This window comes from Puntigrus tetrazona, chromosome 22, assembly GCF_018831695.1.
Source record: "Puntigrus tetrazona isolate hp1 chromosome 22, ASM1883169v1, whole genome shotgun sequence".
Classification (NCBI taxonomy): domain Eukaryota; kingdom Metazoa; phylum Chordata; class Actinopteri; order Cypriniformes; family Cyprinidae; genus Puntigrus; species Puntigrus tetrazona.
The window spans coordinates 12,935,495-13,007,583 of record NC_056720.1 but is presented as its reverse complement, the minus strand read 5'-3'; the positions used below and the strand labels follow the sequence as shown (position 1 = coordinate 13,007,583).

General features: G+C 38.2%; 4 protein-coding genes and 1 long non-coding RNA gene across 10 annotated transcripts; 4 read left to right on the top strand and 1 right to left on the bottom strand.

Annotated features, from left to right (window-relative positions):
- The first annotated feature begins 12,484 nt into the window (after window positions 1–12,484).
- Window positions 12,485–14,372, top strand: LOC122327159. The gene is made up of 4 exons (XM_043222353.1): window positions 12,485–12,584; window positions 12,712–13,035; window positions 13,180–13,320; window positions 13,452–14,372. The coding sequence occupies exons 1-4, from the start codon at window positions 12,560–12,562 to the stop codon at window positions 13,562–13,564; spliced, it is 603 nt and encodes a 200-aa protein (XP_043078288.1). The 5' UTR covers window positions 12,485–12,559; the 3' UTR covers window positions 13,565–14,372.
- A 15,524-nt stretch (window positions 14,373–29,896) lies between these two features.
- Window positions 29,897–38,583, top strand: cusr (Copper-only SOD repeat protein). The gene is made up of 10 exons (XM_043223533.1): window positions 29,897–30,146; window positions 31,149–33,213; window positions 33,902–34,001; window positions 34,621–34,698; window positions 34,867–34,965; window positions 35,044–35,173; window positions 35,277–35,391; window positions 35,480–35,604; window positions 37,063–37,146; window positions 37,223–38,583. Exons 1-10 carry the CDS (start codon window positions 30,107–30,109, stop codon window positions 37,312–37,314), a joined length of 2,928 nt encoding a protein of 975 aa, XP_043079468.1. The 5' UTR covers window positions 29,897–30,106; the 3' UTR covers window positions 37,315–38,583.
- A 2,857-nt stretch (window positions 38,584–41,440) lies between these two features.
- Window positions 41,441–51,128, top strand: xpnpep1 (X-prolyl aminopeptidase (aminopeptidase P) 1, soluble). The gene is given in 21 exon segments (XM_043223362.1): window positions 41,441–41,757; window positions 41,917–42,038; window positions 43,004–43,013; window positions 43,016–43,066; window positions 44,132–44,236; window positions 44,450–44,542; window positions 45,260–45,403; window positions 45,490–45,585; window positions 46,583–46,664; window positions 46,767–46,977; window positions 47,906–47,995; window positions 48,076–48,126; window positions 48,227–48,285; window positions 48,455–48,532; window positions 48,618–48,689; window positions 48,784–48,844; window positions 48,989–49,058; window positions 49,136–49,309; window positions 49,402–49,478; window positions 49,600–49,698; window positions 50,802–51,128. Coding segments are annotated over 21 exon segments (1,875 nt in total). The 5' UTR covers window positions 41,441–41,747; the 3' UTR covers window positions 50,922–51,128.
- Window positions 51,129–51,275: 147 nt separating this feature from the next.
- Window positions 51,276–56,975, bottom strand: si:dkey-246e1.3. 5 transcript variants are annotated; one of them, XM_043223368.1, is made up of 4 exons: window positions 56,904–56,975; window positions 52,241–52,379; window positions 52,024–52,120; window positions 51,276–51,588 (listed from the first exon to the last, which is right to left on the bottom strand). In XM_043223368.1, the coding sequence occupies exons 2-4, from the start codon at window positions 52,323–52,325 to the stop codon at window positions 51,276–51,278; spliced, it is 495 nt and encodes a 164-aa protein (XP_043079303.1). In that variant the 5' UTR covers window positions 52,326–52,379; window positions 56,904–56,975. The 5 variants fall into 5 exon arrangements, with proteins under 5 accessions (XP_043079303.1, XP_043079300.1, XP_043079301.1 ...); XM_043223365.1 differs by lacking the exon at window positions 56,904–56,975 and adding an exon at window positions 53,726–55,436 and having other exon boundaries at window positions 52,241–52,369; XM_043223366.1 differs by lacking the exon at window positions 56,904–56,975 and adding an exon at window positions 54,071–55,433.
- Window positions 54,440–63,290, top strand: LOC122327774. Of its 2 annotated transcripts, none has more exons than XR_006247716.1 (4): window positions 54,440–54,553; window positions 56,940–57,102; window positions 58,368–58,539; window positions 62,577–63,290. It is a non-coding gene; the product is annotated as an uncharacterized LOC122327774 (long non-coding RNA). The 2 variants fall into 2 exon arrangements; XR_006247715.1 differs by having other exon boundaries at window positions 54,444–54,558.
- Window positions 63,291–72,089: the final 8,799 nt, after the last annotated feature.

The following is a 72,089-nucleotide window of genomic DNA, read 5'->3' as shown; positions in this document are numbered from 1 at the left end:
ACTCTGTTTCATTCATAGTTTTTGCTGCTGAAAAAGCAGAAACGTTGAAAAAACATAATCCTGATCATAATCCTGATCTCCAAACACAAGTTATATATCGACCGTAAGAGCCAAACCAATTGCTTCAGTTGTAAGGTAAGTAAATTAATCTTTATTTATCATGTGCTATATTGTTTTACAGAGTAATATCAACAGTATTTGGGAGACTTACTCTTCTTAGTCCAGTGAAGTCTATAAAAACTCGCACAATTCCTTGAATACACAGCACCTGTAGCCTGGTTTTGTTCTTTAAACGAGTGGTTTCTGTTATTAATTATGTTATTTTTTTCTTGGAATCTTTTTCCCTGTTACATGATTACTCACTGCCTGTTTAAATAAATCTGCAAATGGACCATTCTTTAAATGTTTCAGAGTCTGCATCACACATACATTAAGTTTTACAAAACTCTAGGTGTAACTACAGACAACGCAGTGCGGTTAAACCAAAACCAAACATTTGTTCCATTGCTTGGTCACACTTCACATTGGTCTAAAATAGAGATTTAACCTTGAACTGAGTTGTCAGTACATTTAAGCATGTATGTATCTCAGTTCTCACAGTTGTCTGAAACTCAGGCATAGAAACAGCAGCATAGAAGTTTTGGTAATTTGATAATTGAGCGAATTGTTGTTATTGAGATTAAATATGACCAAAAAAACAATGGTTTTAATAAAGATGGTGTTGGGCCTTAGGTGCTGAAAAAGTGTGCACAATGTGGTCAGAACAAACTTGACTTCCTCTGACTGGCAGAAGGGTTTTTTTCTTTTCTTTCTTGAGTGCTGCAGTGTAATTGTCATGAACTCACCACCAGCTGTCACTCTCAAACCACACAGAATGTAGCAACCTTCACCTGGACTGTATTTCCCATCAGCCCTTTTCCCACTGATTGCACACACACAGCTGTCACTCACGCTCACCTGAAACACATTACACACAGTATTTAAGTTTGACTCAGACTCTGTTCCAGTCTGTCTATTGTTAGTGTTTATTCCTCTCCTAAAGATAGCTACGCTATGTAAGCCGTTCCTAGTTTTCAAGTCTAATTGTAGTATTCCTTCGTTAGTATTTCTGTCTCTGCCTGGTTCCTGGATTTACTCTTTGCAACAGCAACCAGCAACCAGCAACATGTATGTTAGACCCTATTCCATCTAAACTATTAAAAGATTTGCTTCCAGAAGTCATAGATCCTTTTATGACCATTATTAATTCATCATTGTCATTAGGATATGTTTCCAAAACATTCAAACTGGCTGTAGTTAAGCCTCTTATTAAGAAACCACATCTTTACCCCAAAGACCAATCTCTAATCTCACTTTTCTGTCAAAGATACTAGAAAAGGTAGTATCCTTACAACTATATTCATTTTTAGAAAAAAATGGTGTCTGCCAGGATTTCCAATCAGGATTTAGATCGTACCATAGTACTGAGACTGCTCTCATTAGAGTTACTAATGACCTGCTTCTATCATCTGATCGTGGTTTTATCTCGTTATTAGTGCTATTAGATCTTAGCGCAGCATTCGATACTATCGATCACAACATTCTCTTGGATAGACTAGAAAACTATGTTGGCATCAGAGGAAGCGCCTTAGCATGGTTTAAATCATATCTATCTGACCGCTATCACTTTGTAGCATTAAATGAGGAGGTATCATATCGCTCAAAACTGAAATATGGAGTTCCTCAAGGCTCAGTGCTAGGACCGTTACTTTTCAACCTTTACATGTTACCTCTGGGAGATATTATCAGGAGATATGCTGTTAGCTTTCACTGCTATGCTGATGATACTTAGCTCTATATTTCACCACAACATTAATTCTTTTCCACTCCTCCATGACTTAAGCCTTTGTCTATCATTTAAGCCACCTCTGATTCCAAATGATCAATTAGAAGCCAAAGTATTATTTGTTGTTCCAACAACTTGCATAGACGGCTAGACATTTGTCAATGGTGTGGCTACTGGCGAGTGGCGAGTGGACAAAAAAAGAAATAGCGACACAACATGGCTCAGACCGAAGGTTCCGGTTTATTTAAAAATGTGTTTTATGGAATTAGGATTTTAACGCACAAATGAAATTACATTTAGTAACATTGTGCAAAGACGTCTTTAAACTGCTTCTCTTTAACTGAACAATGTGCAAAGCGTCGTTTACATGCAAGATGCAAGTTTGTCATTTCTGAACTAAATATGAACAAAAATAACCTGCGGAGGGCAGTAGAGGATTTTATTTAACATCGTACATATAAAAACACATTAATAGACAAAGATTTGTAGATTTTAGACTAAGATGACAGCACAAGAATCACTTTCGTTTCACTTAATCAAGCCATTTAAAACTAATTATACCAGTGAGCAGTGATAAATGCAATTGATACTCATATTTATTTATAAGACAGGCTTTTGTCATGTTTCATGTGAACACATGGCACTAAACATAAACATATAGTACTGTTTGTGCATGTTTCGTCAAACATGCATCTGTTATGGTATTATTTTTAAACCCATTCTCACTTTACAACATTTTTCAATCTTATCATCACAGCTAGATCGTGACAAGAATGGAGATCCAGATCCAGTGACGCCCTTCATTTGACTTAGTTTGAGAAACTACGCAAAAGAGAAACAAAAAGGTCATACATTTTAATGAATTTGCCAATCATATAAAGGTTTGGCTGTGTGTGTGTTTCCTTGAAGCTTAAATCAAACTGCAATCTTTGGCACACTTTGTTGTATATCTGTTTCTGACCCAAATTGAAAGAGCATGTACATCAAAATAACAAATAAAAAATTCAATGATTTTGTACAGGAAACTATTGAATCAGATCTAGTGAATGATGTGCAGTTTTAATATTAGAAAGAGATAAAGGAAACATGCAGCTCATGATTTTTATGTACATAATAACCAGTTACCATTATACTGAGTTTGTTTTTAAATAATACTATGTTTACACAAAACAAACAATACACATTGTACTGCTGTGAACCCTGAAAAAAAAATCACCTGATGGCATGTGAGTCTCGTACTGTGCATTTAGCCTGGGTTCTTTTGATCCCCACCTAATTTATTTGTACTAGTATTAACAAACTAAGCCTTTGGACAACAGTAATGCATTAAATGTAGATTACCTAACAATGCAAATAATTTGTCTGCACCAATATTAAATACATTTTATACAATCATATGCCTGGCCCGTCTTGCATCTGTGTGAAGTTTCTAGTAGCAGAGTTGAACACAAACTGAACAAAAAACAAGAAGAAGAAATACAAGAATATACATTTGCTGTGGTTTCTTGTTCAACGGATGTCGTTTATCATAACTTGGGCTACCAAGACACTTGGAAATGTGAAAAAGGAGACATCTAGCAATACTTTGAATGTGTACAGTTTATATTAATGACATCAGGGCACCACGATAATTGGGTATTTTTATGATTTTTCAGTTTACGCTAAAAATACGTAAATCCATATCATTTGTGCAAATGTTATTTCAACAGATTAAAAAAGCACAAGAACCAATCTGTGTCGCATTGATTCCAACTCCGTCTTCGTTACACCAACATTTCCACACACATTTCTCTATCAAACTCTGCTGCTGAGATATATCTAAGGCCACCAAGAGCCTAATAAAACTGTATTACTTACTCTGGCCTGTTTTTGATCCCTTACCCTTCTTCCTTTGACAGTACAAAGGGATGGGCTTGAAAAGTGACAATGCACTAAACATTTCATAAAAGGACCTTGATGAAACCATTTGAAGTTTGCCTGAGTGGAATGCTGGCATATTAAAAAATATTGTATTTTTGGTTTTTATTTTTTTTATCATGCACGGGATTTACATGTTTTAAACCAGTAGCTCCTATTATTCTGGTCCAAATCCAGTCCAAAAAGAGACTACTTTAGTGTCCTGCAGGTCTGTTTAACTTTAGACCTAAAGTCTAAAGTCTAAAGTCTAAAGTCAATGTTGTAATATATATAAAGAAAAGATATTATGGTGTAGACTACATAAATATAAAAATGTTACACATATAATAATGGATAGTGATTGCTTGTATAAGAATTAGCCTGCCTATTTGCTCATGAGCGGATCTGTTTGATTTGTTCAGAGGCTTAATGGTTAATTGCAGGTTATGTCCAAAAACATTAAGTCATTAGTCTTTAAGAGAATTGTTGTTATAGCCAAAGTGGATTCGGAAATGCTCAAGTGCACCTGGGCAGTGTGCTTTAGACCGTGAAGTTGGTGGTGAATTAGCTTTATAACATTTACATTTACATTTAGTCATTTAGCAGACGCTTTTATCCAAAGCGACGTACAAATGAGGTAGGCAATAGAAGCAATTGATATCAACAAAAGGGCAGTAGTGCATAAGTGCTCTGAGTGGGGTCTTGGCTTACCTAACGCAGACACAAGGCTTTTTTTTTTTTTTTTTTTTTTTTTTTTTTTTAAGAATAGGAAAGAACAAGATAGGAAAGAGCAGGAGAAGAAGAAGAAAGTGCTATCGATGTTGGGTCAAGTGTAAACGAAAAAGATGAGTTTTGAGTTGGTTTTTGAAGATTGCTAGTGACTTTGCTGCCCTAGTGGCAATGGGCAGATCGTTCCACCAGCGAGGAACAGACCAGGTGAAGGTGCGCAAGAGTGATTTTGCACCTTTTTGTGATGGTATCGCAAGACGTCTTTCGTTTGCAGAGCGTAGGCACCTGGAGGGAACATATGATTTAATTAGTGAGTGTAAGTACAAGGGAGCGGAGTCTGTGATTGTCCTGTAGGCCAGCATCAGGGATTTGAATTTGATGCGGGCATCTATAGGAAGCCAGTGTAAACTAATGAAGAGGGACTTGGTTCGTTGAAGACCACCCTCACTGCTGCATTCTGGACCATCTGAAGAGGTCTGGTTGTAGAGGCTGGGAGGCCAGCAAGGAGGGCGTTGCAGTAATCAAGTCTACTCAGGACTAGTGCCTGGACGAGGATCTGTGTAACGTGATCTGATAAGTACGGACTGATTTTCCTGATGTTGTACAGCACAAACCTACAAGATCGAGCAGTTTTTGAAATGCGCTCAGTGAAAGTTAGCTGATCGTCAATGATCACTCCAAGGTTCCTAGCTGACCTAGACGAGGATACAGTAGCCGAGCCTAGCTGAATGGATAGGTTGTGTTGTATGGTGGGATCGGCCGAGAAAACGAGCAGCTCTGTTTTTGTGAGGTTCAACTGCAGGTGATGATCCTTCATCCAGACTTAGATGTTGTTTAGGCACGCGGAAATTCGTGCAGAAACAGTGGGATCGTCTGGTTGAAAGGAGAGATGGAGTTGAGTGTCGTCAGCATAGGAGTGATATGAGAAGCCGCTGCATTCTGGACCATCTGAAGAGGTCTGGTTGTAGAGGCTGGGAGGCCAGCAAGGAGGGCGTTGCAGTAATCCAGTCTGCTCAGGACTAGTGCCTGGAACAGTGGGATCGTCTGGTTGAAAGGAGAGATGGAGTTGAGTGTCGTCAGCATAGCAGTGATATGAGAAGCCATGCTTCAGGATGACAGAACCCAGTGATGTCATGTAGATGGAAAAAAGCAGTGGCCCATGTACTGAGCCCTGAGGCACTCCAGTAGTGAGATGATGAGACTCTGAGACCTCGCCCCTCCATGATACCCTGAAAGACCTACCAGAGAGGTAGGACTCAAACCACCGATGGGCTGTTCCAGAGACTCCCATCTGCCTGAGGGTTGATAGGAGCAGCAGACAGGTCCAACAGGATAAGCACTGAAGATTTTGACTGTGCTCTTGACCGTCTCAGTGCCTCAGTGACCGAGAGAAGTGCAGTTTCTGTAGAGTGGCCACTTTTGAAACCTGATTGGTTGCTGTCCAGGAGATTGTTTTGTGAGAGATGGGAGGAGAGTTGGTTAAAAACAACACGCTCTAGTGTCTTAGCCATGAATGGGAGGAGAGACACGGGTCTGTAATTTTCAATAAGCGCAGGGTCAAGTGTGGGTTTTTTAAGGAGAGGGGCAACACGAGCCTCCTTAAAAGCTGAGGGAAATGTACCAGTGTGAATAGAGCTGTTGATAATGTGGGTGAGTGCAGGGATAACATTAGCATTTTATAACAGATAACATAACATTATCTTTACAAGAGATTGTTTTGCATTGTAGGTTTACAGTGTTTTTAAAGCAGGTAACCTTAGTCATGATGTTTATTAATTTTTCTTCTTATAGGTGTATTAATGTGTTAAGCTGCTGTGTCAGATCTTCTAACTGATCTGAGCAAAATTTGTCTTGATGAAAATTAGGTTTATTGGATTTTACTGAAAACACCACAGTATTTCAACAGTCCAGTGGTCGTTCTACTATCAATGTCAGATACAACGTCACCGTTTTACTTCAATAAATCATTCAGAAATATTCAGTGCAGTTTAAACATCATCTGGTTATTAATAATGTGACTGCTGATGAATTAGTTTATTACTGTATGAACACAGAAACACCTCCAAAACTCAGCAACAGCACCAGAATATACTTCAACAGTGAGTCCATTTACTGAACACAACAACAAAGTACAGAACAGCATCAAGACACAAACCAGTTACAGGTAAATTATGCGAAACCACAATCATAACTTTTACATTTATAAACTCTATTTCTATATATTCTTGTTGATTACAACTATAGTATTTTATAGAAGTAATTTTGTTACAGGGACAATTTAACTTCAGAAATGCTAAACATTTTTTTTTACTTTTTTTGTTTCAGTACGCTGAGGTGCATATTTCCAAGCTGCGTCGAAATATTCGATCCAGCCAAATCAACAGCAACTATGCCGCACTAAACCTGCTGTAATCTTAAACATGCATATGACTGCTCTAACGCGGCTTTCTTGAAGTTCATGTAAACGACTAACCTGCAAAATAACAACCAGCTTGACATTCTTTAGATAAGAGGTTTTCAAACCAGTCTGTAGAAATATTGTTAAAATATAAAGTGTGAAATTGTATTTATTTGTTTTTTTTTTATTAATGAATTATATGTTTAATTTGATTAAATGTGATCATTCTGCTTTCTAAAGAAATGTATTGAAATATTCCTATTTTTCTCAGTTTAAGTGTTATGTGAGCATAGGAATGTTAAGCTATACATTAGAAGCTATACATTAGCTATATATATATATAGCTAAATATATATCTAAATATATAATATACATCTAAATTTTAAAAATGTTACCATAACGACTGGTTTCGTGGTCCAGGGTCAAATGTTTGTTGGAACTGAGGAGAGCGACAGACACAAGCTGACAGCGACAGACCAGGTGCGTGAGCCGGCAACAGAGCTCGCCACGGTGGAGACAGCCGACTGCAACGAGAGCGTGGAGTGGAGCTCCGCCCACTGCACGTCGGCTGAGGATGAGCTGATCATCCACCTGGGGCTGCTGGATCTACAAGAGGAGCTGGACGATGTGGATTTGGATTTAGACTGGGCACCTCCCCTGTATCCTGAGTTCCTGTTCCTGTCCAGCCGTCCTGTTAGCCCGCTGGTTCCGCCCAGCTGTTCTGAATGCCTGCCTCAAGAGCGCACTGTTTCCCGTGCGCTCTGTCCAGTTCCCGTGCTCACGCCACGTGCGCTCCGTCCAGTGCCCGCGCCACGTGCGCTCCCTCCAGTGCCCGCGCCACGTGCGCTCCCTCCAGTGCCGCCTCAAGTTATCCCACCCTTGTCAAACGCCGTCCATGGATCCCAGCAGCCCCTGCGCTCACCCTCAGCTCACAATCTGGAGCTCGCCATGGGTCTGCCGGTCTCCATCACCGTCGAGGGTGGTGGATCCTTCGCCTCACCGTCCCGCCTCCATCGTCCCTCCGGCTCCGCCTTGGTCTGTCGTCGACCATCCGTCGGCTCGGGATTCCTCTCCTCCGGCTTCGCCTTGTCCCTCCATCCCACCGGCTCAGTCAGGCTCCTCCTTCCCTCCGGCTTCACCTCAGTCCTCTGTCGCTCTGGCTCCGCAGCCATGTGTTCCGCTTGACCTACTTTTAGTTAATTGTCTCAGCGTTTACACCTGTGTCTTGTTTATTAAGTAATTCCGTAAAGTATTTAAGTCCTGTGTTATCAGTTCCGTTTGTCCGATCTCGTCTTTATGTGCGTGTAATTTTGTCCTGCCTGCCTGCCTGCCTGCCTGCCTGCCTGTATTTATATTGTTTATTTCTTCGAGTAGATTAAAACTCTTTATTTTCATTTATGCTAGCTGTGTGCTCTCGTGCTTACCACACGCCTGACAATTATACTTTGTTATAAATTAAGATGCTTTATTATACCTGTATGAATTCATCTGTATAAAAAAATAAAGATGTTACTTAAAAATTACTTAATTTACAATAAATTTGTTTTATTTTTTCCTTTGTAAATATTTTCTGAATATAATTATTATTATTAAACAATATAAATATAACTCCCTTTAATTCTTTAAACTGCATTAAATTTACAATTAGATTTACTATAGTTTTAATATGTAAATAGTATATAAAATATAAATGGAATTTTAATGAAAACACAGGTAGTAAATGCAAATTTTAGTATCATATTAAATAATATGAATTATGAACACATTTCTGACTGTATGGATTCAGTATGAAACACTGACTCTAAACATCCTTGTCAGATACAGTAGTAAATAAATAACAAATTATTAATAAATAAAATGATTAAGTTTTATGAAGTTGTATGTTCTGTTTTGTGTGTTCCTATAGGCCTATATGATACACATTGCATACAAAAACACAAGCTACACAATGCGGTTAAACCAAAACCATAAATAGGTTCTACTTGTTTTATCAGTCATCAACCAATGACAAACAACTATGTCAACGTTGTCTAGAGTAGAGGTTTAACTTTAGATTGAGTCAGGTTTTTTTCCGGTATCTTTCTACGGTTCTCATTTCTCACAGTTTTCTAAACCTCAAGTGGAAACCAAGCAGCTTCGCAGCTCGCTGGCTGTTTTGATGCTACATGTCTGAATTTTATATTAAGTGTTATTACACATTTGCTTTTTATACATTCAATAGATGCCAAATCTCAAAGTCATTCACATAGATGGGTGTTTCTCAAAACCTCAAAAAAAAGAAAAGAGAACAAAAAAGCTTTTTCAAACTGATACTGTAAGTGATGAAAATCTAGGGCTTATGAGGGAAAGCAAGAGGAAAAAAGAAAAGGAGCATAAAATTAAGTATGATGCTTTTTGAAAAATGATTGATGGGATATAAGGATTTAACTAATGTAACTAATGTTTAACTAATTGTTTAGCCTACATAAAATTCAAGACTAATTTATTACATGAAAATGTTTCTATAATTCATGCGCATTGCATTTATATAGTATATCTTGGTACACATTTAAAAAATCGTATACTTTAAAGTCTGTCTTTCTTTGCAAACATAAAGATCTTGTGGTTATGATCTGGGCAGCCCCTGCTTCCCACCCGTCTTACACACAGTGGCCTACTTCTAGTTTCACATGGGCCCTTCAGTTAAACCTTCACAGTATTTTCTCCCCGTACAACACCAAGGTGTGAAGCCAAGTAGCCACGTGTTAAGCTTTGTATCGAGATTAACCATATAGCTGATCGCTGTGATGTCATGCTGACACACTGAAGTGTTATTGAGTTTGGAGTCTCTTTCACTGCAAAACACATTGTCGCTCCCAGCTCATCACATATTAATGCTTGGCCTGGACATTTTGGTGCACAGGGTACCCTTTAGACAGGCAGGTACTCCTAGCTTTAAATGAGAAACCCTTGGCGTCAATATGTCAAGTCAAGTCAGTTTTATTGTCATTTCTGCTACGTGTGTGAACGTACAGTGAAACGAGATGCCGTGTCTCGCAGGACTACAGTGTTACATACTGGTTAACATAAGTAACAAGTAACTGGTGCAAAGAAAACAACAGCACTATAGAACAGTTAACATCTTGTGGCTAGTCCACTGCCCCTCCCCTTGATTGTCATCATCACCCCGTCTTTTATTCGCCGCCCTTCACCAGGCTCCTGACGGGAGTGGGCGTGTCTGAGAGGAGGGGCGTGGTATTGGTCAGGTCTGGCGGCGTGTGACGAGGCACACCTGAAGTGGATCGAGCCTCGTCACCGCCGCCATTCGCTCCTCGAGAGACCGGACTCTTCCCCCTGGCATGCACGCTGGTGTCCTCGTGGCTCCGGCAAGGTTCCTCTCTGTAATGCGTTTCATCGTTGTTGCTGATGAGACCTACAACGGTTGTGTCATCAGCCAACTTGACGACGTGGTTAGAGCTGAACTTGGCAGCGCAGTCGTGGGTCAGCAGTGTGAAAAGCAGCTATTCTAGGTGATTAAGAGCTAGGTGGAGATGGCGGATATTGCATCATTCGTGGAGCGGTTTAGGTTTCAAAGAACTTCACGATTGGGGTCAGTGCTATGGGACAATAGTCATGACTTCTTTGGGACTGGAATTATGGAGGTGGATTTGAGGTTAATCCTGGATAGGGTCTTCCTTACATTGGCTGGAAAGAGATAGAGTACCTGGCCATTTGAAGATGTGTGTAGTTTTTGTGCAAGTGTGTTGTTTTGTGTCTCAAACTGTGAGTGGTAGAAGTGGTTAAGTGCATCTGGTAAGGATGTATCGTTGGGTGTTTGTAATCAGTGATGGTCTGAATAACTTGCCACAGGGTTGATTTTTCTGTCGAGTCAAGATACTAGCAATTTTATAGCCATAATTAAATTACATATTGGGTAATTTTTTTATACGGACAGTTTTTTTTGTATTACATTTTTTTATACATTTATGAGCATGTAACCCAACCCCTGCATCTAAACCAATCATTTTCAATAAAACACAAGACATAACCAGGAGATAATATTTTTTTTATCTGATCAAATATACACAGTCTGGAACAATATCAGCCATAACTGATAAATTAGTGCTTTAGTAAAACGAGTAAATTAGTAGATTAGGGATTAATCTGTGTATAACTTACTGGCCTAGTTTTTTTCTGACCTGCGGACACTTTTGTAGAATCATAATTTGAGCGAATTTGTTTGCTGGAGCAATGAACAACTTCCTCAGGATGAAGAACTTTACCTTCCAAAAGCCTGAAGTTATATAATGGCATCTGGCACCTAATTAAACCTTTCTCATGTACTCAAATGTTTATACAGCCAATAAAAAATGCTACACTTAAAGATACAATATATGATTACATTAGGTTTACAGTATGCTTTTTTGACACATTTAATACATATGACAAATGTCTTGTAACTGTCAAAGCAGCTTCATGTGAATCTAGGGCAGAGGGTGGCAGTGTTGTGTGTGGGGAGGCATTGGCATAAGAGAGAAAGGGCATGCAAAATCAGGAGCAAAACAAAACAAAAACAGGACAGAGCTGAAGCACCTTTCTGATTGAAATTAAAATAAAACAAAAACGTCACATCCACTATCCAATGAAAGTCCTCACAACTACTTTTTGTAACCATCAGTAAGCATCCATCAAAGTGTCTTTGTTTTAATGTTTAATATACCTGAGCCACATTAACACTGTGCTGCGTGGTTAGTGACAAGCGCAGACAGAGACTGTCTGATATATTCACCTCCATTTTAGGTTTGGATTGTGTTATTGCCCCATACTCTTGAATAAGGCACTGTTTGGGGGTACCGTCATTAATAGTGTATCTGCAAACATAGTGGCATTATTATCAGAATACCCATAATGCATTGTGAAGGTTGTGATGAAATTAATTCCCACGTCTCGCCAGAAGATAACTGTCACGAATGAGGGGTCTGAGGCGTACGGATCCATGTGCAGGCTTTTATTGAGGAAAGGCATGGTCAAAACAGGCAGGCGTCAAACAGGGCGAACAGGAGTATCGGAGACAAGGCAATAACAAAATCCAAAAGGCAGGCGAAGGTCAGGTCAGGCAGCAAACAATCACAGTATCTAAAGATAGGCAGGGTCAAAACCAAAGAGTCTACAACTTGGAAAACACAAGGAAACTCAGGAACTCGGAAACAACACTAATACAATCGAACAGGCGAACAATGCAACCTGCAGGTGAGGGGCCTACAACAGTATTTATAGTCCACAAACAGGAAGTAGCAGCAGAGGGAGTGATCACAGATCACCCAGAGGTAAGAGCTCCCTCTGCTGGCTTGGTGACAATATCGCAGCTTAAACCTCGATTTAACAAATATTTCAAAATTATATGTTAGGGGGGGCTGACAGTTTGGTATAATTCAAATGAGGTAAAACAGCAAACACAAACTGTGCAAAAGCAATTTCTAACACAGTACATGTCATAGAGTCTCTATTAATGAGCTTCAGAAATAAGTTCTACGGATTTCGTAGATGAGATACTGCAGTTGATCTCTGCTGCACTCAAGTGGTTGTGAGCTGTATTTTTCCCCTCAGTTCACAAAGATCAGACACAGACTTGATGTGGGAAGGTCTTTTCTTCCTGTCTTTGCTGCAGAGACTTCATCTGAACTATTGTGAAGAGAAAAGATTTGATTCTGAAGTGTTTTAAACCTGACAACATGAATATCATTCAGCTTCAGCTCTGTGAGTTTATACATGTAATGTTTTTACATGCTCTTATTCATTCATCGATTAATGTTAAAGGCTTAAAGTGATTTTGTCAGGTAATATTAAATATGATGCATGTTCTTCTTTTCTTTATATCTTTGAGATATAATAATCTGTTGTCAGTGTGCGGTGTCAGATCTTCTGACTGATCTGGGATCAAATGTGACCATAAACTGTGATCTTGATGAAAATGAGGTTTATTGGATTTTACTGAAAACAGCAGATCCTCCAACAGTTATTCTACAATCATTCTCAACAACAGCATCACCTTTTTACTTCAATAAATCATTCAGAAAGAAATATTCGGTGCAGTTTAAACATCGTCTGGTTATTAATAATGTGACTGCTGATGAATTAGGAGTTTATTACTGTATGAACACAGAAACACCTCCAAAACTCAGCAACAGCACCAGAATATACTTCAACGGTGAGTACCTTATTCTTTGGCTATTTTAGCTACTTTTTTTTTTTAGACAACAAAAAAATAACTAGGTCTGTCATACGGCTGCTCCAAATTCAGGCAAAGATAATTATGTGATTAACATTCTATTATGGCCTTTCTTTACATAAGAATCTTTACTCAAACATGCACCAATGAAGTGCATTGATGATAGTGCTGTGGTGAATTGCACTGATCAAAATAATACACAATGGCAGATTGTTATCATCATATCAAGTCTGATGAATGGACTTCTGATCCTTGTGGTGGCTGGTGAGTTATTGTCCTTTAAGAAAAACAATATTAGCAAATTATATAAAAACACCAGTCCTCTTCTTGACCAACTGGTAATCTAGTCTTTTGCCTTTTATTTTGAATCTCTTAAATTAATAATTGTCTTATAGTTTTTGCCACTGGAAAAGTGCAACAGCTGGACAAACACTTTCATAATACTGATGTACAGTGGACACGAGTTGTATATAAAGTCCAAGACCCAGACGGATTAGTATCACAATGAGGTGAATTTATGTTATAATGAACATGTTATAATGTATAATCTTATATCATGCATCTTATTGTGTGTTTTTTCACTTTTTTTGTGTCACAGAGCTTGTCATTATTTACAGTAAAAAAAAAATGATCGTGTGAATAAACAAATATTAAATGTCATTATCAGATTTCTTTGTAAATAGTCCTTAGTTATGAAGTCTGGTGTGAAAACCTGCCTCGTTTAAAATGTGCTTGTATTTAATAATACATGTATTAAGTCTGCTGTTAAATGTTTATTACAATTGATTGTTATGTATGTTTATATATATATTTTACATTAAATATATAAATGTTTTAATTGTAATTATTATTACTATTATTAGAAATCATGCTATGTATATAAGTTACGTATATAAGTTACGTATATAAGTTACATTTTTGTGTACATGGTTTTGCTTATAAAATAATAATAAACTAATATGAAAAGCTAAACCAAAACCGTAAATATGTTCCCATGCCAACACTTTGAAAAGTTTATGTAGGTCTATCTCAGTTCTCAAAGTTGTCTTAATCTCAAATAGAAAAAGAATTAGGAAAAGATTTATTCACTGAATTATATTGTTATGTTATTCCAACCAAACATCCAAAGCAACTTTTCCACGTCCATTTCATCAGCTTTCAATCAAGTTGTCCTAAAAAAGACAATATTAGCTTACAGTATATAAATTAACTGGGAATTTCAGTAATGTCTTTATTTTAATTGTCATCATTCATTTCCTTAATTCGTTGTACTCATTTCAGAGCCTCATTCTAAATATCATTTCTGATTTTCAAATACTTCAAATACTTAGGTCCTTTCTGTTTCAGCATCTACTGATGTTCAGTGGAACTTACCAGAAAATAGAAAGCTGTTAGGAAAGACCTTCAACAACTTAATGCATGTTTTTTTTTTTAATGAAAAATATTCAACAAGAACATATAGGTGCGATGTTTGGATAAATACCTCATTAGGAAGTAGACTAGTTGTTGTAGCCAGTCATTGATTAACTATTTAATAATCATGCATATTAAAGCAATTTTTGCATATTAGCAAATTATAAATAAATTATAACTATATAATAATGCTGCTTAAAATATAATGTGTGTATATATATATATATATATATATATATATATATATATATATATATATATATATATATATATATATGTGTGTGTGTGTGTGTGTGTGTGTGTGTGTTCTTATTTAACATAAAATTCAAAAGAACAGTTAGAAAAATATTAAAAATGAATCTTCTGTACCATTATAATGTCTTCACTGTAACTCAAATTCATATTGCTGAATAAAGGCATTCATTTCTGTTAAACACACACATTAGACAATAAACATCTTAATAGTATATCATGGTTTCTCGAGCAGCAAATCATCATATTAGGATGATTTTTTAAGGATCACTTGACAATGAAGAAGGGGGGGGCCTAATGATTCTGAAAATACAGTTTTGCATCATCAGATTAAATATTTAAAAAAATATTAAAACGGAACACTTTTTAATTGCTGTAAGACTTCATAATAGCTCTTGTGAGCATAAGGAACATAATTAAAAATCATATACAGCTTGTAACGTCCTGACTGTTTTACATTAATATTCTTGTGGTAATTGTTTTTAATAAATGTCAATTGGTCAGTTGGCAGCCAATGAAGAATGAAGTCTCTCACCTTTGTCTACAGTTGAGGTTTAACCTTAAACCTCGTGCCAGTTATTCTTCACATGTAGGTCTATCTCAGTTCTCAAAGTTTCCTAAACCACAAAAGTAAACAGCAGCATTGCGGTATGTTTGTGTCTGCTGTGGTTTAAACGCTCTATTTACTATCAGAGCACCATTCTCAGAACATTGTCGTTATGATATTTATACCTGATGAACATTTTAAAAGCTGTATAAAATGGCAAAAGAAATTATTTTTAAAAAAGTTTAATTAATAAAGAAACTTAAATCGGCGTTATGGAAAATGGTATTGTTCACATTTATTCACTGACAATATAAAAAATATAAACTCAAAATGTTTTGCTTGATTTCTCTTCTACCTTTATGTTTATTTTCAAATGCTTTATGTCTAAATGTTTTCTGCATGAATATAAAGCTGCTAAGGATTCAGAATCGTCATATTTGAGGGTCTGTGGACTTTTTTCAATCCCTTGACAACCAGTTTATATAAAAATGTATATAAATGAAAATATAAAATTAAATATAAGTATTAACAATTGAAAAAAAAAAAATGTATATCTGTATCTTTTAGCAAAATGTGACCAACTGTCGATATAATTTTATATTTTTCTACCATACCTCATTCTCTCTATAAAAGGTAATATCTATATCTGCATATTATTTGTTATTTTTGTGAAATTAGGTGTAACGTCTTTCACTCTTGATAAACAGCTTGTATTTCTGTGTATTAATTTTATTACCTGTATTAATGATGATAAAACATACTTTTCTAGACAGAGTTTCTGTTGCAGTGGTTTCTTGTTGTTGATTTACAGATGATTTTTGTTGAGTGTTATGTGTTTGTATAAATATCCTTTTATTAATCTCTTAAAACAGCGGTCTAAGGTGATTAAGACTGTTTATGACTGTAAATCTAATAAAGAGAATTGTTAGATTGAATTTGATAGCTTTTCATGCCATTAATAAATAAAAAATAACATACGAATAATAGCAAAAAATTGTGATAATGCATATTCACAATATCGGTCCCTAAAACATGTAAACATTTTAAATAGCTCAGGATACTTTTAAGACCATCTGCTCAGTTACATTAAAGCCTTTTATCTCTTATGTATAGTTATTATAATTCCAGTTTTCTCTACAATGAACTTTCTATTCAGCCATTTTCTAAACCACTGGTCCATCGTGAATACAGCTTTACATCATACAGGTACAAATGTCTTTTTTACTGATTAATAAATAGTTTATTGGAGGTTTATACATGCTAGTTTGAAGCTGGAGTGGAGAGTTTGCTAAATTTAAAAGATTTTATATAAACATGAACAATGTATTTGAGCTGTATTTTTCCTCTCAGTTCACAAAGATCAGACACAGACTTGATGTGGGAAGGTCTTTTCTTCCTGTCTTTGCTTCAGAGCTTCAGAGACTTCATCTGAACTATTGTGAAGAGAAAAGATTTGATTCTGAAGTGTTTTAAACCTGACAACATGAATATCATTCAGCTTCAGCTCTGTGAGTTTATACATGTATCCTAATGAATGTTTTACATGCACTTATTCATGAATGGATTTATGTTAAAGGCTTAAAGTGTTTTAATAACTTAATCTTAAAAATGATGCATGTTTATCTTTTACAGATATATTAATCTGTTTTCAGTATGGAGCATTAGATCTTCTGACTGATCTGGGATCAAATGTGACCATAAACTGTGATCTTGATGAAAATGAGGTTTATTGGATTTTACTGAAATCAGCAGATCCTCCAACAGTCATCCTACGATCATTCTCAACATCATCACCGCATCACTTCAATAAATCATTCAGAAAGAAATATTCAGTGCAGTTTAAACATCGTCTGGTTATTAATAATGTGACTGCTGATGAATTAGGAGTTTATTACTGTATGAACACAGAAACACTTCCAAAACTCAGCAACAGCACCAGAATATACTTCAACGGTGAGTCCATTTATGACTTTTTTTATTTCTTATTGACTACTTTGTTTTTGTTTTGTTTTATTTTTAGACACTATAAAAACAGCTAGGTCTCTCAGTGATTGATTCAGTCTACAGATGGATATTAAAATATTGCAGATATTGTATTATAATGGCGTAGTCTCATATTAACTGTGAACACTTTCTTCACAGAATCTCTACTAAGTGAGTGTCACAATCATACAGTGATGGAGATTATTGATCAAAATCAAACACAATATCAGATTATTATAATCATATCTGCTCTGATGAACGGACTTCTGATCATTGTAGTGATCGGTGAGTTATTCTTCTTTAAGGAAAAAATTAAGTATCACTTCCCTATAGACACCTTATGTTTATGTAATTGTTTATTTTACGTTATTTAGTCTTTTGTCTATTATTTGGCATCTCTAGTTTGAGAATAGACTGTATAAAATGTAAAAACTGTTGATTTTGTCTCATTCTTAGTTTCTTCATTTGGAAAAACACAACATCTGGAAAAAGACTTTAATAATGTTGATGTACAGCAGACACAAGTTGTATATAAATTTCAAGATCCAAGTCAATGAAGATCACAATCAAGTACATAGAGAGAGTTGTGAGACTTGTTCTTAAATATCATAGAGTTTATTGTGTGCTTATGTCAAGAATAAATGACTTATTATAACATGCAGGACTATTATAGACTCTGTCTTTTTGTCATTCTTTATAGTAAAAATGTAAAGGTAACACATGTTTTTGTTTGTTTATTTGTTGTTTTTCTTTTAAAGACTAATTTCGAAAGTACATTGTGTAAAGACCAGGAAAAAGATAAAGACTGTAAAAACAGACACACATTAAATATCATCATTACATTAATTGTTAAATGGTCCTTTTACAAAGACCTGCTTCATTTAAAATGTGTTTCTATATAACAATAAACTGATCTTCTGTCTTACATTTGCTGTTCTAGTGTGAATATTCATTATAAATGATTATTATTGATGTTAATATCTTTTTCATATCAAATATATAAATGATTTTAAAGTAATTTTTCTTATTTTTATTAATCATACTACATGAATATGACAAATGAAAAAACTTTGTACAGTTTTTTTTTTTTTTTTTTTTTATCTATGTACAAGCTGCACAGTGTGGTTAAACTCATCTAAACCAGAAATATCTTCCACTGAGTCTCTTAACTTTTTCTAAAGTAGACGTTTAACCACATGCTAAAAACTAAGAGGTTTAACCTCAAATGGAAACATCAATGTATCTGGTGTGTTTTTTTAAACACTTTATAGGATGAAGCTCCTTGTTTGTATATCTCTAGATCTATGCACCAGAGCATTGATTAATTAAAAAGGAAGGCACTTTCACACTCAAAGTTTACATTAAATTGAATGTATAATGAGTCCAGTTGTCAAAATCATATAAATCTATAGAAATGTTGTAAAGCATATTCACATACCAAAAGATTTTACACATCATTATTACTAAAAGATATGGCAATGCTATCTTGCAACCAGTTCATAAGTTACATATTTTCTGAGATGGTTAATTCGTCTGAATGCTTATGACAGTATTTGTCAGATTGCTTTGAAATGCATAATAATGAACTAATTATAACAAAAAGTGAGTCACACTGGAGTGATCCATGCCAGTTCAACCAAAACCGTAAATATGTTCCACAGGACTTTTCACAGCCAATGACAAAAAGGGTCACTTACTTTTGTTTAGACTGATTTTCTTGATTTAACAAACAATTTGAAGAAAGACAGTGTAGCATTTATGATTTTTTGGTAAGTGATATCAATTAATAAACCTTATTGTAAAGTGTTACCATTTTTTGAATGCTCACAATAATTATTATATTATTATATTTCTTTTATTTCTGTTACTGATTTACAACAGATTTTTCAAGACACCTTTTCTGTTGCAGTTGTTTCTTGTTGATTCATAGAGGATTTTTATTGAGTGTTGTGTTTGTATTAATTAATTAGCATAAATCTACTGGACTGAATTGTTCAACTGAATTTGTTAGCTTCTCATGCCATGAAGTATAAAAAATTATAAAAGTATTATATTATAATTATATAAGTATAAAAATTATAATAGCAAAAAGCAGGATAATACATATTCACAATATTCCTCACTAATACTTATTAACTTTAAATAAATGCAGCCTTAATACAATATACAAATAAATATAGCCTATTAACTCTTGTGTACAGTTATGTTATAAGAATTCCAGTGTTCTCTACAATGAATTTTCTATTCAGACATTTTCTAAACCATTGGTCCATTGTACAGCTACAGAGTACAGCTTTACGTCATACAGGTACAAAAGTCTTTTTTACTGATTAAAAAATAGTTTATTGTAGGTTTATACATGTTAGTTTGAAGTTTAAAATGATTTTTTATAAACATAACAATGTGAGCTGTATTTTTCCCCTCAGTTTATAAAGATCGTCTCAGTTACGAATGTAACCCTCGTTCCTTGAAGAAGGGAATGAAGACGTCACGTCAGATGACCAAATGAATTGGGATCTCGCGTCGAGAGACCAATCTACTTCAAGTGTATCTAAACAAGCCAATTGAAGATAAGCATGCGCTAATCGCATGCAGCTGCTGCTGATCACAGCGTGGGTATAAATAAGCAGCGGGTGCATATTCAGGTTTTCGCTTCGGAGCCGAGCTAGTGACCAGGCCCCTTCAGCGGAGGTGCAGCACCGTGGCAACGGGACGTGATGTCTCCATTCCCTAAGGGGTTACATACGTAACCGAGACGTCCCCTTTCAGTCGGTTATGAATTGGGATCCCTACCAAAATGCCATGGACACTGCCTCTTCCAGTGTCCTGTGGGAGCCCACAAGCCCCCTCAGTCTACCGGGGCTCGACCACAAGAAGCCAGCTACTTTTGTAAACACTACCCATTCGTAAGACTGGAACATTGGGGAACGTCCCAGGTTCTAGTGAACTAGGATGTGCGGAAGTCCAGCCTTCCTGTAGGAGGTCTCAGAACGAATACGCATATGGACAATATTTCAGTTTGCGTATGGAAAATTGGAGGTGATTGAACCCTCTTAGATGGGCAGATGGTCTGCAGGGGAAACACAGGGTTCTAAGGCTATGCCGTGGAAATACACACATAAAGTCCTCTTGGGGTACTTTACATGGCTCCCAGCCCTCACCGGTTGCTCTGCAACATCTGGCTGCTGAGAGGAATGGAGGAGCTCGACAGGGTCTACTGTATGGACGCTCTGGAGCGGTTAACAAGCTGACCCAAAACCGGACCTCTCAGTGCTTCTACCCGTTTGAGATGAGAACACAGGAGGATACCGGTTCCACACGTAGGCTATAGAATCTAGTGAACGTGTTAGGGGTCGCCCAGCCTGCAGCTCTACAAATATCTGTCAGCGAGGCGCCACGAGCCAACGCCCAGGACGATGCAACACTTCTTGTTGAGTGTGCCCACAACCTGAGGTAGCAGGGCATACCCTGTGCTTGGTAGGCCAGGGTAATGGCGTCCACTATCCAGTGGGCCATCCTCTGCTTGGAGACGGCACTCCCCTTCTGCCAGCCTCCGTGACAAACAAAGAGCTGGTCTGAGGTCCTGAAGCTTTGTGTCCGGTCAGCGTAGCATCTTAGTGCTCGGACGGGACAAAGCAACAGCAAGGCTGGGTCTGCCTCCTCCAGGGGCAGCACTTGAAGGTTCACCACCTGGTCTCTGAAGGGGGTAGTGCGATCCTTGGGCACGTAGCCAGGCCGTGGCCTCAGTGTTACCTGGGAATCCGCGAGCCCAAAATGTAGGCACGAATCATAGACCGAAAAAGCCTGCAGGTCCCCTACCCTCTTGATGGAGGCCAATGCGAGCAGGAGCAACGTCTTCATAGATAAGAACTTTAGCCCAACTGCTGGCAAGGGTTCAAACGGAGCCTGCTGCAGTGCTGTCAGCACTACAGAGAGGTCCCAAGTGGGTACTGTAGGAGGCAGTGGAGGATTCAACCTCCTGGCCCCCCTCAGGAACCTGATAATCAGGTCATGCTTACCCACAGACCTCCCCTCTATGGGGTCATGATTTGCAGAGATCGCAGCCACGTAGACTTTAAGGGTGGAGGGAGACAGCCTTCGCTCCAACCCTTGCTGCAAGAAGGTAAGCACGACTCTGGGGGTCTTCTCCTTGAGGCTCCGAAACGTTCCCAAATCAGCTGAACCGTCTGGGGATGGAGTCTCCATTCTCTGGGTAGTGCAGCTTGTGACAGCTCATTGGCTGCCTGGTTGCACACTACTGGAATGTGAATGGTGTGAAACTTCCGACTCCATAGGAGGATGTGGCGGGCGAGTTGCGACATACGACGGAAGCTTAGACCACCTTATCGGTTGACGTACGCAACGGTCGGTATGTTGTCCGTGCAGACTAGTACATGCTGGTCTCGAAGGTGGCTCTTGAGACGGCCTAGGGCGAGATGTACTGCCAGCAACTCCAGGCAGTTGATGTGTCATTGCAGTTGAGGGGCCATCCAAAACCCTGACACTGCATGCCCGTTGTACGTGGCCTCCCAGCCGGTGGTGGAGGCATCCGTGAAAACCACGGCATACCTGGAGACCTGCTCCAGGGGCACTCTGGTCTAAAGGAATGAGAGGTCTAACCACGGGAAGAAGGTTTGGCAGCAGGCCGGTGTTATCTGAACTCGGTGCATGCCGTGTTGCCACGCCCACCTCGGGACTCGATCGTGTAGTCAATGTTGAAGTGGTTCTTATATGGAGTAGTCCCAGCAGCGTCACTGCGGCCTCGGCTGCCATATGCCCCAGGAGCCTCTGAAACTATTTCAGTGGGACCGCCATCCTGCTATTGAACATATCCAAGCAGTTCCACACCGAATTGGCACACTCCTGTGTGAGGCGTGCCGTCTGATCGATCGAACCAGCTCCATCCCAAGAAAAGAGATCCTCTGTGTTGGACAGAGTTTGCTCTTCTCCTGGTTGACCCGAAACCCCAACTGGCTGAGGTGCTGTAGCACCAGATCCCTGTGTTCGCACAACTGAGCCCGGGACTAAGCTAGAATGAGCCAGTCGTCCAGGTAGTTGAGGATGCGAACGCCCTGCTCTCTCAATGGAGCAAGGGCAGCCTCCGCGAATTTCGTGAAGACACGTGGCGACAGGGAGAGCCCGAAGGGTAGAACTTTGTACTGATATGCTTGACTTTCAAACGCGAACCTCAGGAACGGCCTGTGGCGCGGAAGAATCTAAACAAAGTACGCATCCTTCAGGTCAGTCACTGCAAATCAATCCTGGGGACGGATGCACTGAAATAGGCGTTTCTGTGTCAACATCCTGAACGGGACCCTTTGAAGTGCTCGATTCAGGACTCACAGGATCCAGGATCGGTCGTAACCCACCGCCTTTCTTGGGCACTATGAAGAATGTGCTGTAAAGCCCGACCTCATATCAACTGGAGGAACCAGCTCTATCACGTCCTTCGCTAGAAGGACAGCAATCTTCGCACGCAAGACAGGGGCACCCGCATCGTTCACTGATGTATAGCAGGTCCCACAGAACTTGGTGGAACGCCGGGCAAACTGAATCGTATAGACGAGTCGAACGGTTCGCAGGAGCCACAAGGATAGCCTAGGAAGATTCAACCAGGCATCCAGAGACCGAACTAGCGGCTTGAGCGGAACCACCGATGTGCAGGCGATGGAGCAGCGAGGGGGAGTGCAGGGACCCAGCTCGGGCGTCTCGTGGCCAGTCTGAAGCGGGGTCTGAGTGTGTGCAACTTTTACCTGCATTCCCGCAGAAGTGAGGCGGGTAGGCCGTTGGTTCGTTCTCCCAGTCTTCCCACTGTTGCGTGTTGGCCAAAGAGGAGAGTGAGTGTGGTGGAGAACTGGCCCACCCACAACTCTTCGTCCTCCCTGGGGACCCAGAGATAAAGGAAACTGCTCTTTTGTCAAGTATTTGGGTACCACTGACCGTGAGGTCAGCGGTGAAAAAAACGAAAGATTCTCCACCCGGCTCTCCTCCGGGGGAGGGAGTGGTTCGTTCACCATCTCCCGAAAAGCAGCTCTTTCCATCCCTGGGTCGCCCGTGTCAGGGCCGCTTGCACCTGTGCTCTCCTCCAGGTTTGGCGGAAGCCTGGACGGGTTGGACGGCTGCCCTGCGGCCGGCTCCACGGCGCTGCCTTGATGGGGGCTGCTGCATTGGCTGCGTGGGAATGGGGGTGGTGGCAGGGGGGTGCCCTCGGCGACGAGTAGGCTGAGGCGGGGCCGTTGGTGGCCGGGTGGAGGCAGCAGCTGCACGCCGAGGCAAGATGTGTTTAATCACCTCAGTCTGCTTCTGGGCGGCGGAGAACTGCTGGGCAAAGCTCTCCACAGCGTTGTCGAAGAGGCCGGACTGGGACATGGGGGCATTCAAGAAGCGTGTCTTGTCTACCTTGTGCATGATGGCCAGACACAGCCACAGATGGCGTTCCTAGACCACCATAGTGGCCATCGCATGACGCAGAGACCGTGCCGTAACCTTTGTCACTCGTAGTGCGAAGTCCATCGCGGTAGAGAGTTCTTTCAGAACTTCCGGGTCATGACCACCCTCATGCAGGTCCTTCAGTGCCTTGGCCTGATGAACTTGCAACAACGGCATAGCGTGTACTGCAGACGCAGCCTCTCCACAAACCGTATAGGCACTGCCGATCAAAGCCGACGAGTGCCTACAGGCCCGGGAGGGTAGCACAGGATCACCACGGCAAGTGGAAACGAAGTTGGGACACAGCTGCAACTGACCGCTCCACTGGAGGAATCACCGCATACCCTCTGGCTGCGCCACCGTCAAGGGTGGTGAAGGTGGAGGAGCCACTGGGGCGGTTTCTGGCAGTAAAAGGTGCCTTCCACACCACAGCAAACTCTTCATGCACCTCCAGAAAGAATGGTACCGTGGTGGGCCCTGAGAACCAGAGCGAGCCACCCTTAAGTACAAATCGTCCAGCCTCGAGGGCTCGGGGCGCGGTGGAGGTTTCCACTTGAGCCCGATCCCCTTGGCGGCACGGGCAAGCATAGCCACCAATTCCGGATCGGTATCCGACAGGGTGGAGCGTCTGCCGGACGCCCCACGAGCCGGACCTTCGTCCGAAAGGAAGGTCCAGACTGCTCCTTTGGAAGCTCCACTGGCTGCAAAGCACCGGTGGCAGGAGTGTCCCTTGGTGGAGAGTTCCTCACTGTCACTGTAAGACCAATCCGTCCACTGTTAGAGGGAGCACTCTTCCCACTGTTGCCTGCAGAAGGAGCCCTGCAGGAAGCGGTCCGCAACTCCGCGATGGTCATCCTCCCGCACTGGGAGCACCTAAGCGTGCTTAAGGCCCAGATACGTGAGATTCGTTTAGATACACTCGAAGTAGATTGGTCTCTCGGAGTGACCGACTGAAAGGGAACAGACGACACAGAATTGATGTGGGAAGGTCTTTTCTTTCTGTCTTTGCTTTAGAGCTTCAGAGACTTCATCTGAACTATTGTGAAGAAAAAAGATTTGATTCTGAAGTGTTTTAAACCTGACAACATGAATATCATTCAGCTTCAGCTCTGTGAGTTTATTCATGTATCCTAATGAATGTTTTACATGCACTTATTCATGAATGGATTTATGTTAAAGGCTTAAAGTGTTCTTAAAAATGATGCATGTTTATCTTTTACAGATATATTAATCTGCTGTCAGTATGGAGCATTAGATCTTCTGACTGATCTGGGATCAAATGTGACCATAAACTGTGATCTTGATGAAAATGAGGTTTATTGGATTTTACTGAAATCAGCAGATCCTCCAACAGTCATCCTACGATCATTCTCAACATCATCACCGCATCACTTCAATAAATCATTCAGAAAGAAATATTCATTGCAGTTTAAACATCGTCTGGTTATTAATAATATAACTGCTGATGAATTAGGAGTTTATTACTGTATGAACACAGAAACACTTCCAAAACTCAGCAACAGCACCAGAATATACTTCAACGGTGAGTCCATTTATGACTTTTTTATTTCTTATTGACTACTTTGTTTTTGTTTTGTTTTATTTTTAGACACTATAAAAACAGCTAGGTCTCTCAGTGATTGATTCAGTCTACAGATGGATATTAAAATATTGCAGATATTGTATTATAATGGCGTAGTCTCATATTAACTGTGAACACTTTCTTCACAGAATCTCTACTAAGTGAGTGTCACAATCATACAGTGATGGAAATTATTGACCAAAATCAAACACAATATCAGATTATTATAATCATATCTGCTCTGATGAACGGACTTCTGATCATTGTAGTGATCGGTGAGTTATTCTTCTTTAAGGAAAAAATTAAGTATCACTTCCCTATAGACACCTTATGTTTATGTAATTGTTTATTTTACGTTATTTAGTCTTTTGTCTATTATTTTACTATATTATATGAGAAAGGACTGTATAAAATGTAAAAACTGTTGATTTTGTCTCATTCTTAGTTTTTTCATTTGGAAAAACACGTTTGGAAAAAGACTTTTATAATGTTGATGTACAGCAGACACAAGTTGTATATAAATTTCAAGATCCAAGTCGATGAACATCACACTCAAGTACATTTATGTCATCAGATATTGTGTTCAGAGATTATATAACGTGCTTGAATATCATGCATTTTATTGTGTGCTTATGTCAAGAATAAATGACTCACTGTAATATGCAGGACTATTAAAGACTCAGGCTTTTTCTCATTCTTTTTAGTAAAAATGTAAAAAAAAAAAAATTACATTTTGTAAAGACTAATTTAGAAAGTGAATTGTGAAAAGAAAAAGATACAGATTGTAGAAACAGACACACATTAAATGTCATCATTACATTAATTGTTAAACAGAGACCTGCTTCATTTAAAATGTGTATCTATATAACAATAAACTGATCTTCTGTTTTAAGTTTGCTGTTTTAGTGTGAATATTCATTATAAATGATTATTATTGATATTGATTTTTTTCATATAAAACATATAAAAGTATTTTTCTTACTATTGTTATTAATCATAGTACATGACAAATGACAAATTGCTTTGTACATTTTTTTTTATAAAATCGATGTACAAGCTGCACAGTGTGACTCACTCCAGTGTGACTTTTTTTTTTTTTAACCAAACTCATCAAAAAAAGTGAGTCACACTGGAGTGAGCCGTGCCAGACAGTGGTGTGGTTAAACTGAAGTGTTCAACCAAAACCGTAAATATGTTCCACAGGACTTTTCACAGCCAATGACAAAAAGGGTCACTTACTTTTGTTTAGACGGATTTTCTTGATTTAACAAACAATTCGAAGATTTAAAAAGAATATAGCATTTTTTTTTTTTTGGGTAACTAATGTTAACTAATAAACCTTATTGTAAAGTGTTTTTTCATTAATTGCACATTCACCTTTGATAAATAGCTCAGTACCACATAGTTTTGAAAACACTTTTTCTGCTGCAGTTGTCTGAATTCTTAAACATTTGTCAGCTTTTCGTGGCCGCGAATGCAAACAAATATTCAAAATAATAATAACAAAAAAGCAGGGTAATATATATATTCACAATCTTGAATTAAAAATGCTTTAGCGTGTGAAAACCGTACGTATAGGCTACTTGTTAAAACCATTTCCACAGCTGTATTACAGTAATAATGTTATGATGATATAGTTTCAGTTTGAACTTTGATTATTGACCTACAGAGGGCAGCAGAGCAAATGTCCAAAATATCATGACTGTTGAAACTAATAACAATTTGACTAATAATAATAATGCAGGTATGTGACAAAAACAAGAATATTGAGGGAAAGTCCATTTATTTCAATAATGTGTTTAAAAAAGTGAAACTTGCGTGTTATATTTGTTCACAAAAAGTTTGTTTTGGTGATTATAAATTAAAGACAAAAAAACAGTATTGCACAAAATTAGAATTTCGTGTGACCAATAAAAAAAGGACCTTAAACACAAGTTGGCCTTCAGAAAAGTGTGTTAATGTACTGTATTATGTCCTCAGTGTTTTGGCGATCAGCCTCTGACACAGTTGGTGTTATGTGTTATGGTAGCCCATGTTTCTTTGATATCGGCCTCTGTTCCCTCACCTTCCTCTTGACAATACCCCACAGATTTTCAAAGGGGTTTAAGTCAGGCGAGTTTGTCGGCCAATCAGGTACAGTTATCGGGAGTGGCTTGGAGCATGGTACTCTAAGCCAGCCTCAGTCCACTCCTTATGAAGCTCCCCCAGATTTCTGAATGGTTCTTGCTCCACAATCCTCTGGGTGTCAGTGATGCACAACCGTCAAGTCAGCGGTCTTCCCCGCGATTCTGTAACCTACAAAGCCAGACTGAGACGATTTCAAGGTGACTAGATTGGACGCATGGAGACTACAGTGTTGAACTTGTCGCGATATTCTAATTTTGTGAAATACTGGATTTGTTTTTTGGTTTTTAACGCATTATGATTAAAAATTAAACAAATAAAGGCTTGAAATATTTCAGCTTGTGTGTAGTGAACTAACAGAACATACAAGTTTCACCTTTTGAAACAAATTACTGAAATAAATGGACATTTCCTCGATTTTCAATTTTTTTGGCACATACCTGTAATAATACTAATAATATATGCTTTTCTGGTTAATAATTATCGAGTTAAATCTACACAAAAGAAACAAGCTAATCTAGCTAATCGTATTAATTGGCTGTTTTTCTTCCTTCTCTCAGAACAATAAATATCCCCGATCATTTAACTTAGATTAGTTAGTTAGTTTAACTTTAAATTTGAAATAGTTTCAAGAAAAATCCCTCACGTATAATCATTTATTTCTGATCAAATGTACACAGTCGGAAACAACATTAACAATGACTGCAAATGGCAGCTTTTGTTATTATTATTATTATTATTATTTAGTAAAACAAAATTAGCGGATCAGTGATTTATATGACTGAAAAACTTATTTTCGGGACAGCTTGTCTGATCCTCTGACCCTGTTGCTGAATCATAATTTGAACCAGTCTGTTTCCTGATGATTAAATCTTTCTCAAGATGAGCAATGTCGACCTTTCCGGTGAGAAATATTAAATAAAGTCCCATAGGTTTGGGAGGAGCCTGATCATTCACTTCAACAATCATTACAAGCCTCAGCATCTGTCCCCATCTCCTCCTGTATTTCTGTTTTTCTCCCTCTATGTACTAGCAAGACTTTATGGGAAGGTGAATTAGTAAAACGAACATAATGGCATGTGACACCAGGTTAAAACGTGAGCAGGACTTGTCATGCTCAGGTAAGCAAGGAATGCTGGGAAAAGCACGTGTGTATGTATACAAAATACTGCTACTGTAGTTACATACTGTATTTACAGTACACACACAGTTATAATGTATAAGCTATTCATAAATGTTTTGGCATTTGGCTCTGAACTGTAGAAAGATTTGCGACTACGCACTGATAATAATAATTAAAAAAAAGATTTTGTAATTATATTTTGGTGGCCTTAACAGCTTATTAATGTGAATATGTGAAAGTTAAATGTGCAATTATGTATTTTTAATTATCATTACGTGTAGTACATCATTGTGAAGTGTGTCCGTTTAACAGACAATTAATGAAAAAAATAGCTGACCTCTAATAATGAAGTGAAAATGGAGATTTGATCATTAGGGAACAACAGATATGTATAGAAGCTTCTGTGTATCATGTTTAGTCACTTCTCTTTTTCATCTAATACTTCTTTCAACTAATATCTTTACAATCACGCACACAGTATTTGTTCTACGCACACCAGCTATAATTGGCAATAATATTGTTGAGTTTGAGTGAACTCGCTTTACGTCACGTCTCCTCTCTTAGGCCTCTACAGTCATCATCTAAAATAGCGCCGGCTGAAGAACCTCAAGAGCTTCTTGAAAGAGCTCAGGCCAAAATATCCTGCTACTAAATTTAGCAAGGATGAAAAAATTAGCAAGGAAATAATTTGCATTTGCCAACACGAAACACGTGTATTAACAATCGGTTAACTGGTGATTAATAATTCGTACAATAGTTCACTCAAAAAAAGTCTGAAGAGAAAAGCTGTGTGTTCGTAATGAAGAAATCCATCAGTCAGCCATTTTTAACTGATCTATCTATAATATTGCTTTCTCCGGTGAAAAGGCCAGCTTGTCTGAATCGGCAGAAAAATATGCATATCAAGCACCCTTATTTACATGGAACAGTTCAGAACAGTTCTGAACAAATATGTGGCTGGATTTTAATGTAAGAGGAGATGGGCTTTTTCACTGTTATAGATTATGGCCATTTTAGTAAGAAGTGATGATTTGAATTTAAAAAGCCATGATTACTTGTGAATTATTGCAGCTGTTTGGACTCTCATTCTGACTCACTGCAGCGTATCATTTGGTGATATAATGCTAAAAAAATACTATAAATAAACTTTAAACTAATATTTCATTTGAATTTATGCCTGCTTCCGAAAATGTTAAGTGTGCTTATTTTGCTGCAGTGGATTTATCACTTGTATGAACCCTAAAGCACGTTTCCATGGTTTTGAAAGGTGCTTTGTATATATTACGACAGATGTAATGTGCCTATGTCAAGAAAAGCGTGAACACAGGATGTTGGGAAGCCACTCCCTCCGCTGCCCTCCCTTGAGACTAGAGACAAGCCACAGTCTCATTCAAACCATCCACACACTGAGACAGCAAGGAATTCACACACATACACACAGACACACACACATGCACAAATAGATATAGACCTGCTCTAGTACAGACGGTTACAGACACACACAGAGGGGCTTCCCTTGTCAAGCCACTCAGACACTGTCTGTAGCATTTTTTACCAAACACACACACACACACACACACAAGCAGCAGCTGTCAACATGTTGTTGCCAAGAGCTTTGACCCTGTTCGTCCTGTGGGGTAAGTTGTTTTTATCATGTTTTTCTTCAGAAAAATTGTGATTTGCATCCCAACACTGCATTTCCAAAACATTTGGTCTATGAAATTTGAGTTTTTGGAAAACTCTTGCCAAGTAAAAGGGGGAAATGTATGAATTTGCATCATATTGCGTCACTTATATATTTTGCACTCTACTACTGCATACTATTTCAGGATTATACATCTTAGCATATTAGCATTTGACATTCTCAGTAATGATTAATTATTTAGTGACCTGGTGATAACTAGTGTTTGTATGTGATACTTAGTGTTTTATGTAAGGGTAAATGCATAATATGCACTGTAAACTAATTTCAAGATCAATGTATGTGAAAAAAACATTTACATTGCGTGTAAAAGCATTAAAATACTGCAAATTTGAAGTCCCATTTCTCTAAGTCAGCTTAGTTAAACTTTATCCAAATGTTAATCTGTATGAGTTAAAATTTTAATTTAACCTTCGTACCTGTTGCTCAAACATAGCAGTGGAAAAGTAAAATCAGGCTTTCTTTTCTGACATTTTTTACTTGTATGTTTCTACTCTGTTGCTGAGTATGACTCAGCTTAACCGTGACATTATTTATTTATGCCTTCTACTTCACAATTCCTTGAATTCAGTGGGACAATCCACAAAGTTCTGGTTAGAGAATCTCTGAGAAATGTCATGTTTGCAACTGATACTGACACCTGAAACCACCCGTCATCTATCCTTTAATCAGCATTATCGGTGTCTAACCAGTGTACACATAACAGACAAGGTGCTGACATAAGTAATATTGGCTAATCTTACACTGGAAACATGACTCAACTTCTTAGATTATAATATGAATATTTTAATGATACAGAAGACAGCAACTGTTTGATACATCTGCATGTGGTCTTCTAAAATTAAATGATTTTTTATTCGACTTCCTGAAAAGATCTAAAATGTTTTGTACTATTTCCATGTGACATTTTTTTTTTTATTCTGCTGACTCTATTCAGGTTTTGCGTCATGTGTTCGGTATCGGGCTGACTTTAACATGATGGGAGTCACTGGCTGGATCATCTTTAACTCCACAGATCAGAAGTCCTATGTTAGTCTCATAGGAACTGGCACATGTCGATTAAATATCTCCCTCACTACGTTCCCAGTTATGTACGGCCATTTTGCTTCACCTTGTCAAAAATCACAGATAGGAGATACTGTGTTCACATTTACTGTAGATCAGCCTCAGGCTGCTATGAATGTGTCCAGTCTGTTTGAACAGCGCATTAGTCTGGAAGCCCTCTCAGTGCTGGTGGACACATGCAATGGCACAAAGATTTGTGCTGGACTTACCTCGGAGTCCCAGGCAAGAACATGGCGGGCACGGTTTTTCAGTTACGTGGCTGGAAACGTCTACATCCGGCAAGGAACAGGAGAAACAGGGGCAAGGGTTCTCTCAGATCTAAGAAATGTCAATCAGATCAAGACTTTTCAAAATGTCTCCATTTTAGTGTCACAAAGCTCTGTCGCCAACTGCAATGCGTTTCTCAGTAGTCTGGATCCCAAGAGTCTTATAAGGCTAGGTGTTGTCAGTGTGGGGTCACCTCTAGAACCTGTCAAGTCTCGATTGGAAATATTCAATCTAACTTCTAACGCTCGCTTCGCAGTTCTCAATTTAAACTCAAGCTACATTTGCTCAGAGATCCGAAGCATTACATTTAAGGTAGTTAGTGCTGTTGTGAACATGCAAGGGATTAAAGGCTACTTTACCTTCTTTCAACCATCTCCGTTCGATCTCACCACCATCATTGTTAATCTTACAAACCTGGACAAAAGAGTTGGCCCGTACCACATTCATCAGTTTCCCCTTCCCCAAATGAGATCTCCATCAGATATCAGTTGCAGTAACAACAACCTTGGGGCTCACTGGAACCCTTTCAATGTGAATATTCAAGCACCAGCTTATCCGCCACCGAGAGGCTCCACTCACGATCGCTTTGAAGTTGGAGATCTGAGCTCCAGGCATGGATCTCTGGAGAATTTGAATAGTTTTCAAGCCACTCTCACGGACTGGAATCTACCTCTCTTTGGACGGAATAGCATCGTGGGTCGCTCTGTCGTGATACACATGCCCAACTCCACCAGATTTGCCTGTGCAAGTATAGGCTACCCCGGCGATGTGACTGTTGCCAAGGCTGCCTTTCGTGGTCTGGTCGTGGGGACGGTCCTCTTCACCCAACTTAGTGGTGACCCATATTCTGATGTCTCCGTATTCATGGACCTATCCTATGGACAATTTTCGGCACCTTCTACAGTGAATCACAACTGGCACGTCCATGACTATCCCATCAGTACAGAGACTGACAATGACAAGGGAAGTTGTCTGTCCACCGGAGGACATTGGAACCCATTCAACATAGACATCACAGTAAGTACATATGCTGTAAACTGTGCTCCCGACAGCCCTTTCGCTTGTGAAGCTGGGGATATCTCTGGTAAGCACAAGACTTTGGACCTACAGTCTGATGTGGGAGCGGTGGAAACCAAGAACTTTTTTACTGACACCACTTCTTGGGTGTCTGGAATGATTGGACGCTCTGTGGTGATTCATGGTCCAAACCAAACAGGTCCACGGATCGCTTGTGCAAACTTAACCTTGTACCGTCTTCCCGCTGCTCGCTCAGATTCTTGGCTTGGACCTGGGACCTCTGAAGGTCAAATCAGATTCTCCCAAACCTCTCCTCAAGGACCAACAATCCTAAACGTCTCCTTTACTGGGCTTAATGCGAGAGCCAGTGGCTACCACATCCATATTCTTCCAACCAAGAGCACCCAGGATCCTTGCTCAGATGCTAACATCATGGGACACTTCAACCCGTTTTCTGTAAAAGCAGCCTCATCTCCAGCTCCAGGGAATGGCACGGTTGACCAGTATGAAATAGGAGACATCAGTGGGAAGTTTGGAGAGCTGTCAGGGCAAAACAGCTTACAGAACCAGTACATGGATGGAAATATGCCACTTTCAGGACCGAACAGCATAATTGGCCGGTCTCTGGTCATACATTATGCCAATGGCTCAAGGTTAGTTCCTTTTACAATTACGTACATATTCAAACAGTCACCTGGCACAACAATAGATATAAGATATAAGTTCGCTGCTCTTTTGTTAAAAGCAAAACCATAAAAGGTGAGAGAGGAAAATAACTGCAGGTGCACATCGTGGTACGAATGTTTCCCAATTCTGCATTTTGTCTCAGTTCCTCATGAAGTTTGTCTCTGTCAATCTGCCACACTAGCCACATTTGACTGACGCAATTTGTGTGCCAAAGTTTTTATAGATTTTTCTCAAAAGGCATAATTGAGTAAAGAAAAGACATCATCCACAGATTAGACCTAGACTGAAAAGTAAATCTGAGCTGTTCGAACTGAAAGAAACATACACTGACTGATCTTATTAAAACATATCAGTACCTTTGTTTTATATTAGGATGCACACCAGTAATGCCAGTAATTTTTTTTAAATGTCCTAATTGAAATATGGCCTAACCGTGGCTTAGGCTAAACCCTTTCTATGAAACCAGGACAATATTATTTTCGGAAACCAACCTGTTATGAAAAGCATGAGTGGGAAGATTCACACAGCTCATTCCTCTACACACATCGTTCAGTGTTTATCTATACCAGATTTCATTGACTCAGTCTGGAATGTGGAAATTTCAAAACTCACTTGAACATGATCAGATTAAAATGTTTTTTGCACTATTTACAGAATGCGGTGTGCTGATATCACAGCAGATGAGTCCCCAGATGGAAACTGGGTGATTGCCGAAGCCATGTTCAGTGGTGCTGTATCTGGGACAGTGATGATGGTAAAAAGAAAAAAAAACATCATATAAGCATATTTTTCATAGGTAGTTATAGATTCTTCTGGTTCTCTGGTTAGTTGCCAGGACCATGTTGCTCATGTGTTCGTAATGTCTTGGTAAATGGCTTTAATTACCTTTTTGGACTGCTTCTACTCTTTCTATGATAGCTAAATTAGAGGGCACTGTAAAAAATAAGTACCTCCCTGGTCTCTACTCTCTCCCACAATAAAGTGGTTTAAATCTACCGTCACTTTAAATCTGCCACAAAAAGATGACACTGCTATTAATGCTGGATGGAGGAGGATGGGGTGGAGACTGGGTGAGGCTGTGGTTGTGGAGGGGTACAGCTCTTGCTCCTGCTGGGGCGGTATGCAGGCAGATGGATCTGTCACATGCCGCACAGCAAACCAGCAGCTGTCTTGTGGTCTTGGTGTTGCATGCAAAAAGAACGATACACATGCGACTAATAATTTTATATTTCTAACACATTTTCATGGCTACTAGTGCATCTGTCTTTAATTGATTTTATCTTCACTTCCAATTATTCCCAAAACCCAAAAATACTATTTATATACAAGTATTATAAATGAATGCTAAAGTAAAACACTGTATATGTCTTTAGTACCAGCTAACCTTTCCAGATGGCAGCTATGGTGACGCTATGATAGAAGTGGACGTGCGGGCATCACAGACATCAACTGTGAGTTATTTTTCACCAGTTATTTTTATTAGTCATCTTAGCTATCAGAATGAAATCTACCCAGTTTTTTTCCTAAAGCAAGTTTATCAAATTAATTAAATGTACTAATTGAACTATGAAACTGGGCCTTAGTGTTGCTGAATGAGGAATTCTTCTCTTGGTTTGCAGATTGTAGAGGTGCCCTGGTACATCTCAGATAAGCCGGTGAAGCCAGATGGTTCTTGTCCTGGTGAAGAAGAAATGTTTAATCCATTCAGCATGACAAATGTGAATAAGGCCTATTTCTTTATAAAACTGTATAAAATATTATGCAAAATAACTAAGACGCATATCATTCTCTCTCAGATGAACTGTTCTCAGGTCAGGGCCTTGTCCTGTTTGGTTGGAGATCTGACAGGGAGACATGGATTGATAAGTCTTACCAAGAGACAACTGTACAATGACATCCTGTTGCAGCTGGCCGGAGACTTCACAGGTAGAAGATATGAATCACTTTCTTTTTGCACAGAAATGAGATTTTCATCCGTTGAAATAGAATTCTGCATATTGATAAACATAAAAAATTGTTTTTCCCTCAGTTATCAAGAGGTCATTAGTTCTCAAGCTCAATAGCACCACAACAGTATGTGCAGACATTCACCCAGAATCCACTTCTGCCACCCAGATCTTCCCCAATATGACCTCCTTCAGCAGGTATTATTGTTCATGCATTTTGCAGGTAATAATTGAAATATAAATATTTTAAAACATAAAATGTGACACATTTGCTTTTTGTGTACAGGTATGATTTCCGTAAGAGAGTGGCAGATGTGTTGAACATGGACATATCCAGAGTTTCCATCTTACCTGGTTCTCCTTCACAAGCGTCTAATGGGAAATGCCAGAAGGTCAATTATCTGGTGTCAGGTAAACATCAAACGCAGAACACAAAGTGCATCTTTTGTCGCTTTTCAAGGAATTACTTTCAGCTTCACACGCTATCTTAAAAATGTGTTAATTGTATCAAAGTATAGTTAATAATATATATGAATAATATCTCTTATACAAATACTTACTATATCAAGTGTATGTAAATATATATATATATATAATTAATCGTGATTAGTCGCATCCAAAATAAAAGTTTTTGTATATATATATAAATACACACACATACAGTATCTTTTTGAAAATATAATTACATGTATATAATTATATTTTTATTATTTATATTACAGATGTATTTAATAGATAAATATAACAAAAAAAATATGGTTCCAAAACCATAAAATCTTTGTTCGTCTTCAGAACACAATTTAACATATTTTGGATAAAAAATGACTGTCCCATTGACTGCCAAGTAATGAATACTGTCAAGGTCCGGAAAAGTATGAAAATAGTCAAAAATAGTCATAGTTATGAAGTAACATTAAACTGCGATTAACATGGAAAAGATACCTTTTATCGTTGCAGTGCGTGTAGTTAGGACACGGGGTCAATACACATAGAAAACGTATCGCGGCTGACAAAAGAGCTTACGAAATTTGCATCCTGTCGATATTCCCCAAAATGGTGCTAAGGTGATGCAGACAGAGACAGAGGGGACACGTTATTGAATAAACTGGTTATATTTATTTTCTTTGCGTACACAAAGTATTATCGTCGCTTCTTTACATTCAGATGGAAAATTCCAATAATGTCTTTCATACTTTTTTAGATTTTGAGAGAGTTTTCTTTGGCAGTCAATGGGACAGTCACAAGTCTCGCAGTTTTCATCCAAAATATCATAAATTGGGTTCTGAAGACGAACAACCATGCTTTTACGATTAACAATAATGTATTCAGTTGTCATCGATTCTAATATTATACATATATATTTCATCCAAGAACTGGTAGAACAGAAGAAAAAATCTTTTGAGGGTTTTCAGTTTATTTGATTGTTGCTTTCCTCTCCAGAACTGACTTAGTGTGCTTTTTCTGTAAAAACAATGAACAATCCTGTCCTTTCAAAAGACACAAAAAGGGAAAATTGCAGTAATCTGATGCGCGGGTGGACCGTAGAGTCCTTGTGATCTTGAGTAACATCGTGAAACAGGAGAGCAGCATATGACAGAGGTCTACAGCACAGAACAGTAAGAACGACAAGAGGAAACAAGAGAAAGATGGAGCATTTCATTCTCATCTTTTATTTACTTGTGTATTTTAGATTGAGTGTTTCATACGAATCAGTTAGAACTGCACGCCTTCGAAACAGAGCGAAAAAATCCTCGAAATGTTTAAGAAGTGCAGGCTGTGGAAATCGGAAATTAGAAAAATTAATTATTATTATTGTGACACATGAAATGGGTATGAATATAAATGTTTTTCTATCAACTTGTTTTCCAGGTCAGGTGAGCGACGAAAAGCTGAGCTTAGTTCTGAAAAGCGATAAGATGGGTGTTTTCAAGGAATCAAGCATATGCTCTACAAGTAAGCCCGAACTCTGTGTCCATCAGCGTTTACGTCATTAACTAGCGTTTTAAACCGGGATCTCTTTCTTCCTCAGCTGGAAGCACAGGGATGATGCTGATCCCCTGCAGGATCTTACTGACTGCTACGTTGGCTTTTCTCTGTCTGCTCGGGTTACTGAGGCACTAGATGGACCCGCAGAACCTGATTGTACCAGGTCGAGATGTTCCTGGTATCGGTATCTTTGTTGACCCTGGAACGATATTGTGGTTAGCCAATCAGATTTGAAGAACCGGTTTTTATTTTTTGGCTTGTACATCAGTGTCATTCATCTATCCATTTTCTTCTGGCTTTAATGATTACTCATGGTTTAGGTGTAGGTATATGGTCAAGGCTAATGTTCTGGATTAAAATGTTGTTCCGGGGTCAACAATATATATTGAGCTAGGAACACATCTAACTCTGCAAAATGAGGATGTGCCGATGGAGCCTACAATGATATCGGAGCACTGCCTTTGCTTCATTACCTGAAAAAACAAGCACATGTTCAGCCGGATCCAGGAGTACTTCAAACGATCAAATTTTAAAGAACACTGCTCATTTTATCATGTTACACTTATGAAAAAATGATAAGATCTCCTGGATGTTGCTGCTTTATGGGTTTGGGGGTGTTGGGGGGTGAGGTGGGGGCTTTGTGTGTTTTTCCTCCATTGTGGATGTGCTGTGGTGTCACCCCTTCTGTTTTTGTGTGTTTTTTCCGCATTTTAACTGATGTTTTTGACAAATTATGTAACAGAAATCAATATTTTTATAGTCTCCCATTCATGCCTATGGGTGATTCGGGGACGTTAGAATGTATGTATGTGTATGTGTGTGTGTGTGTGTGTGTGTGTGAGAGAGCATAATCGCTCTACACTGTGAATGTGTGGAAGGGTTGCCACTTCATTTTTGCGTATTTTACAGACTTCATTGTGGTGGATTTAGTGGTTTTGTTTGACAAATTAATTAAAAAAAAAAAAAAAAAAAAAGATTTTATTATGTAACCTTTCATTTCAATGTGGACCCCAAACATCCTGAGGGTGGCTTTTTTTCACACTGACCTACAACCAGATGTAAATCCAATTCAATCGTTTTACTTGTAGAGCTAGTCCCATGGCATTTTGATAAAGGGAGCTTTGTTTTTTATCTCAGCAAATGTCATTTGGGCCCAAAAAGACCCCAAACGATCTTTAATGTTAATGGTGTTTCAAAGGGACTGACCCACATGTATTCATTGTACATTCCTCAAGAGCTTAAAACCTAATACGTTATTATACTCCTTCCCTGTATTTATTTCTATTTAGTGTAAATTTGGTATGATGCAGTCCGTGTGAATACAACACAACCATTGTTTTCATGCAACACGACTCTATAATTTGTTATGTGTGTCTGTGAAATGAAGTCTTACTGTTTTCTGTTTTCTTGGGTGGATGTCTGCCAGATGATTTACCAAGAATATTACTTATATATACGAGTGTGTGGGAGATCTTGTTGATTTTTAATAAATGATTCAGCGACGATTTAAACACTTTTACGATGTTAAAAACACACACTTTACATGGGTCGAGGGATTGGAGGGATGCCTTGCCCACGCTCCCAGGCACCGAGGCTGAGCTTCAACCGGATCTAGAAACAAAGAAGAGACTAAGATTACTCATACTTTAAACCAAACAAAACCAATTTGGTTTTGTTCTCGTTTAACACTGAAAGGTTCTGCCTAAACCATATTCGTATTTCGTTTAGACAATCCAACAGAAGTTCTAAAAATTCTTTACTTTTATGCTGCGAAGGGAAAAAACTCAATATAGACAATAAGGAAAATAAAACTTGGGCCAAGAATTGACCCCTGTGGCACCCCACAGTTTGAAAACATTTCAACACTTTGTTTGCTTATAATATCTTAACGTTTTTGAAGAAGCCGTCACAATCTATCCCTCATGTATTGAATTTATTTGACCATTTTGGATCTCTTTCTGGCCATGGTTACTTTCCCTCAATTCTAAAGCTGAATCTTTGTCCCTTTCTATATCTATTCCATTGGTTGAAAACTTTTAAGTACTTGGAGATATTTGATTTTCCTTCCCTGCAAGAAATCATCTTTAAAAAATATAATGGTATTCTAGCCAAAGTATCCTCAGATTTTGAAAATGGTCCTTATCTTCAGACTCGTATATCGGTGTTTAAAATGAATGTTCTCCCATGTATTCATTTCAATTCTATGATTCCTCTTTCTCCACCGGCTGGCTTCTGGAACAAATTTGATACATGTGTTTCACTATATATGTGATCAGAAATGTCCTTGTATTAAGCTGACGACCTTACATCAATGTAGCTTACATTGAGGTGAGGTCTTTCTTTCCCCAATTTTAGACTGTACGCTCAAGCTTTTGGCCTCCACCCTTTATCAGTTTGGTTTGATCCTGACGCTTCAGTGTCTTGGAGAGCAATCGAGGAACTGAGGCATCTTGTTTTTGAAGGGGTTCCACTTAGGCGGTCTAAATCTTGGTTTGGTCCTATTGTAGACCTTCACAACTAGTCCCGACATGGCATAGGTATTCGACTATTTTACACAATATTCATCTTTTGTCAAGCAGTACTCCAGTTCATTGCCTGCAGTGGTCTCATAATAAATTAAACACTCTGGGAGATATCTAGGATAGTGGTTTACAATCCTTCCTTCTGAGGAATCTCCCTCCTCTGCTTCAGTTATGTGTCTCTTTCTTCTTGAGCATTCACACAAACCTTCATCTATTACAACTGTTTTGGCTAAGGATCTCAATGAAGACATGTATGTTTTATTTTTGGATCAGGTATGGGATATGTTTAAACGGTCTCTAAAAATCGTAATCACCAAATGATTCATTGGAAATTGCTGAATAGGGTTTACTTGACTCCAAAGAAACATTTTTATATGAATATGTCATCATCTCCTAAGTGCAATCTCTGTTCACAAAGATCTTTAGGCACTTTTTGAATTTTTTTGGGGACTCTCTCATGTTGTTGGGTAAAGATTTGTTTGACTCCAAGCCATTTTTTATGAACGACTTTTGGGACTCACTTTGTCCAACCAACAAAGATGTCTACTGTTAACTGCTCTCACAGCAGCGAAAAATGGCTAGTCAGCCATTGGAATCTTCCTCAGACGAACCTGGACTGTTTCCAAAAATTCAATAAACAGTTGTTGTTAAAAAAAAAAAAAGAAAAAAATTCAACAGCTTGCACTGTAACCCAACACGGCTTTCCAAAAATGAACATACGACGGTCAACCATTAAACGCGTAAGTCTAAAAGCGCCAAAGCCTGAATATGTAACTATACGATTTAAAAATGCAATAATTAACGTTTCCTCGCTTATAACAAAACACACAAAGCGTGTCTAGACTGCTTCCAGCAAAACAGCGGCGCTCGTTGACTAGAAGTGGGCGAGTCGCTGTACGTGCCATGTGACTGGAAGAGGCAGCCCGTCACGTGAGCGCGCACGTCATCACTGTAATGGCAGCTTCCTTCGCACACTAACACAAGGAACAGCGGAGTTTTACCGATAGTTTACATCTCGAGGCTCGCTTCTCTAAGGTAACTGGCGACCTGTTTGGTGTCCGTCGTTGACCGCGCGTGCTCCGTGCTCGGAAAGCAGCAGTGGATTGTGCGGCGCGAGACCAGCACGAGTGTTATTGTTATTGTCGCTTGCATAACGTGCGTGTTTTGATAAATGGGAGAAGCGTCAGCGCGGATCACACAAGCTCTCTCTCAGTTGATAGGGAGTCGAGTATTTAATAAATAGTGAGGAAAACACACAAAAAACAAATGTTTGCCGATTAATATCAGTTATGTTTTTGGAAGCGTTGTATTTGGAATGAACGGGACGGGAGACTGCCACACCTACCTCGGGCAAAACATAATAAATATCAATTATAGTAAAGTTTTATTAATTTAGTTTAAGTTTACTGATGCTTTGTTGTGTCATTGTACTCTGCGGATCTTTCGTCTAAATTAATGCTTGAAAAACAGACTGTTTAAATGTAGGTTGTTTATGTTGTCGAACTGTAAATCCCTCCTGTCCAATCAGCTGCCGATATGATAATTCCAGTGACGTGATTGGATGATGTAACCCTGGCTTGTCAATGCTGTAGATTTGGAGTTTATTTTGTGAATGAATAAGCCCAGGCAGGCCGCATTAAAACATATATATATATATATATATATATATATATATATATATATATATATATATATATATTAATGACAACAAGACATTATAATACAGTCTATGAAAAGTGTAAACTTGAATCAGAATATTTATTTAAATGTATTAATCACTAATGTGATTCCCACATTCTCTGATAACAGTGACGGAAAATGGTATGTTTAATGAAGAAGATTTAGGTGGCGATCTTTTGTAAAAGGTTTGGTAAGTGGATTGCATGATCACAGAAGAAGAAGACGCAGACAGTAAATCTTTAACTATGGGACGGTCGCTTTACGCCGCTTTACGCCGTCTGTGCAAGGTGCAGGTTAACAATCTCATATCTTTCCAACTTTGAGCTCCACGTTACCAGTAACATCTCAGGTTCACAGAGAGGGAAAATGGCTGCAGGTAATTCTTTGTTAAAAAAAAAAAAAACGCGTTGATGTCTGATCTCTCAGCGCTTTGGCAAATTGTTTATTGTGATTTCATGTCAAAATACTTGATGTTATAATGACATTGTGTGCAAGTTATTATGTAAATTTGACATCTTTCTTTTTCTCTCAACAGACACTATGTCTCCAAAGATCACAGTGGAGCTGCTCAGGCAGCTCCGGCAGGCCATGAAGAACAGCAAGTATATCACAGAGCCCATACAAGCGTACATCGTCCCATCAGGAGACGCACATCAGGTGATGCCTCAGTAAACCCAAACCTTTGATCTCTGCTCCAACAAAGTGATTTAAAATTACTGTGATTTTGAAATGTTTAGGCTGTGATTCACAAACATGCAGATCGTTTTCATAAACATCTCATTTTATAACCATAAAACCTGTAATTGATAAATATTCAACCTGTTATTTCTATAAATACATGTTATGTATAAATGCATTGACTGTCAATGGTATAAATACTATTATATAGGTTTATAAACATTTCATAGTGTCTGTGATTTTTAAACCTTTAAGGGTGAAATTATTGGCAGAATGTTTTGCACGTTAAAAAAAATAAATACGACCTATCTCTGTGACTTTTGCCCATCATAAAAAAAAATCGGACCAGGTTCAATTTTCTTCATTTTCGCATCTTTACCAAGCATTTTGATAGAAAAGGATGACAAATTTGAAAAACAACGAAAAAAGCATACTAAAATTTCAGACTCGGTGTGCAATGGCCTTTAATCTTGTGATTTATAAGCGTTCAAACTCTAAGCCATTTAGCCTGTGATTTATAAACATATAAAGCATGTTATATATAAACATTCAACCTGTGAGTTATAAACGTACTATCAAGAGAAAACCTGAATGTGGTTTTATGAACATTCCACTTTATAATCACAGAGCCTGGGTATATTTTATTATAATATATTTATACAGCCATTCAATGCCTTAGAACCAAAACAATGACATCTTTCGCTTCAGCTGCTGCGACGTAATTGTGTGTGTGTGTGTGTGTGTGTGTGTGTGTGTCACTGCCTTTTAACGTCTATTGTGTGAGTAATGGGCTTCCCTCACCCCCTTCTCTCTGGCTCTGTGATTATGAAATCACGTCTGATTACGTGTGTGTGTGTGTGTGTGTGACCTCCTGGTTAAATTAGAGGTAATTAGACTGATTCCTGCCGGAGCTGATCCCACGTTTTGGCTTCATCTCTTTTCAGAGTGAATACATCGCCCCTGTGACTGCAGACGCGAGTTCATCTGCGGCTTCAACGGCTCCGCCGGTGCGTGTGATTTTCAAACGATTCACTTTTATATAACTGCGATACGACGGTATCAATTAACAGCTTCACGGTGGAGATTTAGCAACTGTAGAGCTACAGAATCGCAGGTGGGCACACGCATAGAGACGGTGGCACTCATAACAACACACAGGTGACTTATATGAACAGAAATCGATCGTAATCAGGCAGCGTAACCACTACACGTCGATTCGGTTCGCCCCACTCCAGAGAATTGTGACTATGAGAGGCGCTTTGTCGTGATTTACAGCTCAATGGTGTTGCCAGATGTTTTTATCTGGTGGCCCACGTGTGGCTCATTCAAGGGCAAGATGAATCATAAACCCTTATATACTATAATAGTAATATAAAATCGGATTATGCTGTATATTGTCCTGTAAACATACACAGTGCTATTTATAAAGTTCAGCCTTATGAACAAAGTCAGAGTTATGAGCTTACTGCCTACAATTTTTTTATAAATGTACGGATTTTTATAAACGTGTTTTTTTAAACAATTGATAACACATGAATTATTAACTACGGATTTCTTAATTTGCAGCTTATTAATAGTTACTAAGGTAGTTGTTCGGGATGTAGAATAAGCTAAATTACCTAAAAATCTATAAATATTTTTATACATGAATCCTTTGGTTTATCAGCCTGTGATTTGTAATCATGCAAACGTTTAGCTTCTGATTTCTAAACGTACAGTGTGACTTTTAACCTAAACATTTAACCTGCGATTTATAAGCGTTCAACTTTACACACATGCAAACTGATTTCTAAACATTTAAGCTGTGATATATAAACGTACAGCGTGCGATTTGCAAACGCGTATCATGTGATTCATAAACATTCAACATTCAGCTTTCGTTTTATAAACGGATATAACTGTGATGTACAGACGTGCATAACTTTGCAAACATAGCGCCCGTGCTTTGTAAATACCTTTTAATGGCCTTTTAAACAATTAATCAGCGATTTATAAGTGTGCGTGCTGTATTTTATAAGCATTCCACCTCGTGTAGATGCAGATGAGCTCACCTCTACCTGTGCTTGTTTTAGGTACCGCTATAGTGACAGAACAGCATGCTGCTTTATGGACAGATGGGCGGTACTTCCTGCAGGCCAGCCAGCAGATGGACAATAACTGGACTCTGATGAAAATGGGTACAGTGATTGTCAGCATGGTTTTATGACTCGCGGCTGCTAGGTCATTGCTTTTGTTATCAATTTGGTATTACATAATCGTGAAAGCAAAGTCTGTCGCTGCAAAACATTTATTAGAATGTAATTCCTGAGTGAACTTTATGGTTAGTGTGTAATATACAGCATGGTTCAAAGGAACAATCCAAAAATGATTATGACATTTTGTCTTGTCAGGGCTGAAGGAGACGCCATCTCAGGAGGACTGGCTCATCAGCGTTCTTCCAGAGAACTCAAAAGTGGGAGTCGATCCTTGGATCATTGCCGCCGGTGAGGAATTCAACAACATCATAAAGAGTTTTCCATTATTGCTGATATTTCCATTCATATTAATAGGGGAGACATTCAGCTTATTTTTTAAGGGCGCATGCTATTTACATACGTGTACAAATATATATTTTAAGTTATTTTAATAATTTTTAAAAGTTTATTCATTTTTGTACATATGAAAAGTATTTTTTTCTAATAGTAAAATAATAATAAATATATATATATATATATATATATATATATATATATATATATATATATATATATATATATATATAATATTTATTTTAAATATTAATTACAAATAATTTACATTTTAAATTATTTAACCAATATATTTAATAAACAATTTAACACATCAAATTAATTTTAATTGTTTAAATGGGCATAACAATTACGCATGTTAGTTTAGGACTACTGAAAATAACGAATATACATCAATATCCTTAGGAATATTTTATATTCATATTAATAGGGATGTCATGCAACATTTCCCTACATTTACATGTGTGTAAATACTGTATTTTGTTGAATTTAAAATGCTGTGTTTAACTATTTGTCATAAAAACATAATCGTATTTAACATTCAAGGATTTTTATTATTAATATGTACCTTCTGTAGTATATTTTCATAATACTGTATATGCAATTAAAGAAATCTTGATAATTTTAACTGTTAGACATCCCGCAGGTGCCTCATGTGTCTTGTGTTTTCAGACCAGTGGAAGAACATGTCTAAGGCTCTGAGCAGCGCAGGACACTCATTGGTTGCGGTGCAGGACAATCTCATCGACGCCGTCTGGGAGGACCGACCCGCTCGACCAAGCACCAAACTCATCACGCTGGGCCTCAGATTCACCGGTCAGCACATCTCACCGCATAGAAACACGATCTTACGGGTCAGTCATAAAACCTCCATACAAGTTTGTTGATTTTTCCCCACGCAGGTCTCACCTGGCAAGATAAAGTTACAGCTCTGAGAGGAAAAATGGCCGAGAGGAAGATTTCCTGGTTTGTGGTCACAGCTCTAGATGAGATTGCGTGTAAGTATCGCCATACAGCACGCTGTGTGTGTGTGTGTGTGTGTGTGTGTGTGTGTGTGTGTTTAGTTGTCAGATCACGACTTAGCACTTGGTCCCTCTCCGCTATCTTATTAACCCCAGTTAAAGGGCTCTTATGTCAGATGTTGATAATCATGGACATGATTGCGTGAGGGACAAGCGTATTCTGCCATATTTAGGAAAAGAAGTTTAAGTGCTTTTAGTAATCATGCTGAAAATGTAAGTTTGCCGTTACAGAAATACATTTACATTTTGAAATTATATTTAAATTAAAATAAAATGTTATTTTGAACTGTAATATTTAGAAATATTCAGAATGTAAATGCTAGTGTATTTGTATATGTGCACCGATTTATTATTTACCACTTTACTTTAGATTTAATAAAGTGTTGCTATTATTATTATTATTATTATTATTATTATTATTATTATGGGTAACAAAAAGGTTCATATTTTGTTTTTGGAGTCCCCAACAACAGGTTGCCATGCATGAAAGGTCAAAAAACACTTGAATTTTTTTATAATATGCATTTATTTTTACCCTATTTTTCACAATTAGTCAAAAACTATTCGCTCAAAGATTCTTTCTTTTTTTTATTTTTAGATCCCTTCTTTGCGTGACACCAACGAGCGGTGATTGGTCCAATTTGTCTCATTTTTATTCCATCATGGCTACTTAGCGTTGCCAGGGAAACCTAGCGGGGCACCTAGTGGCAGAGAATGAATTAGCATCTTTATTCAGACCAACATGAAAAGACCTACAAGTTGGAGGATAATATGCAAATTGACGTCAGCATGAAACGGCTTGAGAAACGATTTTTCTTTTAAGAGGCAATAACTTCATGCACTGTGCATTTTCAGATTTCTAACTTTGTAGGATGTTATCATTCACTTACATGAAAGCTCATTTTCCAAATCCATAATTAGGGGCGCTTTAATACTGAAGATTTAAAAATAAAATCTCACTTCCTCTCCACAGGGCTCTTTAACCTGCGCGGGTCAGACATCGAGTACAACCCTGTGTTTTTCGCCTACGCTCTCATCGGCATTAGCAGCATAAAGTAAGACTTCATTCCTGGTTCTTCACTTCATGCTGGAAGTTTTCCGGATTTCCAGTGAAGCCAGACACTCACGGTTGTCCTTTGTTGCGTGTGTTCTTTTAGATTGTTTGTGGACAGCAAGCGTCTTTTGGACTCCTCGGTCCGGGAGCATTTGCAGCTGGACAGTCCGAGCAAACCGGAACTGAGCATACAGTGTTTTCCTTACGAGTCTGTGTACACGGAGCTGCAGGCGGTTTGTGCGGCGCTGGCGCCCAAAGACAAGATGTGGATCTGTGACAAGGCCAGCTGCGCTCTTACACAAGTCATACCCAAGGTGAGTCGAGACGTGTGGTGTTTTTCTGCTTGTGAAGACTGTGCAAGTTTTGTTCAGAAATTTGCCGTATTATTTAAGTGAAATCATTTTTTAATGGCTTTTTACGATTCTGAAGGAATAGTTCACCCCAGAAATGAAATTTATGCTGGAAAGCCTCACTCTATTTGAAAAGGTTCCTTCGTCAGAACAGATTTGGGAAAGTTTAACATCACTTGTTCACCGGTCGATCCTCTGCAGTGAATGGGTGCCGTCAGAACGAGAGTCCGAACAGCTGATAAAAACATCAAAATAATCAACACCTCTCCAAATTCATCAATTGCATAAATGCTATTTAAATGCAAAATAAATGCAAAAACTGCATATTTGAAAGAATAAAAAATCCATTTTTAAGACGTTTTAACTTCTTTTGCCAAAACACAAGTCTATAATCCATAATAACGCTTCCTCCAGTAAAAAAGGCCATCCCTTGTCCTCCCACATCAAAAACGAGCAGAATATTTTTTCAGAACAGAGCTTAATTTGTGCATATTTCTCTCCTAATTCAGACTTTTTTTTTTACTGGAGAAAACAATGTTATAGATAGAAAACTCTATCTATTTTTGCTCGATGTTACAAACATCTTAATGAATTAGTTTCTTAGAAATATGCTACTTTTCATTTCTGAAGACATGGAGCGGTCTGGATTATTTACATTTTTTTAATCAGCTGTTTGGACTCTCATTCTGACGGCACCCATTCACTGCAAAAGAGGAAGTGCTGAATTTACCCAAATCTGAAGCTCATCTACATCTTGAAGGACCTGTAAGACAGTTAATTTTCACCCGATATAAATTTTTGCTTCAATAATACTTGCCAGCACTTTCTTTTTCCATCTAAAGTGGCTGAATATGATTCAATATGATCGATTAAACCGTTGTAATCGTTTCAGTCCCACAGATCTGCAATCCCGTACACACCCTTATGTCTGGCTAAAGCCGTCAAGAACCCCACAGAGATCCAAGGCATGAAGATGGCACACGTAAGTCCACATAACTACAGATATTTCAGAAATCTGAAACTTTTCTTGCTTTATGAGTCACGGTATTTATTTCGTCGCAGATCAAAGACGCAGTGGCACTGTGTGAACTTTTTGCTTGGCTGGAAAAAGAGGTACGACCGTGCGTACGATTTGTTGTTGTTTGTGTAGAATTTCCTTTTTTTATCGAATGAAGGAAAGAAATACGATCGCTTGCATTTGTCGTCTGCACAGATTCCCAAAGGTACGGTTACAGAGATATCGGTGGCGGATAAAGCTGAAGAACTGCGAAGGTGAGTCAAAGATGCTACAACAAGAAGAATCAAATAATAGATTTATCCACAGATGTTTGTTTTTGTCTTGTATGAGATTGTGGAGCCTCTCACTGGTGATCTGAGGACCTGCACACACTGAGGCGGTGAAATAATGTCTCTCAATCGAAAATCTTTTCTTTCTATCTAGTCAACAGAAAGACTTTGTTGGGCTCAGTTTTCCAACCATCTCTAGCGTCGGACCAAATGGGGCCATAATACATTACAGGTCAGCTGTTCTAATAATCTATTATTGAAGAATTTTCTTTTATTTTTAAATATCCCTTTCTTTATCTTCTTCCATCCTTTTTCAGGCCTCTCCCAGAAACCAACAGGACTCTTTCTCTTAATGAAGTTTATCTTATTGACTCCGGAGCTCAGTACTTGTAAGCGTAATACTTGTATGTGTGTGTTAAAAATGTAGTTGTCTAGGATAAAATTAAATATATGAAATTTGTATTTTTTTGCTTTGCTATCCAGAGATGGAACTACAGATGTGACCCGTACAGTGCACTTTGGCACACCCACTGATTATGAGAAGGTACACCATCCAAAAAAAAACCTATTCATTTGCCTTTCCATTGTTTTTTCTTGAGATCAAACTCTCTTCCTTCTTCACAGTCTGAAAACTATTGGTCTACCATAATACTAATAATTCCGTCCTCCCCCCCTCTGATCTTCACAGGAATGCTTCACGTATGTCCTAAAGGGACACATTGCTGTAAGTGCTGCCGTTTTTCCGAATGGAACCAAAGGTAAGATCTTAAAATCGGTCGCTTGAAGCAGTTTTAGCAGTGATACTGAGAGAGGCGGACTGTGCTGCTGGGTTCAGGTCACCTGTTGGACTCGTTTGCTCGTGCTGCTCTCTGGGACTCTGGGTTGGACTACCTTCACGGGACCGGCCACGGTGTCGGATGCTTCCTCAACGTACACGAAGGTCCTTGTGGCATCAGCTACAAAACGTTTGCAGATGAACCCCTGGAGGCTGGAATGATTGTCAGCGATGGTGCGGAAACGCGCTTTAATATTCGATATTTTCTCTCCTCGTTTATCTTTGTATAGTACTTCTGAGGTAAATTTGAGACTTTTTGTTTCAAGAGCCTGGGTTCTATGAAGACGGATCTTTTGGCATTCGGATAGAAAACGTCGTCCTGGTTATTCCCGCCAAAACTAAAGTAATGGCTGCATCTTAATCTGTTCATATTTATACCAACAAAACAAGTCAACAGTGGAAACTAATGTACTTTTGAGAGATCTGAGGTATGACGTTTCGGCTTTTCCGTTCTTTTCTTTCAGTATAACTACAGAAACAGAGGTAGCCTGACGTTTGAAGCTCTCACTTTGGTCCCCATCCAGCTGAAGATGATCAACACAGACCTGCTCACACAGAAAGAGGTAAATGCAGGCTGTTTCTTATATAAATATTATTTGGTGTAGTGTTAGTGCTTTAGGGTATGTTTACATGTCAACAATGCACTAAAAATATAAAAGGTATTCTGGTTCCACTTTATATTAGATGGCCTTGACAACCATGTACTTAGATGAGAAAATAAGTACAATGTACTTCTTGTGGTCAAACTGTATCGCGAAACACTTTCTTTTGCTGATACTGAGGCGGGCTACGGGTAAGATTAGGGACAGGTTTGGTATATACAGGTTTCAACAGAGTAAAATAAACAATTACAGGTATTCGATACATGCAGGTATTTTTAAAAACGTAAGTACAGTGTAAAAACTTAAACAGTATTAAATTATTCATTTAAATGCCATTAGTTAAGACCACCTAAATTAAAGTGGGACTGATTTCCTTTACAAAAACTTCCAAATACGTTTAAGCCACCAAACCACTGTTGTTGTGTAAATAAACGGCCAAAACATTGGTTTTCTGTTTCCGGCTAAAGACGGTTTGGCATATACACCCCCCTGCTGACATTATGGTGCATTTTGAGCAGCTGGGCTGTTTGTAACTAAGAAGAAAAAAATAAAAAAATAAATGAAATCAAACATTGTTCTTTACAAAGTGTTTATTTTTTTAAATAAAATAAATGTTCTAAAAATTATTAAAGCTGTCTGATAGCTTTTATAGCCCCCACAAGGTGTGCTTGTACAAGTTTGTTTCTGGCTACATTTAATTGCGTTTACTGCTAATGGCAATATTTACAGCATTAATACATTACATTATCTTATTACATCAGCATATATGTAAAAATTGGAAGTGTACTGAATGCTTGCAGCCTCTATCGTGTGAAATAAATCCTTAAAAACTTTTATTCACCTTATTCCTAAACGTGGAAGTGAGCCTATGGGTGAGATAACAAGAGGCATAACGTAAACGGTAAAACTGATTGCTTTACAAACCATTGTGTTCATAATTAAGATCATACACTAAAATAAGACTAAAAATAGCTGGAAGCAATAGCCATACAACACTCATTTTTTGTGAAGAATAAGGTGGATAACTTGGATTGCTGTAATAATACGTGCTTGTCCTCTTTCAGCGTGATTGGGTGAATGACTACCACAAGACATGCCGGGAGACGATTGGGGCGGAGCTCGAGCGGCAAGGCAGGAAGGAGGCTCTGGATTGGCTGATCCGAGAAACTCAGCCGATTGTGTAAAAATATTGTTGACCGATTTCCTCTTTTGTCATCGTTGTAACGATCGCCAGTGACTTTTTTTTTTTTCTCCCCCCTGTCGTTCTCTCTCAGTCTCGGTCTCTATCTGCTCTTCTGGTGGATATAATTCGAGTTTCTGCTTCTTTTGTAAAGCACGCTTTCATCAGCTGTTTTATGAGCCAATTAAACGGTGTGGAAAAAAAAGATTCGCTGCGTTCCTCTTTACGGTGTCAGGAAAGAGCAGCTTGAACATTCTGCTAAGCATCTCTTTTCGGGTTCTACGCAGGAAAGAGTGTGATGCGGGTTTTTAGGGGTGGCGTGGCTTGGCGCGAACCGTTTTTTTAAGCGTTAGCGTTCTTACAGCTGCATGTAAAAAACGGGCGGGGCCAGGATGATGCCGCTGCGGGGGTCGCTGGCGTAGTCCTGCAGCGTGAGTGGAGCGTGTGCGGACACGGCCTGAGGGGGCGTCCTGTCCTCCTCGTGTCCCACAGGCAGGGGGTTGGTGTAGATGTAGTGGATGCGAGAGTTGTCCTTCGGCCCCTCTTGCCTTCTGAACAGGGCCAGCGGGTTGCGGAAGCTGTGCGTTTTCCTCACGCACATAACACCCACGGGCTCTTCGGGAACCTCGCTGGATACGGCGCTCTCGTAGACGCGAGCCCGTTTACACTTCCTGTGACACAAAGACACGAGCCGCTGCAGCTAATGGACACAATTTAGGATCCAACAACATGATTTTGGCCTAAAACGGATGGTGATGGGAGGAAATATTTAAATGCTTTTACATTCAATCGCAAAGATTCATTCAAAACGTTTACGTGCCCGTGCTAAAATATCGCGTTTCCCTGAAACTTTTAGCATTTTGTCATAAAAGTATTGAGTTTCCAATGTTCGCTCTTTTGCAAAATTCACGTTTGTTCACACAATGTTGCATTTCCAATTCAGCATTCCAGCACAAAAGGTCTGAAAAACACTGCATTCGCTTGCAATTTTTGCACACACATACACATATATATAAAATTTTAATTCTTTTAACTAAAGGATATTTTTTCAAAACGCCTGACAAGTGTCCAGCGCTTTTTTGCCTCATTTTACACGGTTTCCTCACCTTCTGTGTCTTCTGTACGAGATACAGCTGATGATTCCTGTCACAGTCAGGACGCACAGAGCTACTGAACAAAGGGTGATGTTGAACACCTTGACTTCTGTGTGAGAAAAGTCAAAAAGAGAATAGCGTAAGCGTGTTTGCTCGGATTCAAATGATAAAACACTATAAAATATACCGTAATGGATCGCGTTCACGAGGTAAAAAGCAGTTTACCCACCGTAGAGAGCGGCTTGTGTTTCTTTGTCATTCGGATTCAATAAAGCCGTCCCGTTAAGAGACGGATCGATCCCCGTGAGGCTCATGCTGCGGAAGGCATAGGCCAGAAGTGACCAGCAAACTGCTCGGTCTGGAAGGAGCTGGTGAGAGCATTCATTAGTGTGAAGCCATGTGACTCTGTGGATTTGTTTCCACGGAAACGCCGCTACCTCATCGCCTCGGTGGCCCCCTAACTTCATTCAACTTTGTCACTTTGGGGTCTTTAAAAGATCCATCCCAGAAACGCAGCAAAAAAACTGTTTTTGTGCCCGAGAATCCAGAGGACAAGGATTCATTCGGAAACTAAACAAAGCGGAGATTTCATTATTCGTATTGCTGCATGTCTTTTTAGCAGGGCCTGCTTCCGTCTGAACGGATAAACACAAAGCCCGCATTCATTAGCATTCGTGCTTCATTTCTGCTGGGGCTTCAAAAAACAATATTACACAATAAACTCTGGCTCTCGACATGAGAACGCTGGGAAATAATCCCATGATGCTCACACGTTTCCCACATTGTGTGCAAAACGCTGCCTATTCTCGATTCGCCTTCAAACGTTCTTTTCTGGAACGGTCCTATTTTTAGACAATCCCATTGGTCTTTCTATTTATAAAATAAACAGATTTCGGTTGGCCGTTTCCTAAAGAACATTCCTCAGACACAAATGCACACAAACATTTGGCCACAATGCGCGTTACCAAGAGTCGGCCCAGTAAAACAGAAAGCAACTGCACTGTAAACTTTATTATGTCTTCACGTGACCGGTAATGTTGACTACCTTTAATATTTACAAAACTCTAGGCTGATGATATTTAGAAAGCTACAAATGCCAGAGAACCAACCACACCTTCAAACACCGTGCTTGCAAATAACGTGACACCGGAGCACGAAACCAGGCCCTGAGGTGTATTTGCAGCAATAGCCAACAAAATCATAGCTTTTTCTTTATGCCAAAAAAATCATTAGGATGTTAAAGATAATGATCCATGAATATATTTAATACATTTCCTACCGCAAATATATATTAAAACTTAAAGGCGATTTTTCCCGTGTAATGCTCAAACCAACCGCTAGATGTCAGGGTTGGCGCTCAAATCAGGACGCTGCTATACTCTGCGCTTTTGCTCCGACTTTCATGACAATAATATAAAATGCGTCTGAGCGTCAGTTCAAGTACATGAAATCCTACAGAAAACATATAAATGTTACTTATATATATTTTTTTTTTTTGGTGAATTAACAATTTGGCAAGAAACGAAGCAGCTTGAAGGTCTGGTAATGAGCACCCCTCCGTCTATTGTTTTGATCCTTTTTAGAGACTGAAGATGTGAGGTTAAGCTCAATTAAAGCTTGTTATGTTCAACGAGCGCTCGGCTTTACGCACTGAATCAACGGAGTCATTAAAAGACATACGCACTGCATTAAACCAAATAAACGTCGGACTTACCGCGTAAATATCCGCTCTGTGTCAAGCGCGAGCTGGATGCGCGAGCAAATATCATAAAATGATTCATATTTCAAAATACTACACAGAAACCGTTTTACAGCGAGTCACGAATCATTGACCTATGAGCTGCAGGTTTATTGGCTCTTCGCTCAACGACATTTAGCCTATCTTTGCAAAGGCCTACCATTTTTTTTTCCCGCGAAGCATTTGATTTGTTTGTCCGTTGCGTCTCGTAATTTTATGGCGAATGAAAATCGAGTATTTCTCTTTTAAGACCCGCGCCGAAAGGTACAATCGCGTAGCTCTGTATTTCAAGCCCCGACGGCAACATGTGGGACAAATTACCTTCTTGTTTGGGCTCCAGCCCGAACACGGGTCGTAAAAGAGCGCCGGGTTTAATTATTTGTATAAACGCGTTCCTCTTCATGTTGCGCCAGAGTCGGCGGATCTGAGGCAGAACCGTGTGCCCGGCGAAGAAGAATTCATGGGATCACTGACACCTCTCTGCCCTCCTCGGTTATATCGGACTCGGGCACGGGTCGGTGAGAGGCTTCAATGCAGATTTATGACAAACGCCAGATACGGTAACACTAAAAGGTCGTTCTCACCATTCGCCAAAAGCTGCCACACAAATAGGCCAATGAGCGAAAAGCCGCGGGCCGTTCCCAGCGGTCTGCCTAACGTTTTAACTATTATTAATTTCAGAAATCGATATCGTTCCTTCACGACGAGCCCAGAGCAGCGCGTGCGCAACGAAATATCGATCGCGCGAGGGATTCTAAAGGGAGCGGTCACGTCACGGAGGCAGAATTTCGCGGGCAAACGCTGGTGAGGTAAACTCTCAACTGTGAGGAAAAACGGACAGTTGAAAAAGAATGAAAGAATTCGCGAACGATTCTGAGCTCGTATCTCGTGATTCTGAGAATGCTGATAAAAAGAAGAAAGAAAAGTATATCGGTGTATTTTTACGTGGACCATGACCCATTAAACATACTAATAGGGGCTTTGTGACCTTGGTGAACTAACATAGCTTACATGTAGAGGATAAACACTGGATATTTACATGTGCAACATATGCTATACATACATGTATCTATATGTGCTATAGTCCTGAAGTGCTGAAACGACATTACATTATAGAAGTGAATATTTAGTAAAATTAAACATTTAAAAAAGCAAAAGTATCAAAACACTTATTATATATATATATATATATATATATATACTAACAGTTCGCAGCAGATTTCTGAGGAAAATATATAGAGTAGTGATATTGTCTTTCATAAGTGTTATGCAACGCTGTCTTATCTTCAGCATCAGAAGTCCATTCATCTGAGAAATATTGCTTCAGAACCAGCATTGCCATATAAACACACGGATCTTAGTCTCAAAGCCTGACTCCATCAGGCAAAAATGTAAATCATACTTCTGTTCACAAAGACGCTTTTGTTGTCTCCTATTTGAAAAGCTAATTATATTTTATATAATAAAATCTGAACTCTAAACTTTTTTATCATTGTTTAATTTTATCCTTAATTTATTTTTCAATGGATTTTTTTAATGATAATTTTTTTACTCAGACTTATTTTTATGTTTTCATTTTTTTTATTTAATTTGATTGCATTCTTTAGCAATTTCATTGTCAGCAATCTCTGTAATTTTTTTTATAATGTTTTAAATATTGCTATTTAGTAGTGCTGTCAAACATTTAATTGCAGTTCATTTCATCCAAAATAAAAGTTTTTGTTTACATAATATATGTGTGTTTGCTGTGTATCTTTAATAAGCATTTATAAATACAAACACATGCTTATATTTAAGTTCTTATAATTTATATGTAAATATATTTAATATATAAACAACATATTTATCTTAAATAAGTACAAGCATGTGCACGTGTATACAGTATACACACACACATATATATATATATAAGTTTATTTTGGATGCGATTAATCATTTGATGGCAGGGCTATTTAGTTTTTGTTTGTTAGTTTGTTTTGTTGTATTTCAACAATTTTTCCTCTGATGATTTTCTTTTATCTTAGAGTTTTTTAATTTTAGTTTTTATTTCCAGTGCTTATTTATTTAGTGCTTTGGCTTAAACATTTAAAGCCACATTAGTTATATTTTAGTTTACATTTTTAACCTATTCATAAAATTGAACTTTTCTAAGATTTATAATTTTCTATTTTAAATTTCTGCTTTATTTATTTTGACCAATAAATGCATTTAACAGTTGGTCCTGCATATTTTTTAGCCGGGCTCCCGTTTGAGATTGATGTGCGTGCTTTAGCTTGCTCTTTTTGCGACAATTACAAAAAGTCGTACGTAAATCCCTATGCATATTTTTATTTATTGCTGCGCTAACTCGTATAGTTAACGAAAAGAAGGGGGTTTGATCTCCTTCAAGGGTGTTTGTACGCAACACATGTGGAAACGGAGTTACGTTTGGCACCGATGGGGTCTTTCAGAGCTGACCCGACCTTTATCCGGAAGCTCAGCGCGAGATCAACGTCTTACGGTTTGGCCGGTGACCCGAGTACGCAGAGTTCGTACGAGTGAGAGACAGAGCCCGATGACAAGTGAATGGAAGCAGACGTCGACGGCTCGGATGACAAAGAGCAGGAGAAAGACGCCGTGCTGCGAATCGTTTCCAAATGCGAGGTGGCGAGCCCGATTCGACTCCGTTCGGTTACTTTAAGATTTTCAGCTTCGAGAAAGAGCGCTTAAAAGCCCAATTTGGTTTTTGTTGCCTTTGCTCACCAAAAAAATCGTTCAAACCCGATGACTGTTGTTCAGCGAAGGAAATATTAGCATCGCTAACATGCTGAGCATCATTACAGAGCCTGACTGTAAGGCTTTTCTACTTGTGTGTGTATGAAGATTTCGCTTTTTATTTTTAAAATTCACGTTAATTTTACCTTTCATAAAATGGTAACCACACCGGTCCACCATTTTTGTTCAACGTGTTTGTGTGAAGCGGACCGAAGATCGTGTTCAGTGACAAAAGACCACCAACGCATACCTCCGGGAACACAGACGCGCATAAAAATAAATCAGCGCGTGAGGAGGCGTTCAAGACTCGTGAGCGGTGTAAAGCTTGCCCCGAATGCGTCGATCTTATAGAGCGTTGCTCTGTGCGTCCGCCGTGATTTGGCGTCGCACAGATTAATACCTGTCTGTTTTTTCTCTCCTCGGGCCTGTTTTACAGATCCTGGACAGCCCACACAAACACCCCCGTCGGGACGTCCCGTCTGAGCCTGAGCCGTCTGTAAAAAAGAGAAAGGGGAGGAAGAGGAAGAGAGATTGTTATGATTAATATCCCGCTCCAGGTTACTGTCGATAGTAACATTTGCCAGTATGTATCCTTAAAGGTTAGTTTTTCTTTACGTATCATTATATAAAATCAAACAACAGATATGCATTATATTTATATATTTTTTGGTAATACTATATATTATAAAAACATACGATATATTAGAATAATAACTAATACGTAGCATGTAATGCATTGTTATCTTTAATTATGCTATTTCTAAATATATTTTAACACTGCTATATTTCTAATACAACTTATAATAATGCTATTTATAATAAAGCTAATTATCATATACATCATATCATATACAGATTATTATGTGTATATAAATACACAGACCTGCATGCAAATAAGATTTTGTTCAAGTGTTTAAGATTTTTTTATATATATATCAAATATATTTATCTGTAATACAAATATAATTATAAATATATGCATGCAAGTATTTTATAAAATATATGCTGTATGTTTGTGTATTTATATATTAGTACACACATATATTATGTAAGCAACATTTTTTTATTTCGGATGCAACTAATCGCCATTAATAGTTTGACAGCACTAAAAGAGATATATACAATATTTAATAACTAATAGTGCATGTATAGACTTTTTTCATACGTTTAAATATATTCAATTTATTAGTGTATTTTATATGATATTTTCAACATACTGAATATCACAAGATGTATATGCATATACAATATGTAACAAATATAAGTATATAAATAATATTTGTAATATTTAATTATAATATATACTTATATATATTTTTAATGTTATAAATCTAAAAATATATTTTGATAGTGTATTTTACAATATATAATAAAGGTCATAAATATTTCTAATGCAATACAAAATTTTATTACATTATATACTTTCGTATTTTAATTTTTTTTTTTACGAAAATTTGAATGAGTACATTGCTTTCTTGCATTTTCTTCCATTTATTGCAGTTACATACACACATACAATAAATAAATAAAAACTATGTAAGATATGCTTTCGGCAGGAAGCTACTATTTTGCCAAAACTGACTATAATGTACTATAAATCAAAGCAGAAGACCTGCTCCAGTGCGCCTGCCTCAATGGTCACGTAAGATACGTATTTTTAAAAAAAATCATAATGGCTTTTATCGGATTAAAGAGCTTTCAGTGGAGACTGAGCCACATTTGCTGTGAAATACCCCAAACGCAGCTGAACTGTATCTCGGTCCAGTCGAACCGATCATCACCGAATCAAAGTCATCTCTGCAGCTGAACTGCACTAGAACTCAACACAGCCTCTGAAAAACTCCTCTCTCATCCATCCGCTCAGAGACGGACGCGTGTGACGAGTGAAAGCATGTCTATGGCTGATAACACACCTCCCGACTACGGTCACAAACCAGTGGAAGCAAAGAAAGCTGTTACACCTGCAAAACCTGGATATTTTCTGGAAAGACTGCCTATACAACTACTGCTGGTGTCGCTATGTGGGCGCTGAAGAGGTTTGTATTATTTCATAGCTCTTACAACAGCGAAATAGTCAAAACTTTCAAGGACACTGGCCAAACAAATAAATCGAGTAATCAAAATGATAAAAACGACAGCTCATTTCCATGATTGCCACAAAATTACGTTTTATTAGGTACGAAAAGCACATACTCCGTTACTAGGTCTAAAATTATAATAATAATAATTATGAAAAAACGAAATGTATAAATGATGAAGTGGTTATATTTTCAATGAGTGAATGGTTAAATTTCCTTCTTAGTACATCAAGTGTAAACCACAAAGTAGACGAGGCTTATACAACCCAAGCCTAACACATGCCAACACAGCTGTGTATGTAGATAAAGACACTAGCTAATGAACGCTGCAGTTTTAGGAGCACGTCCAATACATCTGCAAAGCGCTGGAAATTAGGTTCTAAGGGGCCCGATGGAGAGCCAGGTGCACGAATCCTGTTGAGAAATTACCCCAAGATCAGTCAAATTAAAGAACCATTTCCGGGCTCTGTTATATACATCATTACGAGGTCATTAATCCTGGAGTTTGACAGCTATTTTCCCTCACACTCCATGCTTTTACTGCTGCAGCTTTATGAGAGAGATTTTATTTCCACAGTCCATCCAATCATTTTTGCCGTCGGAAAGCTCCAGCTCAGATCCATCAGGTGGGTCTGTGTCTGTAAGATCAGTGTCAGGATGATGCAGTTTCTGTACAGCTTCAGATGTCCGAGTCGTGCGTGTATCAGCGATCTCGGCTCTGAATGCATTCCAGCGCTGAAGTTTATGCAAAGAGCCGTTTTGCTACATTACATATCCGATGCTATCAACATAGCTCTCCTGAAGCGGGAACGGAACATAATGCTGCTGAAAAAGCATGAGGAATGAAGCTGCGTTTGTTGACGCAAATGTACTTGTGCCACAAAAAGGCAAACGGAAAAATTTAAAGGGGTCCGAAAAGTCTTACGTTTCTAATGGGATCAAGGGAGGGTTTTAGAGTATATTTATGCACTTATGCACAGGGATATGTTGTTTGGGAAGTAATTTTTTTGCATTTTATGATTACTAAACTACTTCCAGAAAGTTGCTAAGGTGTTCTGATAGGTCAGTTTCCATTTTATAATCTGCCAAAAAAAAAAAAAAAGCAGTCCGATCAATTAGAAACAAAATTTGCATGGTTTGTGGTAACATTCTTCTCTATAGCACTAATGGTGTGTGACAAATGACATGTCAAAACTAGTTAAAATCTATAACGCAACAGTAATACGAGGCTAGCCTTAATAAACCCTGCTAATGAGATGTTACTAATGGAATGAAGGGAAGGTTTGTGAGTACATTCAATCACTTCTCTCAGTGTTTTCACGCAATATATTATATCATATATAAATATGTGCAAAGACGTAAGTAATGAGCCTTAAAGTTGGCGAAATCAAAATTAACTATATTTATTTTTGTTAGCTCACATGGTTTTTGTGGTGAACAATTAATCAATCGTCAGTCCACAAAAAACGTTGTTTGCCTTTGTAATCTGCAAATGCTTTTTTCCCTCTAAAATGTTGGGTCTTCTTTGACGACACCAGTTTGCTGGCTTGGGCACGAGCGTAGCATCCTTAACCACGTCTCTCCAATTGTCGGTGTTTATTTCGGCCACTTTACTATATAAAATCAATTTGAAATTCGAAAAGAACAAGCTACACAATCTAGTTTACTCATTCTATATTCAATATTTTAGTGAAGCCTTTTTTAGTTCAGGCAGGATCTGCGATCTCCAAGATCAAAATGGCTACCCAGTGTTGAAATACAATTGTTTAAACTGTCAGTGGGCGGGACCGCACAGAGCCATTCCTAAACAGAATGCACACTTCAAAGTAGAACAATAGTAAAACGAGTATGTGACAAATGGTTGTTATGTGTTTGCTAAAGTGTTCGATTGTTTAGGTCATTGCTGGGTCTTCAGATTGGTTGCTAGGGTGTTCCCTTTCCTGCTTTAATATCTACCAGATAAAAATCATGTCTGTTCAGATGGAAACGAAACAGTACAATACACCCCATGGTTGGAGATATCACTCATGTCCAGAGTACAAACAGTTTACAGCAAATTACGTGCCAAAAATCGTTAAAATCCATATCGCAACAGTAACGCGATGCTAGCTTTTATAAACACTGCTAACGAGGAGTGTAATATTCCGTATCTATTCAGGAGTTTGATACAAAACACTGTTTTGGACTAGCATACCTACATGTACGAACTCACCTTGGAGGCGCTCCAGAACAGATGTAGTCTTGGAAAGCGTCCACAGTTCGCCTCCTTTGAGAAAATACAGAGCCGATTCTTTTGATTAGCAGAAATCCGAGTGATTCATCGTGACATATTTATGCTACAGTTGTGGAGACGAAATCTTAAACACAAAAAGATGCGGTTCTCATTTCTACTGCAATATTAAATATCTCACCACCTTCACGTTGGCTTCAAGTCAACAGAGATTGGATACGACTCACAAAACAGCTATAAAACTGGCAGAAATCTTTATTTCAAAGGCTTAATTTAAGCATTTTCAGCAGACCAGACATTATAGGGACGGTAAATCTTTTTAAACCTTTAAGTGGCTAAGATTAACTCAAGGTGTTCAAAACGTTCGACTCTAACAGATTACAGAGGTGAAGTCTGATGGATGCACTTGTTTGTATGTGTCTGGTTTATGGGAATATGCAAAAGATGGCCACTTTTCCATGGGCACGAACTCATCAAGAAAGATATTCTTGCAAACGCCTGCTGGGTTTCTCTGGGAAAGAGCCTCAGACACTCTGGGGAGAGATGGATGTGGGGAGGCAGGAGGAGGCCCAAAAATAGGCTGACATCTCTCACATGGAGCGCATAGGAAAAATGTGCCCTCCGAAGAACCGTTTTCACAGGAGACAGAGGACCACAAGCTGTCAGAACATCTCCAGAACACCAACAACTATGTATAAAGTCCTAAAGTAGAAATTACTCCTGCTTTCTGAGGATGTCTATAAGTCCAAGAACAACATGGCCAAGTCAGGATTTAACAGCAAGGAGACCACCAGGGTCCACTAAGGAATAGTGATATGATACGATGTCCCTAAATATGAATATTTTAAAGACTTCGAATTCTGGTGTAAAATGTTTGCACTCCCTGAAACATTTGCATTAGCTGGCAAACCTTTTGAGATGGAAATATTATGATGCAGGAAGACAAACCACATTTTAATGCTTCTGCATTAAGTTTCTTGGGAAGCTAAACAAGAGAACGTGGAAAGTTTTGCATGCAACTAAAAACTGAATGTATAAAAGTTTAAGAACGAAATACATCTTAAAGGAATAGTTCATCCAAAAATGAAAAATTCTGTCATCATTTACTTACCCTCGAGTTGTTCCAAATCTGTATGAATTGTGTTCGGCAGAACAAAGAAAAAGATGTTTTGTAACCAGGCTGTTTTAGGTAACCATTGACTTCCACGGTAGGAAAAAATATATATTATAGAAAGTCAATGGCAACCCAAAACAACTTTCTTATAAACAACCATCAAAAACACACCTCTGGGAGGGTTATAAAGTCAACCAATGCACTGGTGTATAAAAAACAAATACATATTTAAATCTGTATAAACCATAATGTTTAAAACTCAGTGGTTTCGAGTGAATCATCAAGTACATGCTACAAAATGTAGGGTCTCTGACATTACAAAACATCTACAATCGTCAGATCACCTGTGTCATGCCATTCATTCACTGCCATTCTCGAATCCTATCCCATGGGAAAAATAAAAAAAATAGTGTTTCACCTACTAAGTCAGATATACTACTCAGCTAACATACATTTTTTGAAACACTAATCAAGCACATATACGATGCTCACTTGTGGCAGGTGCAAGGTACATGAAACAGGTTGACAGAGACTAGCTCAAAACCAGCAGGTCTGAGCTGGTCCTTCCAGCAGGGTGCTCTGTGACATATTCCCCTAATTGCGGGAGCTTCTCAAATCACTGGATGCTTCTTTTTTTTCCTCAAATATTAGGTGGTCTTTCCTGAGGGAGTCAGCAGGCAGGTTTCTTCCACGCTGCCAACTTAAACAGTGAAATTACATCCAGTGTAGTTTACGCTACATTGCACACAGTCATCCGAGCGTGGAGGACCGGAGAGGGGAACAGAGCCGGACTGTGTCCCAGGAGAGGGGATTTAGTGGGAGCTCAAATCAACACTGCAGCTCGGAGAAAAGGTCTGTCCGTCCACTCTGGAGATCGAGAACTTCTCAGGTCTCCACCATCAACATTCAATCCCTTTGTACGGGTTTGTCGGATCCTGCTGTTTTAACTGGCATCACTCAGAGATGGACCACAAACACCGTTCTGACATGTACATCGACTCGGACGTAAAACATAAGAAATACTGAATGATTAGACTCTCATATGTGCGTTTACTGTAAATGAGAGTCGGATCATGAGCTGACTGTCAGGCGATGAATGTTTGCTTTTCCAATGCGTCGTGAGCAGGAAGCATTGTATGTTCTCAAAGAAGAAAAAATGAATTTGTGATGATGGTCAGTTGGTTGTGAGCAATAATTGTAGTGTCGTCGTAGAGGTCCAGCTGGAGAACTATATACCAGCAAAGTCATGAAGACTATTTATGAAAACTAAATATTTAAGGCTGGTTTTTGTTCTGAAGGATGAGAACAGTTGTGCTACTGGTAAAATCGGTGAACAACTATAAAAAAAACACACAAGAAAGCAGTCATAAATGCATTTTTAAATACCAATTTTTTTTTTGTATTTTAATAAATTCTAAAATAAAACAAAATTTAAAATAACAAAAAATTTAAATAATAATAAAAAGGTATATTTAATAGCATACATACACACACATGCATGCATATGTATGACTAATCACGTTCAAAAAATAAGTATTCAAAATAAGATAATGTAGGTTTAGTAGACTATTTTAGAAAGTGAAAGTTATAGTTTACATAACGTTTATATTGTATTTTGTTTCATTTTATTAATTAAGTTTATATTTCAATATTATGAAAATGTTGAATATTATATTTCCAATAAAATTAATTCATAATTATATATACAGAAACTTAATAGTATTTATGAACTATTAATTTATAGTATTTGAAAGCTAACTTATCTTGAACATATGATTTTTTTAATCACAATTATATTTTTAAATTATTATAAATTATAATATATGATTAATTTTATATGATTATATTTTTATTATATTACTATATAATATATTATTATTATTATTATTATTATTAAGAAGTGTTATTACTTTTACTTCATAGTTACAAGCAAGAAAAGTATTTAAAAATTACCCAGAAAAAATGTATTTGCCTTACTTTCCCAGCATATGAATCTACAGAGAAACTTCAAACTGGGAAACCAACTAGAACAACCATGGTGTTTTCAATAAGAACAATGTTATTACAAAAGCCAAAGCTTTAAACTAGACATTCACTGTCATAGACATGTAATTGTCATTGATGAATTGCAAGAAAAAGAGAGGTTGAGAGTTGAGTCTGCTTCTCCCCAAACATCAATGTTCTCACAAATAGAAAAGCCGAGAGGTTGAATGAACACTGAACTTGAGTCAGAGCCATGAATCTGTGAATTCATGAGCCAGACCCCTGACAATCACTCCTGGATCGCTCTCAAAGCTGTCTCCAGGATCTGAAAGACAAAAACCATATCAAGAAGTCCAGAAATAAGACCGTTATTCCCAAGCCGTCGGCCTCTGTGAAATATTCAAAGCTCAAAGGTGTAAATGCTAACAGACTGTAAGCTTTGTAGGCCTCGGGTTTCTAATTTAATGTACTTCTGAAGGAGTGTTTCTCAAGCCCTGATCCAACACATATGTCTTCCAGCATGTTTATTTCTGTGTTATTTTACAAATCTGCAACACTGAAAATGTCTGATGAAACATGACATCAGGTTTTTCTGGGTAAGATCATCTATAGATGGTTTCCTGAGACTTGTCTGCATTACACAGATCATCTTTTGGCAACAACAATCCTTCCAGACTACATAGAGGAAGCCACTAGAGATACTGTCAGTATGCATTGTCTGATAAACAATAAGGAAACTGTCTGCATCTGTGTGTGTGTGTCATAGTGCTAGGTTATAACATGAATATTACTGTATTTGTATTGAATATTTGTATTTGTATATCAATATGGCAGACGATTATCTTATTTGAAACAATGTGATAAACAAGTTAGGTCAAAAGTAATCTAAAACTAACATCCAAAAAGTAACATCCAAATAGCAACATCCTAGCAACCAAATAGTGACATGCTATAAACCACTAAACAGCACACTTTAGCATTCATTTACTTACAACACTTTTGCAATCAAATATCAACTTATTAATGTTCAGAGCTACCATACAGAAACACCCTGGCAACCACCCACAGCAACCCAAAAATCACAAAGCATCCCATCAAACATGTTAAAAACCATTCATTACACCTTCATTACACAAACACGTAGCAAAACCCTGGCAACCACCAAGAAAACCTTAGCAACTGGAATGCAACACCCACCCTGGCAGCTGCCGTAGCAACCACATAGTAATACTCTAGCAACCCCCTAGAACACAACAGCAACCGCATAACACCTTGGCAACCACATAGCAAGCTAAATTTTTCACCTCACTTTTAAAAAAAAAGGTGAATATTGTCCAGAGCGATTATGACATCATTGCATGAACTTTGAAGGTTTACATGTCAGCAGGAGCGTTACTTGTTAGCAGGGAAATGCCTTCGGAGATGTATAGATGTGGTGCACAGAAGCAGTATTGTGTGCACTACGTATGGAGTGGCGTAAAACAGATCAGCGCCTGCTCACCCTCATCTCATACCACCCAGATCACTGCATACAGACACGCCTGAGCGCCCGCCGGCACTCCCATAATCCTCTCTGCTCCGTCATAATCCAACGGAGAACAAGCAAGCACATTCTGTGGCACAGCTACCTCAAAGTCACACTTCAAAACACCTTCTACAGGGTTTCTACAAGTTTGTCATCACTACTGTACCCTTATGAAAAATAACCAGTTTCACAACAAATAATAAAAAAAAATCATGAATAAATCATAGTAACCCTAACAAAAATTTACCATTGTTTTACCACAAATTGAAAAATGGTTAATGTGGCAACTAATTAACCATTTTATTCAGCAAAGTATGGTTACTACAGTAAAAACAAGGTTCATTTTTGTAAGCGTAACCACAAATTAACCATGATTTTGATATACTAACCTTAGTTTTAACATGGTATTTGTATTAAAACAGTCCAAATTGTAATCAACCTGCCAAAAAACATGGTTAGCACACTTTTACTGTATTAAAACCATGGTTACAACACTTTTACTGTAACAAAACCATGGTTATTTTTCATGAGGGTAGATTTAGCATCGAATCTTGCTATTACGCTAGCCAACACAAATAAATAAACCTCTGCCTCACAATAAAACTTCAGTAATCTGGAATTATTTCTTTTGTTCCAACTGCGTCTACACCCACAATTCCTCCGGGTTCACCGCACCCTGAAAAGGCAAGATTTTAAAAACACAACACTCTGAATTAGACATCTGCTTGACGCTAATTGCTAGCGAAGCTGGAACATGTTGACGTGCTAGAGCGCTACGTGACGTTTTGGGAGATATCTGCCTTAAAAAGAGCAGGCTGGAGCCCAAATCGGTCCAGAGTCAATTTCCAAATCCCAAATAAACTGAATCATCAAGGCTTGAGTGGGCGGCATCGACAACTATTTCGCTAAGATATATAGCTTTGCTGAGAAGAGGAAACGAGCGGGGCTGTAAAGCTGCTCCTAACGCAGTCTGGGAGTATTCGTTTTTAACATCAGCTCTGCCGTTTTTCCTATTCAAGCGCAGGGATGTGATGTCAGGCTAATCGAGAGCATCTGAACCCTCCGCTGCGTTCACACTTAGCAAACCTACTTGAACTTACGACCCTCAAAGCTAAACAGGAAGAGGAGATATTTCGGATCGAAAGGGGTTAACGTCAATATCAGGTGTAGATCATCACGGTAGAGCTATTATAATCAGACTGATCGGTCTTAATGGTCTAAAGCCATTTGAGAAATCAGAAAAATAGTGAACGACGAAGGCCAAGAAATCACTGATCCAAGGTCAGAAGATTTGCAAGGACTTTAAATGACGGAATAAGGAATCACTGCCAGAGATTTATTATGCGATAAATAATTCTGCAAGCTTTAATGAACATTCACTACATTTTTAGAAAGTTAGATGCTACTTAAAAAAAAAAAAAAATTGTGTCAAATTTAAAATTTAAATTAAATTTAAATTTAAATTTGGTAACTACAGCTTAACAGCTCTCACGAAAATTAACATGCCTAAAATAAGATACAAATAGAAGCTACAACTAAATTCCAATTCTCACTAAATTTCACATGCATAAAATTAAATAAAATTAAAGCAGAAGCTACAAACTAATTGATTTCAATGCTCTCATAAGGAAATGCAAGTAAAAAAAATAATTCACTCAAAAGCCCACAAAAAAAAACAACAAATAAAAAACATATGCACAAAATAAAATAACAGAAACTACAACTATTGAACTCAAATGCTCATATAGAAAAATGCACAAAAACACACAAAAAAGATACAAATATTTAACTCGTAATAACACATACAAAATAAAAACATACGGGTACTGCACCTAAACCAAAATAAAACATGCATAAAAATAATAACTGAAGCTACAACTAAATAACAGAAAATAAGACAATAGAAGTGTATAAATACTAATTACCTAACATAAAAATAAAATAAAATTAAGCTATAACTAAACTCAAATAAAATAAAATAATTAAAAAAACCTTTACCTAATTTATTTTAATATATAAAAATTCACAAAAAAACAATCAACTGAAAAAAAAGCTTATTTAATTAAATACATCTGAATGCACACAAAAAGTAATTGCAGAGTGACATCAGAGATGAGAGGGCTTGTGTGCTACAAAACATGAAATATAAGGGTCAGAAATGTGATAGGCGGTCGTTAATTTTTATGGTCAGAGATGTTTTAGGAGGTCCTACAGAGACAGCTATGAACAGGTGTGCTGGAGCCGCTCACCTCTCCGAGAGTTCACCTGCTGAGTGTCCGGACAGAAGAGGTCAGAGGCGCGCCATAAAAACATCAGCTGCCAGTACCGCTTTCTCTGAAACAACTTGTTTGTGTAAACCACGTGTAGCTTGCAGCATTTCAACACCTTCGAAAAGAATTTGGGAGTGAAGTGAAACTGCGGTTCGGGATGAACGGCGCGGGAAATTCGATTTCTCCCGCGAGTTCTGTAACATTAAAATGCAATGCATGTTATCCTCTTGATAAAACTCGTAACAAACGAGGAATTCGCGACCTTGTTTTCTCTCATAATTCACACTCGCCGACTGAGGCTTTCGTTTCACGGTTTATTGTTTCTAAAGCGCTCGAAAGCGCTTGTCGTGATTGTTCGCATCATTCATTCGACCACGGCTGTATTTGAGCGCGACACGATGACATTATTTCAACTAACTGCCAACTAAAACTTTAAGCCAATTAATATCCCCCCCTTTTATGACAGCTCTCGAGCCGAGACTGCTTTTCTGGCTGCTTAGAGGCGCTAATGAGAAGGAAATGTCTGCGGGCCTCGAGTTGAGGTCAGTTCAGTGAAAGACTCTTTTCAAATAAACCACTTCGCTCTTATCGCACCGTCTAAACGGTGAGTGAGGGGATAAAACGTGTAGTTTTTACACAGCGAACGACCTGAGTGTTACTTAACAGCCAAAAGTGCCCGGCTGTGGGTAAACCTGCCTTCCGTTTAGCGTCGCGTCTCTTGCCGCGCGTCGGCTGCCAACAGCAATAAACAAAGCCGGGGAGGCGGACGTGGAGTTAAAGCCACTCACCGCCGCTCAGAGAAAACACACACCGTTCAGTCAAAGCGCGAAAACAGGGACGAGGAGACGAGCGGAACAAACCGAGGCGACCGTTAGGAAGAGATGCGCGAGACCTCGAATATACAGCGAGCGCGCGACGGCTAATACAGCTAAATAGCTCATAATGCTTATGCATAAGACAAATTTTAGCAATTAAATACAAAATAAGAAGCAGGAACTGGTTATAAACAGACATGGGCTACTCATGTAGACCGCTGTAGACATAAAAAGCCTATTCAAAACAAAGCAAAAAAATAAAATAAAATAATAATAATAATAATAATAATAATAGGCTTAATAACCTCGAGTCAAACAAAAACTGTACCAAATGAACAAAACATAACAAAAACAAGCAAAACAAAAAATCTTATAACAGAACGCTACATCTAATTAACTGTATTAAAACAAAAGGAAAACAAAGCAGAGCAAAATAGGAAAAAATTTTTTTAAACAAAATACTATAGTACAACTACTTACTAAAAAGCTCAGACATAAAATTATAATAAACACAATACATAAATGAAGCAAAGAGGAGCGTAACAAAAATACAAAGCAAAAGAAAAGGCTAAGGTATAATTACAAAATGCTTAAGACGTAAATACCAAAGTAAAATAAAAATCGAAAAAAATCAAGACAAATCAAAAACAGAACATAGCAAAACAACAGCAACAATACCCAATTAACTCAAATTCTCATAAAAACGCTAAATTAAAACAAAAGGCAAAACGTAACTAAACAGAGAAACTGAGAACAAACATCTAGTGTACACCCAATCAGCTCAAACGCTCAGATACGTGTAAATACTAGCTAAATAATAATAAAAAAACGAATGAAATTAGCAAGTCAGTTGAAGAAGAGCCCTGAGCTGTGGTGTAGGTCTGACTGAAGCAGCTGGACACACGAGTGATGGAGAGTGAGTGGACTCTGTCAGGTCAAGGTTCTGGACGCTGGACAGTGTTTCTGTCTGCAGCGCTTTAACAGCCTGAAGAAACGGCCTGTTTGGGCAGTTTTTCAACGGAACTGCAAACGGCTTTGACACAAAACAACATTTCGTAATTTATCATCTGTTATTGTGACGATAAATTCCTGCAGCATACTCATCTGTGGATGTTTGCCTTGAAAGAGCGCATTCAGGACGGTCCATAAACACGCGGTTTCATCCTGAAGGTTACGGAGCGGCTGAGAAAATGACTATTAAACATTCTCACCGTAAATGTTACAGGTCAATCATTTTTAAAACCATTTACCATGATGGAAACACCAGTGACATATAAAAAAATGATAGTTTCACCGGACCTAACTTATTAGAGGGCATGCCAAAACATAAAATATTGGCTAATGCTTACAGTCTTTCAGGACAAAATTACAGCGTATCGAAGGAAAAGAAACACAGCGTATAATATAATGTTTTATTATTATTACTGGGGATAAGATTAATGTAAGGTTTCATAAAAAATACAAATAAATCTACTGAAATGGTACATTTTATGGGATTTTATCCATCTAGTATTTGAAACCTATACTATTTGAATAAACGTATTAATAAAATTAATTAAAGTGTTTTTAATGTTTCGTAAAAACTAAAACATCTTTAGACTGTTCATAAGCTAAACAAACAAATAAAAAAACTAAGACTTTATCAAATAAATCATTATTATAGTCATTTTTGGATCTAAAGATTAAACAATAATTAATAAAAAAAAATGTTGGCCTATAATTTCGATTGAATATATTTATATTGAATATTTTAATTTAATTATATCTTATTATTATTATTATTAATTTTACTATCACTACTTTTATGTAATTATTACACTTTGTGAATGATTAATTATTTTCCATTTCTTTTTTTTTATAAATTGTACCCAAAAATCTACTTATATTTATTAGTATTTTGATAAGACGAGTTCTTCGAGTCCGCATGTTAAATAATGACAACACCGCTTAATTTATTTCACATTTCTTATCCTAGACGTGCCGCAGATCTCTCGTGAAGACATTTGAATATTTCTCAGGCCAAACTCTGACACCCATCAGAGAATCGGTCATAATTAGCAGAAATACATCAGTACGAAGGAGGACAGTTTCTCTCTACGGCCCGACGATCACAGACTCGGCTTTTGAAGGTCTCGAAGTTTCTGGCTAAACTCCAAACCCGTCCCGAAGCTGCCAGCTCTCGTTTGAGATGCACGGCCCTCACTCGAAGATAAACGCTTGTAACTAGCGGCCATCGGGATTGTCTCTTTAAGCGCAGGACAAATGCTTCCTTCCCACACGAGGGGAAGACTCATCAGCTTCATTAGTCTTTTAAAGTGAGTGTACAGTAACGGATGTGTGAAGTTAGCCCGTCTGTAAATCACGCAAGCGGACGACCTCCGAGCTCTAAATCGCGAAGCAGCTGACAGAAGTCCAGGAACGGACTCACTCGACATCACGTAAGCAAGATGTCAGACCCCGAGAGCCTCCGTTCAGGAGTTATGACGTGAGCTGAAGAAACCTGCGGTGCCTGTGAGGCTTCACGGCTGCCGGGGTGTCGCTCCGTCGGGAAACGGCCAGCGATTAAAAAATTTTTTCCACAGAATTGTGAGATATAAACTTCAATTTTAATTACGGTAAATTACCATTATCTCTCAATTCTGAGTTATAAGTTGGGGCTTTACATCTTGCAAATCTGACTTAATTGCTCGCAGTTGCAAGTTTGTGTCTCGCAATATATCGCGATATAAATTCGATAACCTTTTTTTAGTGAAGTAAACAAGCTTCCATAAATAAGTGTACTGTCAACATTATTCCCTATGTTTACAACTAATTACAACATTTGACTAATTTGTCAAAATGCGCATTACACGACTTTATAGCAAACTATAAAGAACAATATCTCTCACAATAAAATGCGCTATAAAGTAATACAGACCACAAAGCAAATATAAACAAACATAAAAGCTACTATAATACTATATAATACTACAAAAGTATAATTAAACAACATTACCAAACTGAAAAAACATACTAAGTGAACATTTATTGTCATGTTATGGGTACTTTTTTGACCCACAATGCACTTGGTTGAATGATTGCTTGAGGGTCATACATTTCTTGTTACTAGTTTGAAAATACCTAACATCGTTTTCCAATTTAATTAGCTATAGTTTCCCGTCAAATCTAAAGTGATTTCAATCAATCCTGCAGCTGTCAGCATGTGTCTAAAACCAAATTAAAAATACAAACAATAAATTCCAGAGCAGATCCACTAAATTGTGTATTAATTGAATGCATGTTCAGGATGACCTGCGCTCTCACTAGAAACCTCTCAGCGTCTCTGCAGCAAACCTCCACTGGTGATTCATGATGACCTCATCCTGTCTGAAGTATCCCAGAATGCTCTATTTCACATCTCCCTATGAGTTTTAATGGACGTCTCATTAGATCTGATTGGCGGCCCGTGGGATCTCCCTCCATTAAACTACAGCAGCAGATTGACCCCTCGAGTTGGAAAACCTCAGCTGGGCTGTAGACGAATCAAAAGCCTCAAGACAGCTCTCCAGTCTGCCATACAGTGAAGAGGAAA

What these genes read in the sequence shown, in the direction of transcription:
- LOC122327159 (XM_043222353.1), top strand. Translation starts at nt 12,560, where the DNA reads ATGAATATCATTCAGCTTCAGCTCT. An exon ending in TATCATTCAGCTTCAGCTCT is followed by an intron (nt 12,585 to 12,711) that starts GTGAGTTTATAC and finishes TATATCTTTGAG; the next exon opens with ATATAATAATCTGTTGTCAG. An exon ending in TCTGATCCTTGTGGTGGCTG is followed by an intron (nt 13,321 to 13,451) that starts GTGAGTTATTGT and finishes ATTGTCTTATAG; the next exon opens with TTTTTGCCACTGGAAAAGTG.
- cusr (XM_043223533.1), top strand. Translation starts at nt 30,107, where the DNA reads ATGTTGTTGCCAAGAGCTTTGACCCTGTTCGTCCTGTGGG. An exon ending in GACCCTGTTCGTCCTGTGGG is followed by an intron (nt 30,147 to 31,148) that starts GTAAGTTGTTTT and finishes GACTCTATTCAG; the next exon opens with GTTTTGCGTCATGTGTTCGG. An exon ending in GGTCAATTATCTGGTGTCAG is followed by an intron (nt 35,605 to 37,062) that starts GTAAACATCAAA and finishes CTTGTTTTCCAG; the next exon opens with GTCAGGTGAGCGACGAAAAG.
- si:dkey-246e1.3 (XM_043223364.1), bottom strand. Translation starts at nt 52,478, where the DNA reads ATGAAGTTAGGGGGCCACCGAGGCGATGAGGTAGCGGCGTTTCCGTGG. An exon ending in AACACAAGCCGCTCTCTACG is followed by an intron (nt 52,121 to 52,240) that starts GTGGGTAAACTG and finishes TTTCTCACACAG; the next exon opens with AAGTCAAGGTGTTCAACATC. An exon ending in TCGTACAGAAGACACAGAAG is followed by an intron (nt 51,589 to 52,023) that starts GTGAGGAAACCG and finishes TTTGTGTCACAG; the next exon opens with GAAGTGTAAACGGGCTCGCG.